The 72,089-nt window shown below is 44.3% G+C and overlaps 1 protein-coding gene across 11 annotated transcripts; it reads left to right on the forward strand.

Moving 5' to 3' along the window:
• Window positions 1-1,802: 1,802 nt before the first annotated feature.
• On the forward strand, window positions 1,803-43,490 carry LOC149350599 (putative phospholipid-transporting ATPase IIB). 11 transcript variants are annotated; one of them, XM_089579642.1, is made up of 27 exons: window positions 1,803-1,971; window positions 2,166-2,216; window positions 2,730-2,804; window positions 9,274-9,429; window positions 10,960-11,104; window positions 14,262-14,375; window positions 16,758-16,925; window positions 18,627-18,773; window positions 18,867-18,947; window positions 19,212-19,361; window positions 19,466-19,555; window positions 20,747-20,817; window positions 20,893-21,058; window positions 21,367-21,669; window positions 23,365-23,526; window positions 25,139-25,231; window positions 25,333-25,416; window positions 28,646-28,816; window positions 31,284-31,472; window positions 34,832-34,924; window positions 37,012-37,156; window positions 38,179-38,332; window positions 38,514-38,645; window positions 42,056-42,164; window positions 42,311-42,368; window positions 42,488-42,691; window positions 42,964-43,490. In XM_089579642.1, the coding sequence occupies exons 3-27, from the start codon at window positions 2,782-2,784 to the stop codon at window positions 43,095-43,097; spliced, it is 3,342 nt and encodes a 1,113-aa protein (XP_089435768.1). In that variant the 5' UTR covers window positions 1,803-1,971; window positions 2,166-2,216; window positions 2,730-2,781; the 3' UTR covers window positions 43,098-43,490. The 11 variants fall into 11 exon arrangements, with proteins under 11 accessions (XP_089435768.1, XP_089435764.1, XP_089435773.1 ...); XM_089579638.1 differs by having other exon boundaries at window positions 2,730-2,788; XM_089579647.1 differs by having other exon boundaries at window positions 2,730-2,788; window positions 38,514-38,576.
• The last annotated feature ends 28,599 nt before the right edge of the window (window positions 43,491-72,089 follow it).

Below are 72,089 nucleotides of genomic sequence, written 5' to 3' on the forward strand. Positions count from 1 at the left end.
GGGCTTACTTTTGGAAATGCGGTTCTGTGCTTAAGGGAGAAAGTTCGGTCGAGATTAGACGTAAATCAGAGAGCTGTTGGAAGATTCTCACTAGGTGCCCATGGCAAAACCACAAACGAGGCAGTACAAGGGGATATGGGCTGGGCATCGTTCGAAGCACGGGAAGCTAAGAGTAAAATACTATATGAAGAACGGCTGAGGAAATTGGACGATAACAGGTGGGCAGCTAAGGTATTTAAATACTTATACAGAAAAAGCGTTGACTCAGAGTGGCGGAAAAGAACTAGTAAACTAACCAGTAAGCATGCCGTACACGAGGACGGAGAAAGAAAGAGCATTAAACGACAGGTTAAAAACGCGGAAGGTAAAAATTGGATTAATTCAATCGAAAAGATGGATAGTGTAGAGCCATATCGATACTGAAAAAGGCAAGTCAGCTCAAGAGGCAGTGCCCTACTCTTTGAAGCTAGGTCAGGGTGTCTTAAAACGCGCAGCTACAAAAAAAAATGTTTAACGAAGATGATTGATGACACATGTGCTGTGTGTGGTAGATCTGTAGAAATATGATGGTATCCATCCGGATGTCGATGCAGGCACAGTCACTCTTCCTGAGGTCTTAGGATTTAGAGATAACAATGGTCATGTAAATAAATCTGCGGTGGAAGTTAGCAAAAAGCGATTGGAATATTGGTGGCTCAAAAGCAGAGAGTGACATAAGGTTACAAGAGTAGGAAACCGTATTGAAAGACAATAGCGAATTTTAATGACAGTTTACAACACAGTTAAACAAAAATAAAGAAAAAAAAGCTGAACATGGTGGCAATTGCCACCACCCGTTTCAAAGGGGACGCTCCTATCTTCCATCCATCCATGAGCGCCACGGACGGTGTGACTTCTGCGCGCGCGCGGGAGAGCACTCTCTTCGGCTCGGGATTTCGTCGCACGCTGACGTTCAGGTGCCGCACACCGCTCCTCCCCAGCGGTGCGAGGCCTCGTGGTGGGGATATTGTTATCCCTTCTCTTCAGCTTATCCCGTCCGGCCTCGGAATTCCTCCCTTGCCCAAGCGTGGGTGAACATTCGCTCGTAACTGTGTTGTGTATTGTGTTCCGCATACGAAGGATGACCTAAGGCCAAGGGAGTCCGGAAGGAAGGGCAACCCCCCCCCTCCCCTTGGAATTACGGTTATTATTTATGCCCTAGTAGAAAACAACTACAAACCTACCGCCTCCCCCATTCCAGGACATCGGGCAGGGATGACACACGTACCGCCGCCCACCGCAGCTGGCACAGCACAGTGACAACGGGAGGCTGGAAGTGTGGTTGCAGGTGAGTCCACATGACACCTGCATGAGCAAAGGGCCCTCCAGACTCGGTGGTGATTGCGGCGGTTGGCTGGGACGTCATCTGCTGCAGCGACACCAGCCCTCGGAGACATCAAGAGTCTCTTCGGTCCATTCAGGAAGCACGATCCACCCCCAGTACGTCGAAGGAGTGGAATTTCGTTTGTTTTCACATGTCTACGTGAACGCCTTTGATACACTGAAAACGATCTTCAGTGGAGTGCATGATGCGTCAGTGCCTGCAAAGACCATTATTGAAACACGCGCCAAAAAGTTTCGGTAGAATGTGCTCTTAATTTCGGTTTCTCCGAAAATAATAAAAGTCTCTAGTATTTAAATAGCACTATAAATTGTTTATATTTGGACATAAATGATGTTAAACAAGGTAATATTGTGCCCTTACAAGTTATAAAGGGTATTTGTACTCTGCGCGCTCCGTGCTGCGAGCCGACCAACAAAAATGGCGAATGTGAAGGCTTTGACTTCAGTATGCATATGGAGCCAATGCCAATGAGAGCGTATGTAGGTGTTGATACTGCTACGGTGGTCGCTGATGACGCCGTTGTGTATTTGTGCAGCGCGTGCTCGTCATAAATACCCGCATGTGATTTGACATATTATGTGGAAAAGGTAAATGTGGTTGTATGCCGGCTGTTCATAATTTGTTGTGTTGCTGTCGTGGTAACCTTTGCTATTTCTACGGTAACTGCTTTACGGCTCCTGGCTGGAGTCGTGGTGCTCTCTGATTGTTTTAGTCAGAAGAGACCTTGCGCTAAAACGGCGGAACGACACTCAGCGTTTGTTTGTTTGTTTCTTCCTTTTAGGATGGCTGCGTTCTAGAGCATTGGACGTAGTTACATTATAACCATGCTGAGGTAAGAACCAGCTAAAGCTGTAGCTGTGTTTTGGTGGTGGGTGGTATTTGAACGAATGAAAACATCTGGTACTTAACAGTATCAGTGCACGATTGTTGCTGCATGGTGGGTATCTAATGTGTGTAGACAGCTGCATGACCTCAGCACGAACGGGCGTAATTGCGAAACGGGCGACGATTACAGTTTAGGAAGGGTGTGGCATGCGTGACGACACAGAAGTGACATACCTGCCCATACTCCCACTAGCGTTGATTTCACGAAAGCAAGTGACGCTGACCCTGGCTGCATAACTTAAGAATGGTAACAAACTGCCTCGACATGACGTTGTGCTTAACATGATGCAACTGTTGTTTACTATAATGCACTTTGCCGAAAACTTAGTTTATAATGCGTTTTAATTGTTACTTGGCGTCGGTTACTGATCGTTTTTACTATTAGTGAATCCTTGTACTAGCTGTAAGTCTGGAGATGGTAGCTGATATGTGTTATTTTTTTATTCTGCTTTTGTTGCAGAAACTTGCAATGCAGCGGAGAAAAATTCAGTATTTCGCACTTCTAAGAAAAAATGAGCGGTAACGTCTATATGCTGTACGATTTCCGCAATCTGCTTGATGTCGTGTTGCTTGCATTACATTTCACTTATTTAGAATTTACTCCATAATTCATGTCTTCTTTCAAATCTGCCTTGTGTTCACTTGTGTCCATTTAGTTCTAACTTACTTAACAGTTTGTTCTTTTTCTCCCGAAAGGGTCTCATTGATCTGTTTCATGTTCTGCTTTGTCTGCAATTGCTGGGTTTGTTGGGAATGGCTGTCCTGCAGTCTGCATCGCAACCTTGAATACAACAGGCCACATGGCTTGATACTAATGACTAACAAACTACTACTACTACTGCTACTACTGCTACTACTACTACTACTACTACTACTACTACTACTACTACTACTATTGTAATTCGGTCCTGGCTGCGGCAGTCGCATTTCGATGGAGGCCGAATGCTAGAGGCCCATGTACAGTGTGTGGTGTCAGCGCACATTAAGAACCCCAGGTGATCAAAATTATCCGGAGCCCTCCATATGGCGTCTCTCATAGCCTGTGTCATTTTGGGATGTTAAACCCATAAAACCAAACCAAACTATTACTGTTTGTACTAATACTGACCTGTCGTGATGGTTCAGTGGTTACGGCACTCGGCTACTGAGCCGGAGGGCCCGGGTTCAGCCCTGACTACGGTGGCTGTGATTCGCCGCAGAAGGCGCTCGTGTGCTGTGTGCACATTAAAGGACCCCAGCTCATGTGTCACTTGGGGACATTAAACCCCGCAGTTTACAATTTACTACTATAGTCGGATACAAGCCGAGCGAAGTGAAAAATGTCCCTCCAAGGAGCCTCTCCAGCCAATGGGGTCTACCGATTCTCTCCCTTCATTGATTCCCCTGTCCCCCTTGACTAGTTCCTTTGGACCTGATAGCATGAAATCGCAGGGGGCTGCAGATGAATGGGGAATAACTACGGCTTAATTGGATTAGCCGCGGGGTCATGAAAATTGGTCGACATTATTGGCCTGATGGCCTCCTTTGAGGGGCATCTGCTACTTCATTCTTGAGTTTTATCCAGCTATAGCACCTTATCATGCTATCTGAAGGTTCAACCTGTACTTGTGAGTTCTTGATGATGTGCAGAAAACTTTATCTGATGTGCTAGTCTGCGATCATTATTTTGGTTTGTGTTTGGTAGATGTTTTCGTGAGGGGTATCTTTAATTTATGTTGAAAGCAGCAGCCCCATGTCATATTGTAATCATTTTGGCCCCACAATATGACATGTGACGATGTGCATTCCTTGTGCCCGGGTTCAGAAGATTGTGAGAAGCCGTGTGATCCACGGTATTAGCTCTGTAGGGATAGTAGTTGAGGATTAAAAGGGCTTCACTTTTGATTCTATTCTCCAGTCACAGCAGAACATGGCCTCTAATAATTGGCTGTGGTCTGATTGTGTGCATTTAATCTTGCTAGATTCACAAATGTAGGTTGAAACAAAAAAGATTGCAAGGACAGAATATGTGGAATATGGTAGAATATGCAGCGGCTGAGAGCGCCAAACTAAGAGAAAAGTGTTAAAAGGGAAGAATGCAGGAACGGTTCAGAAAAGATAGGTGGGATGTGAGGATTTTTTGTGAATAGGGAAATAGATTGGAAAGTTCTAGTTGTCCTTTTCTTTGACTGCCACCACGGTGGCCCAGTGGTCATGGCGCTCGGCTGCTGACCCGAAAGACGCGGGTTCGATCTTGGCTGCGGTGGTCGAATTTCAATGGAGGCGAAATAAAGGCCCGTGTACTTTGCGATGTCAGTGCACGTTAAAGGACCCCAAGTAGTTGAAATTTTCAGAGCCCTTCATTATGGCGTCCCTCATACCCTGAATGGCTTTGGGAGGTTAAATCGCCGTAAACAAACCTTTTTACGTCTGTTACATAGTGTGAAGGAAGAGTGGGAAAGTGGAAGCATGGTCCATGTCTGCAACTGTACGTGCTATCGTTCACATTGCCAATGGTACATTTGCTACGAGTCAAAGAAAACCCTAGGGTGTGAAGTGTGAACATGCACTGAGTTCAGATATGGCTGTTGCAATTAATTTTGAGACCCATATTTATAAGAAATATTGTGCAAACTGAGTAGGTGTGCTGGCATATTTATGTGAATTAAAAGAAAGAGATATCTACTTCATTTTTATGCATGTTAGCATTAATTTTTTAATTTTTATTTCTTTTATTGAATGCAACCTGTGGTAATATTTTGAATGCTTGTCATAAGTTTTGATGTAAACATTAACTGCAGTGTTGAGAAAACAGCTCAGGCGGTTTTATCTGAAGAAGAGAAGGCAAGGTTAGCAAAATAAATTCTTGTGGAGCTGAATTTAATGTAACATATTATTGGAAGAGCTGGGAAAATGTCTGTACACATTGTACTCATTTTGGCCTGCCGTAACCACCGTAATTGCTATATTAATACCTTTTAAGCCGCGCTTTGAAAAGTAAGCATAAGCATTTATGAATTAGCTACTATATAACGAGTAAAAGATGAAGCATAGGGAATTACAGTGAGCCTGAGCTCAAAGGCCGAAAAAATGTCCTATGTGACTAAAATTTAGGATATTGAAATGGAAGTTTTTTTATGTGCTTTACAGTTACCTGAAAGGTGCAGTAGGTTTCTTTCCAGCCAGGATTTCATTAGCCAGTCTTAATGAATATGGCTCCTTGTGTACAAGTGGGTTCAATCTGGTTCTTGCTTTTTGTGGTCATCTTTGCCGACCTACATAAAGAGGAAAGCAGGAGATTATAGTGGCTGTTTTGCTACTGTCATGGTTCATTTGACTATCTGTTAACTTTTATCTTGCTTGGACATAAGCATTATTTAGAAATAAAAAAGAACTCCTTGGGAGATGTCTCTTGGGTGACTGTACTCCAAGAGTCAAATAATGAAGGCGCATGCAGACCCGTTAGCCCCTGCCCTCTTGTTAACACTGTGCCTAAGCTGCTCCATGTAGTTCTGTGCAGTGACATGCAGGTGCATTTCATTCATTTTGCTTGAAGTAGGCAGCACATTTACAGACTTGTGGGTAATGACTCGCTCGTTCTGCTTCCCAAAGCTGTAAGACACTTGTTTTTGCTCTTTATGTATTTACCTGGTGAGGGAAGGCTTGATATTTCTGCAGTTGCTAAACGCAGTTTGATAGGAACGGTAGTTGCATTAACATTGAAAACTAGTAGCACTTTTGCAGCCTTTGTCAAAAGTAAAAAGCCCAAGGGGTTTGCTTCTTGGCCATGCTGTATGGCTCGTTGGGCAGAGTTCCAAGTGTCCCAAAGGCAAGAGGAGCCCTCATCCTCACCCCTCGGAGAGATAGGACTTCCATGAGGGCTATGAGAGCCCCACTACATGGCAAGCCCTTTGCAGCATGGCATCTACGTTGTGCACGTAACTTTTGAAATTTTTTTTCGAAGCATCTAGCAATGCATTCATGAAGTTTGTGATGCCGGCTGAGTTTTAAATTCCTGCTGGACAGAATAGCATGGTCATTTCGTGTCTTGAAAAAAGAATTGCTTTTCCAGAACAAATAAAGACAGATGTCGAGAGTTCTGCAGTGCACATATGAAATTCTGTCTGCTGCTGTAACTTCTTTCTTCTCTGATGCACTGGAATGTCTTACTGAAGGAGGCTGTGGCCGAGTTTTCGTAGCGGAAACAATTTCGGATGATAATCAAAATAATTAATTGGGCATAAAATGTTTCATAGAAGAATAAGGCTCCAATTTCATGAGCGTGGAAGTGTGCAGCATGTGAGTTCAAGTTTTCGAGCCATTTATGTTGTTTTTGGGAAATAGGGGGTTCTAAATATGCACACAAATTTTCATATTTTTCTCGCTAGTAGAACATAATGTGTATCTGAATGGATTAACAGCAGACCCTTTAGGCTCTTTTGACAATGGCTGTACCTATGGAAACATTTCATGTGATTGCTATGTACCTCCTTGACTAAATGGATGATTCTGCATGCTTCATTATGACGCTGTGCAACAATATTCAGCTTGTAAACAGCAACTCCAAACTGCAGCTTTATAAGTTTTGTGATCGGTAATAAGAGTAGACGCTAGCTGCTACACAGTTATTTCTGTTTATCTGTGCTTACCTTAACATTGCGTGGAGTCTTTTGACTATCTCTGATCATTTCATTTTGGTTTATTTTTTTGTGTTCTTCTAATTGATTAATGTGTTTTCTTATTGATTAATGTGTTGCAATAAAGTAATGCATTTTTGTTTCGGATTAAGTTTTGGCTGTGGAAGTTTGTTTTTCGTGCGTTGCTTGCTTTAGCAATTAACAGCTTTTAAGGTGTTGAGAAATTCATTTCTTGGTTGCAGTATATCTTTTGCAGAACATTGCAGAAAAGGACATGGGCGCAAAAAAAACACGACACGAACAGTTGTGTTGTCGCGTTCTTTTCTGCATCCGTGTCCTTTTCTGCGCGGTTCTGTAAAAGATGAATTACCAACAAGCCTGGTCTTCCGTCTTAGTGAACTCAAAGTACGTGGTGCTTAATTTAAGAACATGAAAAATATGACTTGAGGTTGTCTGTGAGATAGATAAAAATAGAAATGAAGATTTTTTCGCATGCTTATATATTGATATATGCCTGTACTGTTAAGGACTTCAGAAAGATCTTGCATTGAATGTGCTTGTGCAGCGATCACTTAGATCTGCTTAAAAAGTAATTATGATAGAGAGATTAAATCATTTAATGGGGTGTACAAACATATAACAACAAAATATATCGCAGCTGATAACTCGAATCGCATCTTGACCACCGGCCATGTATTTTTGTTTTGGAATTTAATGTTTGTGTGTTCATCTATCTTGTAGTATATTTTGTATGCCTCTTGCTTGAGCCTTGGTCCTGCAGTATCCAACAAACAGACAAAATAATTCAGACAAACACATAAATAAATACATAAGCAAATGTGCGGATCCAGATTGTATTGAAAGTTTATCCATTTGCTGCGATGTGTAGCAAAATTTTAACTTTCAAGCTTATCCGTTGCAAAAGGATAGGCGATTTTGTTTAATTTTTGAATGCGTCGGTATTTTAGCCAGTTTGCACTGTGTAATAACTTTAGGGCTCTAAAAGAAATTTTCTAAGTTTTGTGGCTATTTGTTTTGCATTCTGCATGACAGAAGAATGAATCCTTTGTGTGTTTTCTGTTCTAATGAACCTTTTTAGTGCAGTCATTTTCATTTTTATAATGCAAGTACATATAGTTGTTATTAAAGAAAAAAAAAAGGAAGGAAAACCTTATAAATGGCAGCAGAAAGTTCAGTAGCAAATCGATAAATGCACTTTTCAGTAGTGGCGAGAGTAATTGTGGAAGTGTTATTTATCAGTACATGTTAGATGATACGTGAAAAGTATTTTCATACCTTATAGTTGTACTAGCAGGCAGCTATCTTTTATTAGTGCAACTCTTGGTCTTGAAGCCCGAGTTTTTTTTTTTTTTAAATTAATTGTCCATGTTTGTGTTCCCAGACATTAAACAATGGCTAAAGGCTTAAAGGGACAGTCTAATATCGAAGATGAGTGCAAGAATATTGCATGTTCTGATAGATTTCATCACATGGTGGCAATAATGAGGGCAGAACTTGCAGTTTAGGCAGGGATCAATATTTTTAATTGGCAAAGAAAATTTCGTCTGAGTTGGTAGTAGTGCCATGCTGTGTTCGCTCATTGTGGCTCACATGGCAGACGCCTGGAGCTGACTTGGAGTGAATGTGCTACATTTCATGGCTATGCCCCAGCATCATGCAGAGAGTTATTTTTGTTATATCAACTTAAGATAGCCTGCTTTTTTTCTCTTTTAATAAATTACAGCTACTTTTATCATGTAAATTTGCTTGACCGTCTATTAAAATGATTTTTAAAAAGAAATCACACAGCTGATGCTGCTGCTATACTTTTTGCAGTGCTTCCATCAGCAGCACTGTGGCTGCCAAAAGCAGTTGCTTTCATTGGTGGTAGATATCACATGTATTAGTTTGTTGATAGTTTTAAGAAAACCTATGCATCTCATTTGTGCCTTGCTCATTGTTGCCATTGCACACTGCCTAGATGATGTGGCAGTCGTTGTACCGTACTGACAATTTTTGTGTCCCCAACGTCAGGGCTTGCAGGTGCTGTTTACAATGAGAAAGCTAGACTGCCATATTGAAAAAAATATGTTTTAAATTGGTCTGCTGTGTTTTTCAGTGCCACAGCAAGGTATTCGTTTATTTTGGAAAGGAGGCTTGGTTGCTGAAAAAAAATTTTGTCGCTAAGTGTCAGTGTGTCAGTAGACTGTCCCTTTAAGAATGAATAAAAATAGTGTTTCTAAGTCTTTTGCTTGTGCCAGTACTGTTTCCACAGATGTCTCCTTGCAGTAGTTATTATCAGTGTTTTTTTGCCATGGTGCCTTGTTGGCCCTTGATTGCTTTTTGTGTACCGTTTTGGGGTGGTAACTGCAGTTTTCTTATGTTTAGATCACCTGAAAGATCTGGTTCACGTTTAAGCCTCAGTAGTGACGACGGGTTTGATGTTGGAGAAGGTGACAGCCTATTGGAGAAACGTTCTAATAGTCGACACAGCAAGAAGACTGCCATGACTTGCTGCAGCTGCCTGACATCAGCATTCCAAAGGTAAAAATTCTTTTTGGAATTGAATGATTGGACATTGAAGTGTTGCCTTTTTAGGGGCCATAAGGTAAATCTTGTTGCGGTGAATTAGACATGGAATGCTGTCAGTAGGAATTTTTTCAGTGAAAGGACTTCAACAAAGGCATTATCATACAGCATTGTATAGCAGACAGCAGTGTTTTTATTTTTTGTTCAAGGGCCGCCGCGGTGGCTCAGTGGTTATGGTGCTTAGCTGCTGACCCGAATGACGCGGGTTCGATCCCGGCCGCGGCGGTTGAATTTCGATGGAGGTGAAATTCTAGAGGCCCGTGTACTGTGCGATGTCAGTGCACATTGAAGAACCCCAGGTGGTCGAAATTTCTGGAGCCCTCCACTACGGCATCTCTCATAGCCTTAGTCGCTTTGGGACGTTAAACCCTATAAACCATAAAGGGAATGACCACTGACCAAAACGTGTCACGAGTTTATAGTGGAAATGAAAAGATTGTATCATATTGTGAGAATTGAGCACCGCAATATTTAAGAATTGAGGATTTATAATTTTAATTTGGCATTGAAAATCACATAGAACAAACTGAAGGGCCATCTTGTGGTGAAACCCTGCCATTATTGATGTAGTGCACCACATCTTGGGGAAATGTCACTGATAGGTTTTAAATGCACAGGGTTTCTTCTCAGTGCACCCTTCAGTGAAAAGCAACATACCGTTCTCATCACCGAAGATGTGCTTTTAGCTTTTGTCACTAGATGCCTCAATTTGTTTTGCATTTCTTGGATGAAGTGGCAGCCATGGTCGTTTTGGTGATGAGGTGTACATGACTGTGCCGTAGTAGCTTTGAGTGTAAAAACTGAAATGGATGCTACTGCATATTAAAAATGTCTAGTTATTGTCTGGGGGCTGAGGTTTATATTATTCTTTGGTACATCACTTCTGCCAGTGTGCAATCGCCATCGATTTCGCTGATCATGGCTTCCAGCATCTGCCTACACAAAAGCTGCGCACGCTTTGATTGAAAAATTTCCGGTAAAAATCTTCTACAGCGTTTCTAACAAAGCTGTTGCAGAATTGAGCACCTTAGACAGCAAGCTTTCCGTTGCAGCAAAAAAATTAGATGCTCAAAATTCAGTGTTCTGTCACTTTAACATTATCAAATAATTTAATTGTTTGAACTGGTACATTGGCACAAGTTGTAGCTGCATTACTCTACAAGCTAGCGCAGCGGTGGCCTAGTGGTTTGAGCACCCACCTCGCATGCAGGAGGTGCGGGGTTCAATCCTCAGTGCTGCCGGGTGCCCACCAGTGATACATTGGATACAGGCTTTTTCCTGACCTGGTGCTTGGCTTCTTTAGTGTGAAATGCTTGGAAAATGGGTCTTTTTTCCCCATCTGCAGAAGAAGAGAAATACCTTGTGCCATGGTGCTCTTTGGCCCCAGGTGCCCTTGCGGCATAAAAAATTACAGTCAGCATCATTCTACAAGTTTATTTAGTTTGTTTAATGACGGTTAAATACATTTATCTGCAACTATTTCAGCTGTTGCAGGAAACTTAGCATGGGCTGCTGCGGCGCTCACGAGTATCGTCCGAGAACAGTATTTCTTGGAAGGCCGCCTGCAGAAAAGTTTCCTGCTAATAAGATATGCAACCAAAAGTACAACATCTTAACATTTTTTCCTTTGGTGAGTACTCTTGGTGTATTCCAATCAAAAATGGCGGTCTCATCTGACAAAAGGTGTCACTTGCATGTAGATTGTATTTAATTGGATTGACGCCGAATGGTAGCTGTGAATTAAACTTTCAAGTTTTCTGTGAGCCAAGTGAACCGGCTAAAGTAATGTTAAAAGAATCATACTGATGGAAAAAGGAGGGCTGTAACAATGCTAGCATTAGTTTTGGCCAACTCATATATAGTTTCTTTATTTGGGGCGTGGGAACGTTTTTTCAAGAAGTGAGAGTTAAAATTGCATCTGCTGCATGTCACGTGTGCTTTTGGAGACTGGAAAGTGTAGTGCATGACTGGGTGTATGTCTCGATTATGTAGAGAGTACTACTGCAGTTTATATCAAGGAGTATGTGGTTTGTTTGAGCTTTTGTCAGTTATCTGCAGTTTAGCCAGTAGTGGGATATGCAACAATCACGGTCACTCGATCTCCCGTAGGAATGGCCCGCCCAGTGCGCCACACCGCTGGTGATCACGAAAGTTCCACTTTGCACCGCTGTCGCGGCGCTGGCTATCGGTGAAGGAGTCGGAAGCGCTGGCGGGGTAGCGGCCGCATATGTAACCAAATTATCACCAGTAATTTCGTGGTACGCACTGCGATCCCCAACATGGTTTGTTCTAGTACATACGAACTGTCTTCTGAAACCCTGCCAGTTGGATGCCAGTGATTAATGTAGTTAATGTAATACAATAAAAGTACATTTCTGCACGGAACCCTCTGGCTTTCGTGGGTTGCCTGTGCCTTGCGACTTTAGAAATAAAAAGAATTTGTCGTTTAAATGGTTCTTTGTGCATTAATGATACCCACAATGATTTAGAATAGAGAACTAGCCGAATTACAGTCATTCATGTTTTTTTAAATGGAAAAATAAAAATGAACATGAATACGCACACCAATGATAGTTGCATGGATATTCTACCGGAGATGTCATTTAACGCATTGTATTATTTATTGACACTGTTTCGAGTGTGCTCGCTAGAGGTTCCTTCTATTTAATGTTGCACAGAATGCACTTATTTGGTTTTTTTTTTTAGTGGGCAAAAGCGCGCAACCTAAGGTATATATTTGTGAGTATTGCAGACGTCTGTAGCTCTCCGGAAATAATTTCAGCCAAGTAATCGCCTATGTTCGGAACCAAGTGACAAACTCATGTTGCTCATTAGCGCAGGAGTCTTTTAGCCGATATACCTCGACAGCAAAATACCAGTCAGCAGCATGGCTTTCCTCTATTTCCGGCAGCATTCTGCAATGTTCACTTTCCTCGTTTTCCACAGTCACAATTGCATATCTACGTTTCTCTTCAGCCTTCAGTGCGTTCGGTATACCTTGTTCTGATGCACTGCTCACAGATTAGCGTTCTCCGGTTCTTGGAAAGCACCGATTGTTTGTGCGTCTGGTACAATGAAAACTATAGGAACTGCCGTTGTCCTCAGCAACTTGCGCTTCATTCCTTTCCTGTAAGCTTCCTCTTTGGAAAGTAGCTAACATATAATAGCAGTGGAGTGTTGCAGCCATTGACTGGCATTGTATCTGCCTTGCCGTGCAATTTTTATGTTGCCACACATTGTGACGACAGTTCGTGGTAAGAAATTTCCAGATTTCTTGAAGCATGATATTTATAACATGTACAACAAGCAGCAGTTTTTATGCATTCTCGAAAAGCCCGTTGAGAATATTGCAGAAACATAACTTACATGACTGCAGGGGAAGCGTTTACAGGAGAACTTATCCCAGGAACGCACTTTCGTTCTGGATGACAATATAGGACAGCACAGCACAAGTCTGGCTCTTTGCAAGAGTGCTGCACAGGAGCAGCACGGAATAACACCACACACACGCAATAAATTTTTAAAAATACTGTTTGGCACTTATACGTGCGCATAAAGGAAATAAGGGTGATAGGATAAAAAAAATGTTAACTGTAGTCGAATACAACTCAAGAACAAAGTGACAGATGCCCCTCCCACAGCCAGTGGTGCCGACCGATTTTCATGACATCACGGTTAATTCAATTGAGCCGTGATTAATGCCCTTTCAACTGCTACCCCCTTAGATGTTTTGCTATCAAGTCCAATGGGGTTTACCACAACATCACGAGAATCGGCCGATGCCATTGGTTGGTTCTGCTGCTTCTTTCTCAAGTTGTTATCCAGAAGGGTAATTTTCATGAGGATCTTGCAGAAGAAAACAGACCGTCTTTTGCTAGGACTGCTCTCCTCGCTTCTCATTGTTCGATGCTGGCGGGATTGCGCTTGATTTGGTTCCTTTCTTTTCCATTTGTCTGCAGCTTCATTTAGTATCCCTCTCTTTCCTGTAGAATTTTTGTCTGAGCTTTTGTCGGCTTTTGTGGATGCATTGCTGTCCTGGCCATGTGAGCGAGGGGAGTTTACAAAGAAAATGTGCGTTCCGACGAGGCTATGGATTCCCAAATTGTCCTCTTGAAAAGGCATCAGCCGTCAGTATGTTTTCTTTTTGTGTACCGCTGAATTCATGCTAAGATGGGTTCCGCTTTGGTATGGCACCCCATATAATGAGCCACTTATCGGCCTGGCAGCACTAGGAATCTTGCAGACTGCGACGTTCGCTTCGCGAAGTTTAGTGCGCGGGAAAAATAAGTTGTTTGCGGCACCTAGGTGTGAAAACCTTTCAGATGTACTTGCTTTCAACATATGTACATGTGCCTAGCAAAACTTGAACGAAAACACTAAAAGAACTCAAGGGGCACGTTTGGCCAGATATTCCAAACCGCCGGTCACGCCTGCCTCTGGGGAGCTTCAATCACCGATGCGTGGTGCCCCTGGCAGCCACAACTGCAGACTGCGGCGTGACACACTCCCTAATGTCCGCTCTGTGACTCTGCAGGCTGCTCCTAAGGGAGATCGAGCGACCGTGCAACAATCATCTCTGAATGAAGGAGTATAGCATGACAATAAAAAGGTGCAGGATTATTGAAAGCTTTTAGTTTATGAAGGGATTATGATTGAGAAACTGCTTCCAAATCGGAAGCAAGTAATAAGTAATAGGCACAGCTTAGTAGCCCCTTTTTGCCTTTCTGCCAAATGCCGTTTTTCTCTTTCCCATGCTGAATGGTCTGCTATCTCTATTTCTTTTCCAGGTGTTATTTAACCAATTCAAGTTTTTTTTGAACCTGTACTTCCTGGTTGTGTGCTTGTCCCAGTTTATACCCGACATCAGAATTGGGTACCTCTACACTTACTGGGGCCCCCTTGTGAGTGCATGTTTCTTTTTGTACTTTATTCATGCTGTGCAGCATTGGATGATTAACTCTACTGAAAGGAATAATAGTTTTTGGCTTTTGTGTCACAAAGAAACATATATTGCTGCAAATCTTTGTACTGTTTGTTTATTCATTTTTCAATGCTGCTGGCATGCGGCTTTATTGCTTTATTTGTGATGCAAGATGTGACCAGATTTATCTCAAACGATCGTTGCCAGGCTGAGGTGATTTTATGTTGTTCCAGACTGTTGTGGTAACTTTGCACACCGTATCTCGAAAGTTTGCTATCAGCTTTAAATTGAGCACGGCTGTGAGCGGCGGGCATTTTGTTCGACAACCACCGAGCACGCTTGTTGCTTCCACCGCCACCGAGTCATTCAGTCCATTGTGGGTGCAGGTCAATCTAGTGAACAGTTTTCTTTTAGAAGAACATTTCACTGTCTTCCTCACTGCCTGGACTGCCATCACCACTACGTGACAATATAGTAGGTGACAGCGTACTTGAGTGCACTAGACTGGTAATGGGTAACAGCATATCAAAGTGCTCTAGATTGATTTAATTGGCTGGACTTTCAGTATTGTTATGAAGATATTGGTTCATTACTATTTTTCTTTCAAGTGTTGTCCAAGTCCTTGAAGTGGGGTCGTGATAGCTGTTGCCGAGCCTGAGCTTTCAGGCTTGGCAGTGAAAATTATTGGACTGTGCAATACCACACTCAGTCCAATCAGTAAAGGTCCCTAGAACACCATGTGACCGCTTCAGTCATGACCCTTTCATTTAAGCATTATTGTCCTACATAGTGCGCAGCTCTCATGCAGGCCATCAAGTTAGCCTTCTCCTCTTCCTCTCACATATCTTAGTGCTTTACATTACACTTTTAGACCTGTGGAAACATCCGGCTACTTTTGGTCAGCTCCTGCAATAAGCGAACTGGGAAGGGTGGAGTGGAAAAGGATCTTGTAAAATGGAAAATGGGATGAGTTGAGTAGTTCAAGTTATGAAAAAAAAAAAAAATCAGTATCACTAGGCAGTATAACAAGGTGTGGTGTGGCTATGTTAGGCAGTGCTTATGTGCACACCTGAAGACGCTTGTTGAGCAGGGGACAAAAAAACAAAAACATTCAGACTCTAAATGTGGTCATGAGGCACTCTCTTAAAGAATTGTTAGAGAGGGATATTTTAAATGCTCCCTTGCTACTTTCGAGGCCTTTGATTTGTGGCTTATTGCATTTTAATGCCTGTTTGACTGTTGCTATCTTTAATTAAAATTTAGCAGTTCTAGTTAGTTCTTACATTTCTGATATTTCATTGGCAAAACGTCTTATGCCATGTTTCTCGTAGGTCAACAAATAAAATGGAATCAGCTCAGTTATCGGTGGTACACAGGTCCAGCTTCAGAATAAACAACTAATGTACAATCATTCCATCCATGTTGTCAAACCACATCTTTTTGTGTCTGGTTTTCATTTCAGAAATGAGTCGGCTCATGATAAGCCTGGCTTGTCCAAGTCTGCTAGGTCGTTAATCAAAAAAAAAAAGACACAATGTTAACAACTATTTACATCGAGAAAGTAATGTGATTACATAGTTCTTCCTGTCTGTACTCTGTTGTAGTTAAGCATCAAGGTACTGTTCTGTAAGCTTTGTAAACGATTGATTAACAGTATTTCTTTAAATGGTATTTTTGTTCCACTTTATTTTTTTAACCAGAGGCAAGGGTCGTGGCTTACATTCATTTGTTGTGTGCATGTCTACTTTTTACTTTTTGTATACCCCTATTATGCCTGTCAAATTGCAGGAACTGCCTTTTCAGACGTACTTATTTTAAGGTGTCAGCTGCCCAGAGAGTTACGAGGCCTGCTGAAAGATAAAATCATGCAAAAGCTAATCCTATTGACAAAACAGGTGAAAATTTCTGTAGTCACCATGCTGCATCTACAGGTGATGGAGCAGTTGTGAATATCTCTCTTGAATTACTGTATCCGGATTTGTATTTTTGCATAGTTTTATCATTCTGAAGTGATCAAAATCAGCCTAATTTAATTATGCTGTAGTCATTATTTTTTTGATAAATATTCTAGCCACCATTAATGATGAAACCCCGGAGATTCATCACTTTGGTCTGACATTTTCAGTGCCTGGGCATTAGAGGGATATATTTGTTTACAAAAATCTGATGTCTAGGTGTGGTCACTGGATGTTTTGCTGATGTTCAGCAGTGCCATGCTGTATTTCTTGCAGTTAGATCAGTTTATATTATGTGAGTATAGTCCACCCGCCACGTATATTGTATACAGAGCAGATGGAAGGATGTAACAGAGCAGACCTGTATTTATTTGTGATCTCTGTTTTCCTTTCTTTCTTTTGCATAGGGTTTTGTGTTAACTGTCACGCTGGTACGAGAGTTCATTGACGACTGCCGAAGGTATGCACGAGACAGGGAAGTCAATTCTCAAAAGTTCCAAAAGCTGACAGCCAATGGTGTAACGTGCATCCCTAGTTCAGACATCCGTGTCTCTGACCTCATTATAATAGAAAAGGTAAGCTTGTGCTCTGCAGTATGCAGTGAAACCTCGTTATAGCGAACAGGCAAAAAATCGTAAAATGGTCAGAATTCGTTCTGAATAGTCGGCCAAAATTCGTTATATAAAAGTTTGTCAGAAATGCCCGCAATAGTGGGCACAATTTAGTTGTCGGAGGGATGGAAACTCGGGTGATCCTTATTAGAGAAGTGGAAAGGCCTTTTCTAAGGTTTGAGCTATGTTTTGAAGGCGCTTGTGTCGATTCTGAAGGCCACAAAAACTTGAGCGCCAGTTAGGTTGGCTTCTCTGCACAGCACCTCAGGAGCCTAACGGGTAGCTTCCCCGCATTACAACCATGTCGCGTGGAAAGCGTTAGGTTAGAGCGCAGGCTGTCGCCGTTTTCACCACCTCCGTGACAGTCGATGTGAGTTCAGGATGGTTATTGCACGCCTACAACCGTCCATGCCTCTACTTCCGGGGCACTGTTGATGGGTGCAAGAGGCGTGAACTCGTGCTCACTGCCAGACTATAAGCCTACATACCGCTGCATCTTTCGTGCGGCTGTTTGCAAGTGCGAGATAAAGGTGCGAATCTTGGCATGAATGCTTGCTGCACCACCACCAGTCACTGGTGGAGTGCGGAGAAGCCTGTTGCCTGCCATCCAAATGGGCAGCACGCGACGCTGAGGAGTTCAATATATCCATTTTATGTATAACCATGTTGTATATATAAAGTATAAATTGCGTGTGTTAAAAATAATTACAAAGAGTTTGATATGTAGTCAATAATTCAATGTCCATGTTCGTTATATCGAGGTTTGACTGAATTGCCTTTTGGTGGACAGTTGTGACGTGCGGAGTGTTTTGTAAGTGTATAAAGGGAAATATTATGGTCAATGAGGGACACCCTCTGAATAAGGACACCCTTTGCTGTGCGAGTAGCTATGAAAGAGTCAAAGGAACATTTTGAGGTTAAGAAAAAAAAAACTATTGCATTTGTTAAGTCTTTACTGAGCACATTATCTACACTAGAGATGCCTTTCCATCTACGGTTAAACCTGGTTATAACAAAATTGAAAAAATTCAGATTTTTCGTTACTTCCAGGTTTTCATTACTTGCAGTTTTCGCGAGAAGAGTCTCAAAAGGTTACTGCAGAATGAAAACCAAAATAAGAAATAAATGTAGGTGAAATCACCTTGAAAATGCGTACAGAAAACAGCGTTACTCGATGCCATAAACGTGGAGAAACGTTTCGTAATCGCGGCTCACGCAACGCCGCTACGAGTGGGGTGGGGAGGGTGTGAGGGAGGCGGGGGCACTGCGGTTGAGCTAGAGAACGCACGCGGCCGCACTGCCTCCGTAGACCGACTGAAGGGGAAAGTAGTATGTGCTTAGTAATAGAAAATAGATGTTGAAGCTGATGCCATGTCCATTGCATTGCATGTGTGCTGCAATGTGATCTGGAGTCCAAAGCACGAGCAGCTTTTCTCGTTTGTTTTCACATGTACTGAGTCCACTGTGACAAAGACGAGAAGTAATCAAGGCAACACCTGCATTTTTAACCTTTGGTGCTCACAACATGTGTGGCCAGTACCAACTCGCTCAGGTTTCTGTTTTGTTATGATTGTGGTCAGATTAAATGAGCTGAGTTGTACTTTGTAGAGCCCCAGTGCTCACTTCTCTGGGTATTTGAAGCGTTGATTTGTTGCTGTCTAACAGAACCAAAGAGTGCCTGCGGATATGGTGTTGCTGCGAACAACAGAAAAAAGCGGCTCCTGTTTTATCCGAACTGATCAGCTTGATGGAGAAACAGATTGGAAACTGAGAGTTGCTGTTGACACAACGCAGCGTCTCCCAACCATGGAGGTACACCAAGAGTTGTGCAGATATCATCTTTCCTAAAGACACTGAACTGAATGGGCTACTGATGTTTTTCTTATTTGCTTGTAAACTTTGCAGGAGATGCTGGAAATTGATGCATGTGTTTATGCAGAAGAGCCCAAGAAGGATATTCACTCATTTATAGGAAAATTTACTCGGGTGCGTAAGCATTGCTATCACTTTTAAAAGGTTTTGTGATGTGTTTGTGTAGTTGGTGCACAAGATTTCAGCTACTTTCGCATGCTAGCAAGGTTTTTGATGGGGATTTTGTGGCTTCAGGGCTGTATCAGATGTGATTATAAGTTAAGGACTTTTTTGTTTTACCTGCTTTTATTTATTCAGTGTGTAATGCTATTTGACATTCAGAATAGCAGCTAGTAAGGGGGCAAATAAATGGGTATGAATACTTTTTGCTTTGTCTAGCATGACGGTGATGGTGCTGAAGATCCTTTGAACATTGAGAACACACTGTGGGCCAACACAGTTGTTGCCTCTGGGACAGCTATTGGCATTGTTATTTACACAGGCCGGGAAACAAGAAGTGTCATGAACAACTCTGAAGCACGAAGCAAGGTTAGTCATTTGTGGATGCTTCTGACTGGTTTATAGAAACATTGGTAACTTCGTTTATGTGCTAACCTTCAGTTTGATGTTTTGCATGACTTTTTAATTCACAGGTTGGACTTCTTGATTTGGAGATTAACCAGCTGACTAAAGTATGTGTGGCTGCTGTTGTTGGCCTGGCATTGGTCATGATCCTTGTGAAGGTAAGTTTATACTCGGTTGAAAACAGCTGATGAGTAGAACCACTTTTTTAGGCCATTGACAACTGGTAGTAGTTAATTTCTGCTGAATTCTGGTAGTACCAACTGACTGCAAATTAATGTGATTTGGCTAATTATTTTATTAGACCAGTGGGTCCCATTTGGAAGTTCTTGCCTGAGCAGGGAAACATCTTAGAATATGAGCAATTGTGAAAGCATGGTGCATTGTTCTCCCGAACATATTTAGCACTGAGAATGCAGGCAGTTGTTAAAACGATTGCAGAAGCCAAAACCAGCTCGTTGTAAACTGGTCGGGTTGCAGGAAGGTGAATGTGTGATTTTTGTCTTCAAGGCACCTTTAACAACCCAGAAATTAACAAGGACAAGTTTCGACACTGCATACACTTTTCTATATGGGGGGCAGGTTTTATAACTCATAGTGGACAGATTGGATAATATTGCCTTTGAGGCCGTTGTGACCACGAAGTAGATCGCTTCACTAGCTGGTTGTCAGCTTCTCTAACCCACCTTCAAGGCTTGAGTATTCATGAACACAGGTGCAAAGAAGAGTGAATGCTGCTCGGACTTTAATTTGTTTGTGGATTTGTCTGATTACACATTTATGTAAATGCCATTGTGTGATATGCCACGGTGTTCCTGTATGAGGCCTGCTGCTTCCTCTTTCGACAGCAGGCTTAATGTTGACGCTGTGTTGAGTGTGATCGATTTTCAGTTAAGATGCTTTCTTCAATTGGGTTGTCTGGGAGGAGAAAACTTGTTTCCTCGCTTTTCAGCAAAAAAATGCGAGTATTAAGTTGGCCGCAGTTAATAATTTACATTTATTATATTAAATGTGAAGGTTGGTTTGGTTTATGGGGTTTAACGTCCTAAAGTGACTCAGGCTATGGAGACGCTGTAGTCAAGGGCTCTGGAAATTTTGGCTACCTGTGGTTCTTTAAAGTGCACTGAAAACGTTAAATGCTAAGGCTTTGAGCTTACAGTCACATGGATACTGATACATAGGGGAAGAGAATTGCACTGCTTATTTAGCTGGAAGCAGCAACTGGTATTGAGGCAGCACGGTACAGTGTTCGCTTTGGTCACAGACTTCAAATCTGAGATGGTGCAGTGCATAATGTGCTGTAAACACTGCGATGTGACTGTCAGCATGTGCTTTTGCTTTCTTTCTTTTAGGGATTTGATGGTCCATGGTATCGTTACTTTTTGCGCTTCATCCTTCTTTTCTCTTACATCGTCCCAATAAGGTATGTATTGACAAAACAGACGAAGCCTGAAGACCAGGCTAGGTTTTTCTAACACACTAACTTCCTGGTTTACAGCCTTCGCGTAACTTTGGACATGGGGAAAATGGTGTACTCATGGATGATTCAGCAGGACAAGGATATACCTGGAACAGTTGTGCGTTCTACCACAATTCCTGAAGAAATGGGCCGTGTGGTCTACCTGTTCAGCGACAAGACAGGCACACTAACTCAGAATGAAATGGTTCGTACCTTTGCTACTAAGCATGATTGTGAGTAGGTGACGTCGGATTGGGTGCGGCCATGATGGTTGCAAATGTTGATTACAGAGCTCACTGAGCAGTACCGTTAGAAAGCTAGCGAGCTCTGAAGACTTGGCATGTGCCAGGCTGAACTCATAGTAGTGAATTGCCTGCAGTTAGGTTGGAGCCATCTGGCTATTGCTGTCGTGGTCTTTGAGCTTTTGTTTCTTGTTTAGCTTGTTGAATCTACTGCCTGTGACATCTTGTTGCTGCTTTTAAAGTGCTGCTTTTACTGTGTGGTTACCCTCAGGTGCTGAAGAAGCTTCACCTTGGCTCAGTGTCCTACAGTTCTGAGTCCTTTGTGGAAGTGAAGAACCACCTGAAGTCTGCATACACCCCTGGGGCGACTCCAGTGGCACCTGGTGCAGCTGGGGCTTCCCAGGGGGGCCGTGTGCGCCGCAACATGGCCACCCGTGTGCAGGAGGCTGTCCGGGCTGTTGCTCTCTGCCATAATGTGACACCAGTCTATGAGGGCCCTGCTGATGCTGATGAGCAGGCCCTGGCAGAACTGTACCAGAAGCCACCTACCTACCAGGCATCTAGTCCTGATGAGGTGCAGGCCTTGTGCTCTTTTCCTCCCTCTAATGTTGCCGTTTAGTTTAAGGTATTACTTGACTGTGCTAATGACTGTGATAGTTCTCTTAGTGATCAAGACAGGATGCTATGGCACTCATTGCTTTTACGGCACCATGGAGCTGAAATGCGAGTATTCAGGCACTGTGTATCCTTCGGCACTGGTCTACAGAAAAGAAAGACTAATGTGGAGCTCCTAACTTTTGGGTGACGTAATTGCAGTGAAATTAATGTATTGAAAGTCGTTACAGTATAGTATTTACTCTATACTAGTGTACTTTTTTTCATGAAAATCGAACCTCGAAATGGCATGCGTGTTCCAATCGGATATAAAGCCGAAACACCACGAACAGGTACATGTTATAAATTGGGTGCTCATTAAAATAGGGTTATTATGGCTATTGTAAAAGTAAGATTCAACAGTTATCTGAAGTGCCTATTTACTGATGCATCTATACAACAGTTGCTTAAGTGCAGCCAGTTTTAGTCATCTTCATGGACCTCCAGATTAGTGTTCACCTCTGCAAGCCATACTACATGCACATGATGCTGGCTTTTCAGTTTTTCATAAGCTTGGTTCTGCTTTTTCTCCATGCCTTCTTATTCACATTCAGTGCAGCTGTGTTTAAAAGGGTTCATTATGATTGCTTGAACATGCCAGTAATGTTGAATTTGTGAGGCTTTGCGAGACCAGTGAGAAAAGTAATCTGTAGTTATGTAATTGTGTAATTGGTAGCCTGCTTCTCCAGAAACTTCATTCCGGCCCTCTCGCAATATCTAGTGTCTGTGAAAAATGTTTGAGGTTTCAGCGTAGAATGAAATTGTTAATGCAGCTGGTAAAGGAAACAGTCTTTTACAGTATAACTTACCTTCCCAGCTTACTTTTTGTCTTAACCTTTCTTTCCGAATAACCAATTACTGTTATTATTCTGCAAAGTAGGTCACACTTGTCTAAAATGTAGCTTCTCTGCATCTAGCTTTCTCTGAACTTGATGGCACAACTTCTGATGAGACAGTGAACTGTCACTTTCATTTAAGGTGCGTTTATACTCCGACGTGTTGTGCGCGTGCCCGGCATGGCGACGTAATGTTGGCCAAAATGAGACCCTCTACACTCCAACGGCGCTTGACTGCCGACATGTATGGCGGCTTCGGCGCACTCTGACTGTAGTGGTGGAGACTTGGAGCAGCTCTCTATTTCGTGCCAAGTGCGCCAGCCGCTGCCGGCCCGACCAGACTGGTTACTGCTCTTGTTGGAGCTGTGCTGCTTTGCACATCTACGACAGATGGCGCATCAAACATACTGCACGTGCGTTTCTCCAGGCGCACCTGTTGTGCCGCGTCAGAGCGGTTGGACTGTAGGAGGGCCAGATTTGCGCCTGGCGCGGCGTGACCAACCTGACGTGACTGACCACCACCAGCACTCGCCCACGTGCCGAGGACGTCGGAGTATAAACATGCCTTTAGCATTGCTCCAGCCTCTGTATTTAAAACTGCCCTTTCAGGATAAAGCTGAAGGTGAGCGTAGTGTCAGTGTACGATCATCCTAGTGGTTTTCGCGAGTGAGCTCTGAGAAATGGCAGATAAAATCATATGCAATAGGAAGAGGAAAGCAGTAATAGATGTTACGAAATTTGCATGAGTAGGTTGGCGAAGTTTACTTCATTTATTACAGGTGGCATTAGTGACATGGACTGAGAGTGTTGGCCTTGAGCTTGTCTTCAGGGATCTGAACTCACTGAAGCTACGCACTCCACATGGGAATATCTTGCATTACACCATATTGCAGACTTTTCCATTCACTTCAGAGCGAAAGCGCATGGGTATAGTCGTAAAGGTTTGTAACAATTTTCCTCATAGTATTTACGCCATGTGTGCAAATTGCAGAGCCTAGTACGTAGCGTTTGTTCATCATATTTTAACTTTTGTGACAAGTGATTGGCCTATAATCAAGCCATTGACCCATGTATGCCTAGCATCCTATATGTAGGATGCCACTTTTTTGTGCTGCAACTCTAAAAGTTTATCTAGTAAAAGCTTGCGCCCACAGGCATGGGTTCAAGAGGCTCTAAACTTTCCTTGTGCAAGGGTTGTAGTGTGTACATTCAGAAAGATCAGCCAGTCTTCTCTGGATGGCATTTTCAGATTCGACCCTACCAACTGCATTGCGATTCTTCAAGAAAAACAAATAACCTTTGCGCATTGTACCTAGAAAACCATCCTACGTGATGAGAAATGTGATTTCAAAGTCGATGTCAAATGTTTGAAGCTTTACCACACGTAGCAGATAGCGAATTTGCCTACATTGTAGGACAGTTCAAAAGTCAGTGTTGAGAAAAATATTTCCACCAATGAAAGAATGGTTCTGAATTCTGAAATGAAACATCTTATATAAAAACATATTTCAATCTTTTTAAATTTCTGAAGTTTCGGCATATATGGATTAATACATGTTCAAGCAGAAATACTGTACTCAAGTGCTTGAAGGTGCACTGAAGAGGAATTTGAACTCGTATTTTTACCGCTGGAACTCAATTTACACGTTCCGAGCGTACTTAGAAACTTCAAATTTGCCCTGTGCGGCCGATTTCCCTAATTTAAATCTGATTAAACGTCCCAGGTCCTGCTTTTTTTTTTTTTAATTCCCTGCAGATGGTGGGAGGAGTCGACCAACCTTTCAACCAGTCCCGTGGCGGCTTGCCGCTCTGCCATCAGCGAGTGATACGTAGGGATTGGCGAAAGCAAAGAGTCCACGCATATTTTTATTTCCGTGGGCCTAATTTGCAGCTATGTAGTCTCTGACTAGATCTATTTATTCAGGAAACCTAAAAAACAAAAGACAAGCGAAAGCAAAGCCGCCACGCGACTGCCTGAAAGGCACTCCATGTGTTGTCGACTCCTCCCACCGCCTGCGGAGAATTTAAAAAAAAAAAGGCGGCAGCCGGACATCAATCTGACTTAAATTAGGGAAATCGGCCACACAGGACAATAATTCGAAGTTTCTAAGAATGCTCGGAACGTGTAGATCGAGTTCCCGGTGCAAAAAAAGCGAGTTCAGATTCCTCTTCAGTGCAAATTTAAAACCATCAAAACCATAGTCCCTCATACTGAGAAGTTACCATTGGCATTATTATTAGATGTTTGGTATTATTGAAATTGTTTATGTTCTGCCTTTTCGCTTGTGCAGCTTTATTTGAATGTCTGCTTGAGTTGCTGTGCAATGTTATAGTAATTACAACTTGGAGCAATAAGAGCCGTAAAAGCGAGGGCTATATTTGCTTCTTGGCCACTGTTGCATTGACAAAATTTTCGGATCTATTGCAAGCGTAAACAGCTGACAAAAGTCATTTTTAGGGGCCGTTAAGTCAACGGAAGCGCCTTGAAGTAGTTTCAGACTTCAAAAGCGGTCAAGGTCCTCATGTTCATTCACTTTGGGGCATTATCTGCAGGATGAAGGCACTGGCGAGATATTCTTCTTCATGAAGGGTGCTGACACTGTTATGAGTGGCATTGTTCAGTATAATGACTGGCTGGATGAAGAGGTAAGCTGAGCCGCTTAGGACTGCTAGATTGTTTGAGCATAAATTTTTGTTGCATTATATATCACGAGTGTCTAGTTTTGATGTGCAAACATCTTTTTCAGTGTGGCAACATGGCACGAGAAGGATTGCGGACCCTTGTTGTCGCAAAAAAGAATCTCACTGAGGAACAGTACCTTGAATTTGAGGTATGTTTAACACTGCCACTGTTTTTTGCTCCTTTGCTTACTTAAGCAGCCATACATCCTGGCCAAGACAGTCATATTTCTGTGGAGGCGAAATGCTAGAGGCCCGTATATTGTGCGATGTCAGTGCACGTTAAAGAGCCCCAGGTGGCCGAAGTTATCCAGAGCCCTCCACGTCGGCATCCCTCCTAGCCTGAGTAGCTTTGACACTTGTTAAACCCCATAAACCATAACCAAACCTTGTGCAGCCAGGGTGGTGGCAGGGAAGGGGAGCTGGTCTCATATATAGGGCTACGCATGAGTTGCGGTGCTCACGGTGGTGCCACACATCTAAGCTTCTGGAGCTCGCATGATAGGCTACAGGTCCACATTCTGCTGTCTTCCGCCAGTTTCATTGCAAGCTGTTTATACCTTATCTGTGTCATCTAGGTAATGTCTGTTTCGTTCCTAGTTTGTAGCTTGCGTTTGCGTCTTTTCTGCTTGAAATTTTTTTTTCGTTGTCAGTTATGGCTCATACTTGTAACATATCACATACACCATGCTGCTGGGTGTTAGAGTATAGCTACAATGCACAGATAATCTCCAGCCTTGCTGGTGTTGTGATAGCTGTTTTGCAGATAACCATGTAATGTGAAAGAGCTGAAGGAAAGAGGTAATCTAATTTCGCATCCTACTGTGAGTGTGGCCAGTCATTATAGAAGACCCACCGCGGTGGCTCAGTGGTTAGATAGAGATGTAAAATTTCAAGAAATTTTGAATGGCATGAAAAAAAACTTTTTTTTTTTCAGGGCTTTTTCATGAAAAATTGAAATATTGAAAAACGTGACAGAAACAGATTTACTTGCAACAGCACAATAATCAATAATAATGCTCCGAAGTTCAGTCGAATATGCAGTTATAGATGCCATATTGTGAAACGAACTTCTTGTTCTATTGCACCGAGAAGATAAATAATGATTTGCACTGCAGGCGAATATGGATATATAAAGATCATATTTGTGGAACGAACTTCTTGTTCTATTGCACCGAGAAAGGGAACATGCGGAACTACGCGCAGCAGCATGGATTGAAGCTGTGTCCACAGCTAGGTTCGACTGCACATTCACAAGCTTTCGAACGCGTTCCCTTAAAAGCCTGTTGCGAATCCTTGTATGGACGTTTCCGAAACGGGACCACTTTCGTTCGCAGCTGGCGGATGATGCTGGTATCTGCAGTAGTCGGCAAGCCAGACGAGTTAACGGCTGGTTGGTGCAAAGACCTTGCCACCAGGTAGATGGGGTCACGTGCTTCGCTGAAGACCCCTGTCCTGGACCAAATTTCTGCGGATGTCCTGTACTCTGCTACGTTGGAAATCAAGAATATAGGCTTGTATTTGGCTAAAACCGCTTACGTGCACAGCAGCGTATGTTAGTTATGCCATGTGTGTAGCGCTGTAGAATTTGCAGCCATTTTGTTCTACTTCAGCCGTGAGTTCAAGTATTAGTGTGTTTTTAAGTTAAGCCAGGATCTTATAGGTGACCTGGCCTTCAACCCGCATACTCGTAGCACGAACCTTTTAAAAGCACTACGTGGCACTGGCAACGACGACTTCTCTCCAGTGGTTCAACAATGCAGGCTGTAATGGTTTTCAAAGCAAAAACAAAAACCTAAACTAAAAGCAAGCAATCGTAAAACCTTGAAATTGCATTGTGAAATTTTTGATGTTTCTTTCCATTTTTTCTCGCCTGAAAAAAACGGGAAAAAAACGTTTTTTTTCCAAAATTGCAGTGTTTTTTTCAGGCCTTCACATCTCTAGTTACGGCGCTCGGCTGCTGACCCGAAAGACGCAGGTTCCATCCCGGCCGCGGTGGCTGAATTTCGATGGAGGCAAAATTCTAGAGGCCCTTGTACTGTGCGATGTCAGTGCGCGTTAAAGAACCCCAGGTGGTCGAAATTTCCGGAGCCCTTCACTACGGCGTCTCTCGTAGCCTGAGTCGCTTTGGGACGTTAAACCCCAATAAACCAAACTAACTAAACCAGTCATTATAAAAGAGTGCAGCATGATGCTGTGGCATACCTCTCTTTCACATTCAGTAGATCACTTTATGGTGATATTCACGAACTTATGCTGCTTTTCTCGCCACCATTGCTATCATGCTGTGTTCATAAGTAGTAACGCTCTTAGTTGAGGTTTTTATGGCAGTGGGAGATAGCTGCAGAATACTTCCCTGCTACTTGTAATCATTGCTTCATGGAGTGCAGACTTCTTGGTCTTTCTTTGTGGTGTGCTTAATATTACGCCTTCCTTGGTGGATCAGTTCATTTACCAGTGTCCATTTCCCTCTTTCCATGGGGTGGTTGAAGTCTCAATGGGTAGTTAAACCTTGATATGATGAACGCATGTTTACAAATTATTGGCAGTATCGAACTCTTCCTAAATATTTTTTGTCCATGTATATTTTACTTTATATACTGAACATGGTTGGCCTTAAAACAGTTATATTGAACTCTCCAGCGTCAAGCGGTGCCTGCTTGGTTGGCAGGCTTTGCCGCACTACACGAGTGACTGGTGGTGATGCGGCTAGCATTCATGCTGATATTCAGGCTTTCATCTCGGACTCGCCAACTGGTTTACAGAAGACGTAGTGACGTAGAGCGTTGGTTAGCCAGGTGGTCAGCATACATTCATCCATCTCGCACCCATTGACAGCACCCCGAAGGCAGCGGCATGAACGGTTGTAGCCTTGCAGGGATCGTCTTGCTCTTAGGTTGGATGTCATGGAGGTAGTGAAACTGGCGGCAGCTTTCGCTCTGACGTACCATTTTGCACACACCATGGCTGTATGTGAGGAAGCCGCCCTAGCTAGCGCTTAGCCTGCCGTCATTGCGTGCTGGTAGTGCTGTGCAGGAAAGCCAACCTATCTGGTGCTCGGTTTCTTTGCGGCCTTCAGAATCGCTGCGAACGCATTCGAAACGGTGCTGGAACTTTAGAAAAAGTCTCCCCATTTCTTTAATAAGGATTGCCTGAGTTGTTGTCTATACACAGACTAAACTGCATTCCTCTTGCATGCGCTTTTGACAAAATTTTATATTACGAAATTTGTCTATATCGGAACTATTTTATGATTTTTACCTTTTCGCTGTAACGAGGTTCGACTTTATAACAAATGTGACTTAACTTACCTCACGCTACTCCTGAATCATTGTCAAGAGCCTAATGTGTTTTATTTAATTACTTGTGCTTCTCTTTTAGGCCCGTTACAATCAAGCCAAGGTATCTATTCAAGACAGGAGTGCTCGAACAACAGCAGTCATTGAAACACTGGAGCGAGACCTTGAGCTACTCTGCCTGACGGGTGTGGAAGACAAACTCCAGGATAAAGTCAGGCCCACTCTAGAGCTTCTTCGCAATGCTGGCATAAAGGTTGTCTGCGAACTCTTTTTGCATGCATGTATGAAAGATCTCTTGGTGGGAAAATGAACAAATATCTGCTGTCCTAAGCTTCCTTTTTGAACGCTTAATTTGTGTCCTTTAATTTTGTATTTCAGTCGCCATTAGCAGAATGGTTAATTGAGTAACACTGCAGTGCATGTTTTTTCTTCAGAAAAGTTGTTTGGCTTTACATAAATTCAGGACCATAGCAACAGTGATGTGAATTATCTTCTTATGTAGCCCTTTTTTAAAGAGCAAGAGAAGGTACTGATTGTGTGCTACATTTCATGTTCAGTTAAATTTAATCATATTTAGCCAGTTCTAATGGGCATATTAGGTGAAGAATAAGGCAGTGCTCATGTGATACCAGACCAGTTGAAGTTGAGCACTTTTTTTTTTTTGGTAACAAGAATAGGGTGCATGTTAGTCCAGAAGGCATTAGAAATATACCACATAGTAAAGTAAAAGTGGCAGAAGGCACTATTAATTGATTGGTGAAACCTTTGATGTCGAGGTTACTTGTGCTTTATAACCTCTCTAAATCTGTGTCTGAGGTAATGAACAACTAAGATAATGGGAAAGTGGAGAACAAGCCTTCCACAATGCAAGTTAGAAGGTGACTGCCGCATGCTGCGGTGGTGTGATCACTTGATCACACCACCGCACCACATGTGATCACTTGATCACATGTGGCGGAATACACCAGCATGTACATGGCCAGTATAAAGAAATGCATTTGTAGGATCAGACTGTAAGCATCAGGGGTGGAACTGCTGTGCCATTTGCACCATGCTGTGCCATAAGAATTTCTTAGTGTCGTCGGTCGCCCTAAGCAGCATAGTGCACCTTAAATAATTACTGACGCTGCCTGCACCCCGTAGGAAACGTAGAACTAAAGGCTTCAGCCAAGTTTCGATTCCGGATTTTAAATCCGGAACCGGAGTTGGGAAATCTTCCACATGCACTTGCCTAATTAAAGGCTCATTTGTGAGAGGGTTACACTCACAGTTAGATTACTAATGATGTATAGAAAAATACTTCACAGCATTGAAGATTTGCAGTTATCTCTCTGTGCAGCACAATATGTATGTGATGCGATCGCGTTAGCTGTGTCCTGTTTCAGAAGTAACGGTGTCGGGAATTCTTTCTTTTCTGCCTATTAACATCGGGTGTAACATGCGAGTGTTTTGGGAGAAAAATGTGGGGGCATGACAGTGGCAAAAAATCTGTATAGTTGCACAACGTAATGCAGTTGTGATTTCAAAGGGTGCGTAAGCATGCGAACTGCATTCGCTCTTGCCTGCTGGCGATGTTAAAATGCTGCTTGCCCAAATGCGAAAGACACATGGAATAGTAGGTATCCAAGCTTGATAGCTTCTCGTTTTCTCATGCAGCCATTCTGGAGATTGCTGGCACTATGGGACAGTGGGAGCATGAGTTTTACCTGTTGTGAACTTTTCGAGAGCAAATCAGGATTATGTTACTGCATGCTATATATGACCACACTTGAGTGGTTGTGCAAGCTGTGAATAAACCAGCTGATTTATACTGCTCTGAAATACAGCTGATGCAACTTTAATGCAAAAAAAAATGTTTTCTGTGCTCCCAACCTGTTCCAAAAATTCATTTTGCCTGCTCCAAACCTGCTCCAAAATGCAGTTCTTCCTGCTCCCAGGATTGCTTTCCAGGCGGCAGTTTGTCATTTCCACCCCTGAAGCATTTTTAGACATTTAGCTATTAGCCCCAAAATATTTGCTTCTGTTCAGTGGTGCCAAATTGCCATAAAGGATAGCCTACCTTATTTAGTAGTAGCCATAGGCATGCGCAGTTGGGGGGGGGAATGGCCCTTCCTATTAGACACGGGGAAGGGGGGTTGCAAATTTTTGCTGTACTCTTCCCTGCTACTCAGAAGACATGAAAGGGTTCTACCATGAACTTTGGTCCTGCTTTATGGAGAGACGCGTGCACGCCTGCGGTAGTAACCCTGCAATGAGGCAACTCAGTTGGTCCACAAAATTTTTCAGCACATAACAGCAACTCAAACTTTTTCGTTACTTTTTGTTGCTTCTGTACTTAGCTCTTTCATACTGTGAAAGGGGTTTTCAATACCAGCTGTAAGAGCATCGGCAGTGTTTGCAACATCGCTCAGATGTTTATTCCTTATTGAGGCTCTTCATAGGTGAAAAGAAAACTTCACACATGGCTGCATGTTCAAACAGTCTGTGTAATTCCCTTTTTTTTCAACCTGGCCTCCCTGTAACACTCTTTTGTTGTTGCGGCATAAAATTTCAGTTTCCATTATATTTGATGGTGTTATCAGTTTGTGAATAAAAATTGTTTATAGTTATCGACTCATACACACTAACATGTCATATATCTTTGCACATCATGGTTTTATGTACTTATCAATTACAATCTTAATGTTTAGTGTTTTGTACTGGTGTTTTTATTTTTCTAGGTGTGGATGCTCACAGGAGACAAACTGGAAACCGCCACAAGCATTGCAAAGTCATCACGTTTGGTGTCTAGATCACATGAGTTGCATATCTTTGAGTCTGTTTCCAATCGAACCGAAGCACGCTGCGAACTGAATAAGTTCAGACGCCGGAACGATTATGCCCTCATCATTCGTGGTGATGCCCTTGAGGTGATTTTCTCATGTTAAAAATTTTTTACAGTGCACTGCTAATGAATTGAGGTAACTAACAGTATAATGTTGACTGAAGATGTGATGTTTGTGTTCTTATACAAAACTTCTAAGCATGAGCTTGGGTCCAAGAGTATTCTGGTTTATATCGCAAGAATGATGCTGGAAACACACTTGATGGTCACTTAGTTCACCCATGAATATTTGTTTAAGTGCTTGTAACCTTAGAGGTGTGTGAAATTTCGGCACACATGTACCAACAGTAACTGGCTGCATAATCTTGAAGATGCCACAACAGCAGCCAGCGAATGCCTGCTGCCAAGTGTGCACTAATGCTGCAGACGTTTCATTGATTGATTTTCAATTGATCTGAACATTTTTTCATGCTCTGAAAAACCTTCTATTACAAAAATGATGCCAATGGAACATTTTATTTTTCTGTATTTTCATTCATACCTGTCATGCATTTCTTACAGTAGAAAAAAATCTTATTTGTCTTAACTTGTTAGTAGTTGATTAATGTGCAAAGTATACTTCCTGATGTGCAGTGTGATTGCCAATATATCCCTTCAGTTGTTTAAGTGAAAATCGTATTATTATTTTATAACATTCGTGTGTAGTGCAAAATTATCATAGTTGAGTTGGGGCATACATCTTGCTTTTGAGATAAATCTTGTGTAAATTAATAATGCTAAAACTTGATTTGGTAGGGTTCCTTCACAGATTATTGTGGTGACTTATGTTAATTTGCTGCGAACCTGCTATACTCATCACTGCAATTGCTGGTGCGGTCGAATCCCGCTACAACGAAATTCACAGGTCCCGCACAACATACCATTGAAGCAGAAGCTTCATTGAAATGGGACCAGAACTCTGACAGATTGGACTGGGTAGTTCATGAACCATGTTTATTTCCAAACATCTCTCAGCCTTGGTCTTTCACCGTTTCAAAATAGGCGTTGTGGTGCAATTTTTGTGGTACTCCAGAAATCGGAAATCTTGGAACAGTGTACATATTCACATAATAAATGCACCGACTACACTGGCTATCTAAATGCATAATAATTGCATAAAATGCATAAATGCATAATAATGCATAAAAGTTCCTCGTTGTCATCTTGCTGGCGTTTGTAATGAGACCATGCTGTCTGGAGGTGTTTTGGTGTTGACGAGGCACACATGCGCTCGTGATACTGTGCTTTATAGGGGCACTAAAGGGAATGCTAAGTCAGGCTCACCTGGTAGCAATTATGTCATTTTTACCAAAAACAACCCTTTTGCAATTGCATAAAAGCAAGGTACACATGGCACCACCATTAGAAGATTTGTGCAGGGCCGGCAAGTGATGTATACACTGTGTGCAGCGCCTATAGGGGGCACTTCTGAAAGCTTCCTAGCGGCAGCCATTGCAACCGTAGGCAGGCCACTCGCTGCGGCTTCCCGCTGCCACTACAAGCGTGGCCAAGATATGTGTGCATCATTTGCTGTCTGTGGGCGTCCCGCACAGTTAATTTTGCAGCGAAAACATGCTCAAGGGAATCACACTGCCTGAGAGTGAACATTTAGCTGATGTTCACTCTCAAAGGGACGATAGTGTTTGCCGCAGGCGAGTGGCGCCGAACCTTGCTAGGTGAGCTGATCACATAGTATGCCGTCTCTGCCGACAGCCATTTCTACAATGAGAAATCTCTCTCATTTGTTTCTCATGCTAACTATTTTACCTATTTACACTGAAAGTGCAGATTTCTTGTGTGTTGAGGCTGTGGCATCGTACTTGTGGTTAATTGACACAGGTGCGGTGTTTTGAAATAGTAGCGATAATAAAGCTGGGTAAAACAACTGCTCTTCATTATTTGCAAGCGAAATTAACTGCCGATTTTCTTAGATGGTAACTACATATTTGTTGAACTAAAATGAAATAAGCCTCTCTTTCATGTGCGCCACTATATTCATTGCTTGAAGGAATGTTGGCATATTACATTTTGTAGCTGTGTAGCTTGCTATAGTGCGATTAACATGATAAAGCTAAATATTCATATTATTTACACCAGGGTAATTTAATTGTCGCTAGTGAATTGTATGATCATCCTGATAACAAGGCACAGGAATGGACAAAAGAATTCTCTTCCATTGTTATGCCGTGCGCATATTTGAAACTCTCGCTCGTGACAAGCGTAGAGCAATTGGATGCCCTTCTCGGGGAAAGAAATCGAGGTTATGCAAGAAAGGCATATCACTTGAAATGGTGCCCAACTGACCCAACACGTGAATTGGGATGGCTTTGTAGTGGCAATACCTAATGTACAGCCTGGAAAGGCTGGTCCGGTCTATTCCATCTCATGAACAAATGTAATGAATAGAGTCCAGCAACATTAAGAAGCAATAACAAAGCAAACGAAGCTGCGCGAAGTCCGTGAAACTAAGCATAGTGCGTAAAACACCTGCGGGGCAGCACGACAATGTACAGCGGCTATCGGTACCATAGCTCCAAAGTTAAGGATTTTTGGACCACTATGAAGTCATACTGCTAAGCACTCACAAGCGATGTAACGTTGCAAGAGTACAGCGCTCACACATGTGAGTGCAATAATACAGCCAGTCGATCTCGGGCGGCCGTGGCAGTAAACAGTGCGGCCGGCCTGGCAAATTATCAGCATGTGCATAGTGGAGAGCATCCATCGATAATTTAAAGTGACAGGCTGCATTTAGGTGTTCCTTAAATGTTGAGCGACTGTCAGTGCCACGAAAGGCGCAGGTACGCGGTCTTGTGTGGTGCATTTTTTTCAGTCGTCACCTGCTTCTAGATATGGCCAACTCATTGTTAAAAGCATACAGAAGCAGTGAGCCACTCACAACTTGGTTCCGCATCCCTCGGCTTTCCTTCTCGCATCAACTTTTCCTTTCTTTAAAAGCTCACTTACGTGCCGCCTCGGTGACTCAGTGGTTATGGCAGTTGGCTGCTGGCCCAAAAGACTCAGCTTCAAACCCGGCCACGGTGGTCGAATTTTGATGGAGGTGAAATTTAGAGGCCCATGTACTGTGCCATGTCAGTGCACGTTAAAGAACCCCAGGTGGTCGAAATTTCCGGAGCCCTCCACTACGGCGTCTCTCATAGCCTGAATCGCTTTGGGACGTTAAACCCCATAAACCCATAACCATGAAAGCGCAATTACATCGAAAGGTGTGCGACCTGCCGCATTTGCAAACTGCGCACCTGTTTTGCATCTTGCAAGCCATAACGAGGTAACTACGCGTGAAAACAACCATATGGGGGGGGAGGCAGAAATGCGAGGAAGGCAATAAACACTTTAGCGCGCGAATTGAATTCTACGCAAACTTTTATTTTTCTCATCGAACAGCCACGATCTACCGCTGTCGAGCGAAGACGCGGAGAAGACACGAGCGTGTTCCTGGAGAGTTCTAAAAGTTTTCGAGCAGCCAGCTACGCTGAAGTACGTTCCTTTGCGTCACTGAAAACTTAACGTGAAAAAATATTTGCGGCTGTTCAATACTCCACAGGATGTAAGCTATCAGAGCACAAGCGCAGCTCGAAAGTGCACTGATACGGACAGGGAAAGCGGCAGACTCAGCCTGCTCACGCTTTGCGGGCTTGCCAACAGGCGGTGCAGCCATCGTCATGCACATGGTGTATTCATGAACGATCGCTATTTCGCCGTCTCAATGGGCAATTGCTGTTGAAATACGAGGAAAGCAGCGCTGTGAGCGTAGCCAACAACACAAAGGGACTTGTAATTAAAAAGCGCAAAACAGATGACTAGAGAAAGGTTAGTCGCAAACACAAGCACTAAGGCTTTTTCCTTGCATTCTGTGCACTCAGTCAGGCTGCTTGTAGCTGTTGTACGCAGCAAGTTCAGAACCACAAGCTCTCATTGGCATTTATGCTGTGTGTGCTTGTTACGCGGCTGGTGAAGTGTTTTTGTTCTCACTTCAGCCGTCGAATTAGCGACTTTGTGCAGGCTGCGGCTGTTGTGAAATTGATAAGTGTTTGCTTCTTTACTCTTAGTGTGCACTCATGCAGTCGCACAAATGCATGCATGTTATCAACCGGTGAAGTGCTATGCGAGTGCATGGTCTCCTGTGTTGTTGCACAGTGGAAAGGCGAATTTGTTTTTAAATATGCTGAAAAATATCTGAGAAGTACCAAATGTATGCACCATTACCTCTCATTTGGCTCATTAAGAAAAAATGTCTCTCAGCACAGGTCATCATGCACACAGTACATAAGGCACCAGCAACATGAGGTAGGGTTCTTCACGAGAAAGACTTTCAGTCAGCTAATAAGTGTTCAACATTATGCATGCATCCCCCACAGACAGCTGTAGCTGGCAGGCAGCAGACTACAGTTGTGCGGAATGTACCTTGATTCATTTTCGCTTACAACCTACAGGAAGCAATTCTCGAACGTAGAAATCGCAACGACATCAGCAGAGTCAATCATAATCATACCTGCTGCGTAGCTAGTCATCAAACATGCGATCATCATCAGCACAGTGCATCGTTTCAGGTGAAATGCACATGCAAGTTTTCACTCAAATCTGGTGTTGAAGGAATACGTTAGTGTGTAACAGCTGCTTGCATGCTTTTTAGGATCCTTCGAAGCTTACGTGTACACTTGTGACAGCACACAACGCACCAAAGGCCACACACCCGCATTATCATCGCCGATGTATGCATGCATGAGTGCGGTCAGCAGTTTGTTCTGCAGTCTGTGGCTGCCCTCAATAACTTCATGGTTTCTTTCGCACCCACGGAGCTTGCTAGGAGATGCAGATGCAGCGGAGAGTCCCCATCGAAATAGTGGGTGGCAGTGGCGATCTGGAGTTGCACCTTGCCGCCATGACCACTGATCTGCTGACTTTCGGTTTTCAGTTTCAGGCCGTGTTTCCAGTCGGGTTGGAAGGATGTCATAGAAAGGATGTTTGCAGTTCACAGAAATGATGACAGTTCATTTTTCGCAGGTGCTTTGAATCTGTAAGGGTTTCGGGACTTTCGTTGGCAGTTTTCTCAGCAACGCAGACACCTTTCCACATAGAAAAAAACGCCGGTGTTCCCGAGGAATAGTCTGTCTGTCTTGTCTAGTTTTATATTTCCCTTTAGTGTCCCTTTAAATGGGGCCACGTGCACCCCAAAATCGGTGTGATAGGTGCTTTGGACGACGACGCAGCAGAACTGCAGTGGTTTCGATTCTTCGCAGAAGTTTTGTGGCACACAGTTGAACAGATAAACGACGTGTCATTCTGTTAGAGTATGGGCACAAAGTTTTTGCTTGCATGTTTTGTTCTTTGAAATGATGTGTTCAGCGTTTTTATACAGGAATCACTCCGTGGTATTTGCTAACCACTAAATAATTTATAATTGAATTTCTTGTTGCTGCGGTTTCTGTTTCATCAACTAAATGCTGGCTGCAATACAATAGGAATACTTGTTAAAATGCAATAGAAAGGAATATTGGGGATTTATTTTGTGTAATTGTTTCACCGAATTGCTTGCTCTACCTTTACACAAACGTTGCTTCCAGGTGTGTCTCAAGTTCTACCCTAGAGAGTTCATGGAACTTGCTTGCCAGTGCCCAGCTGTGGTATGCTGTCGCTGCTCTCCTACTCAAAAGGCTGAGGTTGTCCACCTGATTAAGCAGTATACAGGGAAAACCACCTGTGCTGTTGGTAAGAGTCCGTTGGCAACTTCTGTGTCTCGTTGTAAGGCAGCATTTCTGTAACCAGTAATGACCTTTCTCTCTTGCTCCATTGTTACATTGTTGTAGAAGCTATATTGCATAGGTAACTAGTGTAGACCTCGTCCATGTCAGTAAGGCAGTGGTCCACTGTTGGAAATTGTCAAGGTGACAAGAAATCGGCTACACCTGCTGCTGGTGCAGTTTTTAACCATCACATATGAAATAGTTGTTTTAAAAGCTGTATATTTTTAGTTGAAGTAAGGGTGTGCTAACGTTCGGAATTTCAAATATGAATCACAAATATACTTATTTTTCGGTTCATATTGTATTTGGGAAATGCATGTTCAAACATTTCCGAATAATTGTCAGCAAATACTGCAGACTTTATAAAGTCTAAAGACCTTAGTAAAGTCGTAAATAGTTTAGTATTGTTGGCATAGTTTTCACCTCAAGAAGTGAGTGTCATGTGAACTTTTTGGAAGCAGCTGACCGAAAATTAAAGTTCATTTCAGCAGTGCATGCATCAGTCGTTTAGAGTAAATTTGAACCTGAGAGGACCAGTGAAGTGTAGTGTAGCAGATTCCATCAATATGGTGATGCATTGCACCAGTGTCATTATCTTTGTCATAAACTGGGCCAGTTTTTTATTAAAATATCATCTGGACAATCAAGGTAATTAATAGCACTAGATGCTGCACTACCCAGATACTAGCCATGTAGGCTGTTGGTCCAAATATTGTGTACAAGTTTTCTTGAATGAGCAAATAAAACTTCCATTGATTGATTGATTGATTGTCTGGTTTTAACAGGTGTGTAAATTACTATACTGAAATTCCCACTTTCTTGGATCCTAATATCTACTGTGTGGCATAACCAGTGGCATCTATAGTATAGCCGGCAAATGTATAATTGTGGAATTGTTTTGTAATGGTTGCTGCTGTTTTCTTAAGTGTGCTGATTAGTACCTTGAAATGATTAATTAGAAAACTGCTTTGTCTATCATGTTTCCAGGGGATGGTGGCAATGATGTGAGCATGATTCAGGAAGCTGATGCAGGCATAGGCATTGTCGGTCGGGAAGGAAACCAGGCCTCATTGGCAGCCGACTTTTCTGTCACCCAATTCCATCACATTGCTCAGTTGCTGCTTGTCCATGGTCGCTACAGGTGTGTGCACTTATGGCTTTGCTTGGCTGCAGTGTGCCGAATGTGTAAAGAAATTTGCACATTGAGCTCATTGTTCAGCATTCTCGAGGATTTGAATTATGTAAATGTTTCTCTTTATGCAAAAGTTTTTTTTTAAGTCATGTGGCTAATCCTGCTTCACCCCGTTTTACTACTTTCCTAGCTACAAGCGGTCAGCTGCTTTGAGCCAGTTTGTAATCCACCGAGGGCTGATCATCTCAACAATGCAAGCAGTTTTTTCATCTGTGTTTTACTTTGCTTCTGTTGCACTCTACCAAGGGCTATTAATGGTGGGGTAAGTGTGCCACCCAACACTAGTGCTTTGCTTGGGTTTTACTTCATTGATGTTTATACATGCACTAGGAAGGTTTGCATTTTTCTGTTGCAGTTTCCTTATGAAGTGATTGGTGAATTGCAAACAGTGTTTTTGTGAAATGTGCTTTCTAATGGTGATGCAGAGAACACTTTATTGCGAGAAAATTTGACAGAACTTGGTATTTCAGGATAACATGTAATGAGGTTGACGTCAAAGGCACTCGTTACGTAATGTTCTTAGCCCTCAGAAACACCTAAGTTTGTGCCTCCTCACATTTCTTCAGGAAGTGCTGTTAACAGTTTATTGGTCAGTTATTAACCCTGAAATCTAACTAGGGCATCATTCTTACTATGTGTAGGAATTTTTGTATCCTACTGAACTAGAAATCTAGGTGGAATTATACTCCTGTTATTGAAGATTTGGCAGCCAGCATAAATGAATGATTCCAAAATAGCCAAAGGCAGTAGAGAGTGAAGTGTTGAAAGGGGTAGTCTGACTGTTGTGGTCATCAGGGTCAGCGCCTCCTCTATTTTTACAGTGCCAGCCACATTGCCCGCTTTGCAGTAGGAGCCGTCGGTGCACCTCATTTCAGTTAGTTGCCACACTACGTGCTACCCAGATGGTAGGACTGCTTGCGTCATGCCTGCGCATGAGCGCGCAGTGGTGATAGCTCTGTCCTACTCCTGCATCACAGCTCTGTCAGATACTTGCTTCCTACCCCTTCTTGTCTAGCTCTTGCTTCATCCACGGCATGGCGCTTTTTCCAACGACAATCGGCTGGAGCGGCAGCTTTGCTTGCCGTTTGCAGAGGTGGGCTGAGGCGTTCTTATCACTTGAGGATCGCGGCTGGCATACTTGATGCACTGCTTGAGGTTTTTGCGCTGCTTATTGCTGTTCCTTCCTTGCCAGAAGAATAGTTGTAACGTTCGTTCGCTTCGTGGCACCATGGTTGACGAAAATTTTTTTTACAAGTAAATGGTGTGGTCCGCAACGCTGACGAGGTGTCCTCACAGCAGCAGTAAAGTGGCACCGGTTAATTATGTGCAGTGGGGCTGCTGCTTTGTTTTGTGTGAGGTCTGGGCGATTTTAAGCTTGCTTGTTTGGGGCTGAGGAACTTCGCTGCACAGACTGTAGAAAAGAAGGGGATGTTTACGTGTATTTATTTACATATATTTAACTATTTACGGTAATATATATATACAATACTTTGCATGTATCTGCGGCTATGTACATTACTATTCTTTGTATTTATATAGCCATTTACATTTATAAAATTTCTGTCTATATGCTTGCATTTACACGTATTAAGGCGGAAGCCTTTAATGCCTCATCGTTGTAAGCAGGAGTTGTCGACAGAAATGTCACGCTTTTCAATTGGTCGAAACGGTCGTGACGTCACAGTGCACGAATTTCAAACGGGGCCAATTGTACTTTGGCTAGTAACCATGCAACCAATTAAAGGGATCGTATAGTGATGCTCCAAGTAAGTGGGAATGAGTTTAGTTAATTGCTTAATTGCCCAATTAGCCTAATTAACCTTTCTAATCAGGCCGGATAAATGAATAAAACAGAGTAGGAAATTGGTCAAGTTCGGGAATCGAACCCCGGTCTCCGGAGTGCGAGACGAGCATGCTAACCACTGCGCCATGCCAGCTCGGTGGTTTGGAATGAACAAAGGCGCGTCCAGTGAATACGGTGTCTTCGTTCACTCCCATCTTCCTCCCTTCCCGTTGCGGCGAGGTTCAGGTGTCCACCGAAGTATCCACATTTCCTTTCCTCGAAAATCAATTTACCGACGAGCAACGCGTAGAACCGAACAAGCGATGGCATTCTATGGACTCCCTGGTAGCGTTGCAAGACGCTGTCACGTTTCACTCTTAGAGGTGAAACTTAACATCTTAACCACATATCAGTGACACAAGCAGCAACACCGCGCTTAAGGCTTTCGCGTCAGCGCACTTTAGGTCCACAAAGTGCCCCCCTGAATTTTTTACAGTCATAAGAAATTTGCATTGTAGTGCAACCACTTTTGTATGCGCAAGGAGAACAAAGCATCTCCAGCATGAGTGGAACACAGCCACTACAAACGAAACAAAACACACCTAACGCCCTCATGTGTTTGATCGCCCTCTCCTGCGGCGCCGAGCGACAACACGGTAGAGGAGACGCTGTCGCGGCACCGAAGAACGCCGCCTTGTGGTTCAGCCTTTAGGATGACTGCCCCTGAACACGTGCAGAAGCGGACTTGATTTCGGTTTTATCTGCCTCCTTTTCTTCAAGCGCTGTTTTTAGTTTGGCATCGTTTTATTAGCGCCAAGTTGTAGTCAGGACCGGGCAGAACGTCTGAAACGTTTTGGCATCAGCTGCTGCGTCATGCATTGGCAAGCTTCCATGGACCGAGAAAAATTTTTTATCTTGTTGTCGTAATGATGACAGCTTATCCTGGCAAAAGTAGAGCTATGACTTGAAAGCTATTGCTACCTGGTAGTTTAGAAAAATGCCTTCTCGGGAAGATTTACCGTGCCTTCTTTATTTCATTCTCCTGTTTTCCTTACTGAACATGACTGAATCACAAGCCAAAATAGCATCTTATTACTAACTACTTTTACCCTCTGATTTCATATTTCCGCCAAGCAGTTTCAGTGCCTCTCCCGGAATGTTCCAGCGTTGGGGCTAAAAGACCAACATGATTCAAACAAGCCGCCACAGCCTTTCATCACAATGCCAACGCTGTGCCGCACTCTCTGTGGCTCCCTTTAAAACCAGCGCCTGCACTGGTTTCACGATTAGCAGCGCCACAAACGGCGCGCTCTATGACACGTCCATACCTGTCAGGCAGCCTATCACGAGAGATGCACAGTGCCGTCTCACAAAGAAGAAAACGTTTCAAAAATTGTCTTCGTCCGCTTTTCGTCGTCAGGCGCCACTCAGATGGCACTTCCCCTCACAGGAGTAGAGCAGGCGCGAAGGCTAGCTGATGGGGGAGAGTAGGAAAGGAGGATAGGAGAGTGCTTTGGACGGTCGGGTCGGCCGTACTCGGCAGGCATTGTAAAGATAGAATAGGCGCTGTCAGGGTAATATCGGTCGGGGCATGATTATGGATGCAACTTCAGATGTTTACAAATTAAGTTTATTTAATAACTAGTACTACAAGACATTACAGAGAATGGGTTATGCCAGCATTAGTTACTGATTATGATTTAATGTACTTGTCTTATGGAAATGATAGCTATGGAGCTTGGCCGTGTGGTCTAGTGGTGTTTTTATAGTGCATCTTATTCTGACACATGCTTTGGTTGTTGACATTTGCTTTGGTGTCTTTTACTAAACTGGCTCAGGGTGCAAAAATTGCCCTTACTGCTATTGCATTTATATGTTTTGTTTTTCAGGTATGCCACTGTGTACACAATGTTTCCTGTGTTTTCGCTTGTTCTGGACCAAGATGTGCAGCCCAAAACAGCTCTCACATACCCTGAGCTATACAAGGAACTTTCAAAGGTGCTTAATCCTGTGCTGAGGACTTTAGTAATCTTGGCATGATTACTTAATATGCACTGTTTTCATACTAACAAAGCATTAGGTGTATTGTTAGTGTTCTTATACATCATAAAACTGTTTTAGCAGCTGTAAATTTTTGCTTGCAGGGACGATCCCTGTCTTTCAAGACGTTCTTCATATGGGTGTTGATAAGCATTTATCAAGGTAATGACTACCTCTTCTCTTGTTATGCATGTGCATTCTTGACATCTGTGCCGTCCTTTTTCATTATTTCATTACGTCTACATTGGTGAGGGAGGCTTGACAAGATCTCTTCTTTTCAGGTGGCATTATTATGTATGGGGCACTGCTGCTATTTGAAGACGAGTTTATTCATATTGTCTCCATCAGTTTTACATCCTTGATCTTGACGGAATTGCTGATGGTTGCCTTGACAATACGCACTTGGCACTGGTTGATGATTGCCGCCGAAATGCTGAGCCTTGGCATATATGTGGCTTCACTTTTTGCTCTTAATGAGTTTTTTGGTAAGTTCCAAGGGATGCTTTGTTGTCATTTGTTGATGAACCTGACCTTTCCGTTGCAACATGCATATACCCTTGTGTTTCTTTGGGACGTTAAACCTCATATACCGCATCGCATTTACAAATGGAGATGTTTTTGCAGTTCTTCCTTGGTATAATTGTACCTTTTCTTCATAAATCTGCATTTTTGCTGACTATGTCATCATAGCTAGTCATCTTCAGTGGTGTAAAATATGCTACATACGTATATGTATATGTTTTGTTTTTCTTTCTAGATACGCAATTTATTCAAACACCTGCGTTTTTGTGGAAAGTTACAGTTATCACATTGGTGAGCTGTCTTCCACTGTACATTCTCAAGTACCTTCATCGGAAAGTTGCACCATCGATCTACTCGAAGCTCACGTGACATCACTATTGCAGACATTTTGTGCAAGTGAAGTGCTGTGCATCGGGAATATGTGTGGGCATTGCAGTTTTGAGTGCTCCATTTTTTTCATTGGCTGGTTCTAGCCTTATTTAGCAGTTATGCCAGCTGCAACCGTGTGTTCATCCAGTGAAGTATAGCTGGGTGGAACGATAATTGCCAAATTCAATTATATGTGGTTTAAGTTATGGAAGCCGCTATATATACATATATATATATATATATACATATTGTGTATTTTCATGCTTTTTTTTTATTGATGTTGTCACTCCTGAACAGGTTTGAATAATCTTGTAAAAGCAAATATTGACTATTGCTTGCAAAATGGTTATGGTGCACCGGAAGACTTGTTGTTTAATAAAGATGTGAACGTAAGCCTTTGATGTCTTTGCTGCTTTTGTTCAGGCATTGTTGATTTGAGGTTGATTTGCTTTATTTCTCAAAGCCAGTCCTAACTCTCTCATAAACACTAACATTGGGAAATCTGTGCGGGGTGGAAGGTGTTCTAAAAAGTGACATTGTTTTTGTGCCTTGCAACATGCAGCTTTGTGATCCACAGTGTTTTTCACAAAAGAACTGCTTCTAAAACTGCTCAGAATAACGCATGCTGCATCGTTTTTTTCATACTTTATTTGGTCTTTTATTTTTTTAAGAGCATGTCACATCTTTGGCTATGCTTCAATGTCCAAGAGCTTGTTCTACAGCTAGCCACCTTGTCTGCCAGAATTCAGACTTGCTTTCTTATGCTACTAGCTGTATGAGGCATTTGTTGTTGTTTTTTTTGTCACAAAAGAGCAGAGTTAAAAGGCTGCAAAAATTCAACAAACCTTTTATCATGGCTGCTGGTCTATGACCAGACAGGCATGAGTTGAAAGAAATTTTGGGATCAATTCACTGAGCTGTAAGTAACATGCGCTTCATGCACATGCTGCATCTGCAGGAAGCATTCCTCTGGGCTTGTTGGAAAAGAAAAGTAACAAAAGTAATGCAATGGCACTTGTGTACCACATGAGGAATTTGTTGACACTACAAGCAGTTTCGTTCATTCAAGAGATCACTGAACTAATGGCTTGCAAAGCAGCTGGATAACAAACCAGCTTGCACAAAGTGCTTACTATCACAGCTGGTATTCCTCTAAAGGGGCCTTGCTGCTCAAAACAACATAGGTTTCTATTCTTTGCATAGTGTATGACGTGGCGATGCTTTAATGGACAGTGGGATCGTTCGACCTCGAAGAGGTAGACTCCGGTGTTTACGCGCACTGCTGTTTTTGCCAACCTTGTTTATGTATAAGTGTTATATTGCAAGGACAGGTCTAGAAATTTTGAGAGGGCCTTGACGCCTGCGGTAGAGTTCGTCTGATTTTTTTTTTCTGTTCATAAATTTCATTCTCTCCTAAAATTTGATTAATCTCTTGCTCTGCAAGTTTTCTTTACTAACCTTGGACGCCTATCTTAATAAAGCTGTAAAAGCTATAACAATGCTACATTCTATACACTTATCTGCTAAACAACATAAAACTCTCAGACATATCTTTCACAGGCAAAACTTAAGTATTGCCTGTGAGACCCCCCCCCTCCCTTTTTTTTTTACGTACAGTGCTTTTCTTGCTAGATATGGTTATTGATAACTCTTGTAAGGATATGCGTGAAAATTTTAGAGGACACTTGCGATTACATTAGAATGTGCGCATTTTATTGTCGATTTCTAAATTGTATTTGCCGCCGCGGTGGCTCAGTGGCTATGGTGCTCGGCTGCTGGCCCGAAAGACGCGGGTTCGACCCCGGCCGCGGCGGTTGAATTTCTTTGGAGGAGAAATTCCAGAGGCCCGTGTGCTGTGCGATGTCAGTGCACGTTAAAGAACCCCAGGTGGTCGAAATTTCCGGAGCCCTCCACTACGGCGTATCTCATAGCCTCAGTCGCTTTGGGACGTTAAACCCCATAAACCAAACCAAACCTAAATTGTATTTTTCTCTGACATTTCGAAAACTTTGCACACAGGAAGTTTTTGTAACTCTGGACGGTTTTCAGCTCTGAAACGAAATGCACTATAACCATAATTATGCTTATGGCTATGTTTATTTACCTCCTTACCTGTTATATACTAGGCAATACAAAATCAACCGAATTTAAAGAGGGTTTAAGTAGCCTATGAGAGAGAATTAGTCGAAAACGCGTGGAAGGCGTCGTCTGCCGCAGAGACATCGTCTTCGACGGCGTGAGCATGCGCGCATGTGTTTCAAGCGGCCGCCGGATCGCTAGCTACCACCTCAAGCGGAAAGGAGGAAAAAGGAAAGGGTAAGGGCAGCAGGTTTTTTGGCGCACACGGCAGGCATCTTCAGATTCGTGGGATTTCATGATTGGTGTAAACGCCAAAAATTGCCACAAGAGCAGCGAACCATTCAAACGCGAGTGTTGTATACCACTTTTGCACACGACAGTACATGCAAGTCCGAATCCAGGTCGAAGTCCGATGGCTAACGGGGGAAATTAAAAGGGCAGTAGGAGGCCGCACCTGAGTGAAGCGTAGGCATCGGCCAGTAGGTACCACTCTCAAGAGGCAAAACGAGCTCGGCATGAAGTCGGGCTTATGTAGGCAAGCTGACCAAAACTGCTTGGGCTGACCTTGCTGAAAGACTCTGGGCCGAGGTTGGGGATTGACATCGGCCTTCCAGAGGCAACGTAGTCGATCCAACGCATTTTGCCGACTTCCCGACGTAGGGCCGAGCAGCCGATATACACAACCGGGATACAATTTTAAGTGGCAAGTTGCCCGAGATCATGTGCCATTAATGTAAGAACCGATCACTTTGAGACCTCTGTCCAACCATCCGCCGCCAACTCCCATAACTGATAGAAAGCTGCATAAATGAATCTTTTGTTGCTAAAGCAACACTACGCGAGTCGCCGAGCCATTTCGCGGAGCTGACGAAAGGCCATACTGCGCATGCGCGAGGAGCAGTGACGTCACACGGCGCACAGCTGGCGCGCCGCCGCCGTCGCAGCGCGGGTGACTCAGAGGTGCCGCCACCGCGTTCGCCATTTGCGCATGCGCAGTTAGCGACGCATAGCTAGCGTGCTGGGGCCGCCGCTGCTGCCGCGCGCTCTCCATCGGCTCTCTCTCTCTCCTCGTTGCTTTTGCAATCCTCCAGGTTTAACCAGAACTAAACCACTGCCAATTTTTTTTTGTCCTGCGTCCCTCTCCTTTGTCACTATTTTAACCTTGACAGCTTCGTGGGTAGTATTCAGTAGTTACTATACACCCGCAACCGTATGGCCTGCAGCTTGCCCGATATCGAATTAATGAATGAAGTCATTTAATCACACTCTCAAGGTTGCAACAGTAACTATGGAGAGGGTGATTAAATATGACTTCACTCATTCAATATGGAGTAAGGCTTGAGCCAGCTGCAGGCCACTGGTCACTGGTGTCTGCTTAGTATTCCCCGTGAAGCTATGCCACTTGTTTCAGTGCATGAAGGCTGCAAGAAAAAAAAAGAGCCACGCAGGGCGAACGTCTAGGTAACCACAAAATGTTTTATTGCATGAAAAATATATCACTTTGGTGCACTGCTTTTATTTTTGCAGGTAATGAACTCATAATGGTAATAATCTTCCACTCTATCGCTTCATTTACGCTGCACGCGTTTCAAGGGTGATTTTTCACACCGCACAATCAGAATTCGACTTCTTAGCACAGGAGCACCAAAAGCCAGACAGAACAAGGTGAAGGAGCAGGCACACATGTGGACGCACCAACCTTGTGTATATCTTGCGTGCAGCAGAATAATGGGAGTCTTGAGTGCTTGAACCCACTGGTGCAGAGTTGTATAAAGGTAGGTATTTACTGCCCAACTCAAAATTTGATAACCTGCTGCCACTCAGCATAAAGACAAGTCTCGTCGTACGAACACTGCTTCAGAGCGCACATTCTCTTCTACCTTCTTTGCCAATTACAAGTCCTAGGTGGAGGGTGCGCAGCCTTTGGGATGGAAACCAAGTCTTGAGGCTGCCGAGTATCTATGAGATTTGCCTTGTGTAGTAGCATGCCTGAAGGTCACTGCGAGAGGTTGTATAAGGCCATCTTGCTCGCAGGGTCAAGGAGAAATAACTGAGCATGATATCTGTAAGTGAAGCAGCAGCATGAAAAAGTAGCCCCAACAACTAGACCCCGATGAAATTTACTGCAAACAAAGGGACAGCACACCGCAGCTGCTAGATTCCAGAGGAAGCGTTTGTGCGGCAATAATGCAGCATTGACCAACAAAGCGAGTCGTAATGATCACTCAACTAAAAAACGATCGGCTACTGTCAAACCAGCCGGCTAGTTACCACGTCTTAGCTGTATCCTGATGTACTACGCCGCTGAAAATGCTATGCCGAAAAAAGCGCTCTTTCAACTCAAGCCTATGTTTAAAAATTGTGTAAAGTCTTAGGTGAAACACTCTGTACACAATGCTCACTTCATAGGCGACAAGACAAAGGCAGCTAAAACAGTCAGGCTGCCATGCCTTATACACGTTAGAAGCAAAAATATGTCATGCCAGTGTGAATGGACCATGTGCTGGGCACTCACAGTGCTGTAAAACTCGCGGCAGACCATTGCGTTAATTTCAATCCATCTTTTTCTCTGACTTTGCCACTTTCTTGATGGTATTTCTCACAATTCCCTGATTTTTCCAGGTAATGGTTGCTAGGCACTCTGTAAAACTGTTAACGCCCTTCAAAGAAATACAGTAGAACCTTGCTTTTATGTTCTTGGTTTGTGTAATCTGCCGTTTCACAAACTCCGAAATTATACATGTTACACTATTTTTCTTCACAATACAAAACCTGGATTACTTTTTGAAACGATTCCCTGGTATACATGTCCATAATTTTGCCTAATTCTGACTGTATGATGCATTCAGAGACCAAGAGAAAAATCCAGCCAAGCTAGTCATCATTTTTAAATGTTTTGCCCTCATGAACTTGAGCATTGCGGTGAAGCCGCCAAAACTGCTCTGCAAAAAAGCGGCGGCTCCTCCACAGTGCACATGTGCAACGGGACAAAGTATCTGAAAACGTCAAGGAATAATTGATCAAGGCGGAAAGCTGGGCTAGTTGGTGTGTCATTGTTAGTTAAAAGACTAGCATATAACTAGGACAAAGACAGAGAAGGAGACAGGACGAGCGCTAAGTCCTGTCTCCTTCTCTGTCTTTGTCCTAGTTTTATGCACTAGTCTGTTAATTAAGAATAGTTGATGCACTGGATTTGCTATGAAGCTTCAGCCCCATGGAAAACGAAACTATGGAAAGAACTAGCAAGCGCTAGAAAAGGAACTTTTCAAAGTTTGTGCCTGCACATACACAAAAGTTTTAATGAAGTGGAAGTGCCAATAAATGCCCCGGACTAGGAAATGACACAAAACCTGGACATGGAGACAATCGCGTGCAAATCAGCAACCAAAATTTTCGAAGTTGCTAATTCAAGGTGGTGCATAAAACACTGCATTCACAACATCCCCTCCCCCCCCCCCCCCCCCTTAAAAAAAAAAAGAACTGGGGGACAGAAAAAAAGGAAAGTGGCACAAACATTTGCCGTAAAAATGCAAAAGGTCTTGCCTCGTACCATTTTCAGACACTGTCGGGCCAGGATTTTGCATTCATTGAAAAGCAGAGTGCAATTACCTTGAAATCAGTGTGTGGCCAAGCGGCTGCCTAGGGAACTTCTCAGTGTCCTTAAGTTCTAACGCAAACCATGATACCCCACCCAGTTTGCTACAAGTGGCAATGCCCATGAGAAGGAATATTACACACCACACAGCATCTGCAGTGGAGGGAATGGCCAAGAGCATTTTGGAGCAAGCTTTTTAGCAAGCCAAAATTCCATTAGGAGCAATTTTCCAAAGTTTTGCAGCTGGTGACCGATACTGATAGAGTTTATGGGGTTTAACGTCCCAAAGCGACTCAGGCTATGAGGAACGCCGTAGTGAAGGGCTCCGGAAATTTCGACCACCTGGAGTTCTTTAACGTGCACTAATGTACAGTGTGTTCACAGCTAACATAGTGTACAGCTAACTGTACCAAGCTTTAAAAAACTACTGGCTGCACAAAGACTTCAATAGCGCAACGTTTTAGGAAGCCGTCTGGAGCAGATCCGCATATTTTTTAAATGCACTTTGCCAATTGCTTAAAAAGACAAATTACCTAGTCTTTATTACCTGAACTTCACAGCAAAATTTTCCTTGCAAACATAGAGCATGTTGAGAAATGCTCATTTCAGTTTTTTTTTTTAACTTCAGGGTGGTTTCGCTTTTGCGCTCAAAATAAAGCCCATGAGATTGAGAAATCCTCACGTGACTATGTGCTTTCATGTGATGTTAACACCTCTAAACATGCACTCATTGGATGAACTCAGTTACAGAAATAATAATAATAATAATAATAATAATAATAATAATAATAATAATAATAATAATAATAATAATAATAATAATAATAATAATGATGATGATGATGATGATGATGATGATGATAAGAATAAAAAAGAGGCCACCGACGCAACCCTCGTTCTGGGAAGAGTGCAGGAACTTTGCTTCATTCCAATTCTGCTGCAGGAGGAGTAGTGCGACCAAGCTGTCACGATATCACGATATAGCAGAGATAATTTTTGCTGTCCAACAGCCATGCCTCACGCGATGAAGCGTTCTGCCGCACACGGGCTGTTCTCACCTCACATAGCATTGCCATTTTCTTCCGTTCATGGTCCAGACATTTCCATGTGATTTGCTGCCTCCTCTTTTAGGTGTATCGCACGAAGGGACTGAGTTCTGATTTCCTTGCTCTGTAATATAATTCAAGCTTGCGTGATGGAATACATCCACCAACGACATAAGCTCATGATCATGCATGCACAGTGCGGTCACTGCATGCTAATCCGCACGGGGTGCCACTCCATCATTGGAACTGGCTTAATTTCTTTTATTTTCCTTAAAGGCCCGGCGAGGGGCATTACATAAGGGATGGGTGCAATATTCGTTGGCAGCAAGTGTTAACACGATGACAAATGAGCATGAAGATTGTCAGCGAAGGACGCGGAGCACATGATGGCTGCAATGACTCTGGGAAGGTCGGTCCAGTCCACAGTGGTACGGGGGAAAAATGAAGCAGCAAAAGTAACCGTGCGGACACGTGGTCAGAAACTTGGAAAGGATGACAAGTGCGATTAGATATGCGGGTTGGCGGGACGATGTAGGGCGCGCAGGAAAGTGAACTGTGGTAAAATTTGTAGAATAAGCAAAGGCTGGGGATGCGACGACGAACTGAGAGGAGTGATAACCCTGACTTATCTTTCAACTCTTACACACTTATGTCGTAGGAATATGAATAATGAATGAATCTGGCTGCTCTGTTTTGTACTGCTTCAAGTGCGTTGATAAGGTCAGCATGATGCGGGCTCCAAATAGATGAGGCATATTCTAATTTTGATCTGACAAGTGTTTTTTGTATGCTAGTAATTTTACGTGATCGGAGGGGCATGGCGGAGATGACGTCGTAAAAACCTAGCGTTCTATTGGCAGATGAGATAATATTAGTGCTGTGTGCACCCCAGGACAAGACGTTACACAAGGTGACACCTAAATACTTATATGATAGACAAGACTGTACAGGGACGTTACTAATTACGTATGGGAAATCAAGCGGATTATGGCGGCGGTGAAAAGACATGCGTTTACATTTATGTGGGTTAAGTTCCATTAACCAAACGTCACACCATTCCTGAATGCGGTTAAGGTCGTCCTGGAGAAAATTTTGGTCATTAATGGTAGTAACTGAGCGGTAAATGACGCAGTCATCTGCGAACATGCGAATTTTAGAATTGATGTTGTCTGGTAAGTCATTAATATAAATTAAAAACAGAAGTGGGCTTAGCCGCCGCGGTGGCCCAGTGGTTATGGTGCTTGGCTGCTGACCCGAAAGACGCGGGTTCGATCCCGGCCGCGGCGGCTAGAATTTCTTTGGAGGAGAAATTCTAGAGGCCCGTGTACTGTGCGATGTCAGTGCACGTTAAAGAACCCCAGGTGGTCGAAATTTCCGGAGCCCTCCACTACGGCGTCTCTCATAGCCTTAGTCGCTTTGGGACGTTAAACCCCTATAAAAAAAAAAAAGAAGTGGGCTTAGTACACAGCCTTGAGGGACACCCCAGGAATGGAGTTAGAATTGTGATCGTTAATAGTGACAAACTGCGTGCGATTAGTGAATTCTTCTTAGGAATTAGGATTAGGAATTCTTCTATCCATTTTAAAATATCGCTAGGCAAGTTCAAGTATGACAGTTTTAGTAGTAATCGTTTGTCTGGTACCTTGTCGAACGCTTTTGCATAATCTAGGAAGATTGCATCGGTCTGCAGGTTAGTGTCAAGATTAGTAAGCAAATCATGAAGAAAAATAGCGAGCTGTGTTTCACATGAGTGACCTTTTCTAAAACTGTGTTGTGACGGATGAAAAAAGTTGCTAGAGTCGAGGAAGCTCATGATGTTCGTGTAAATGACGTGTTCTCAATTTATTTAGCACTCTGATTTAACGAGGCCAACTTTCTACCCAAAAGTTCGAATTAATGCGGCTCTGCTGTACAAGCAAACTGGAAGCTCGGATAGGGGTGAGGTCTCTTAAATTGACCTATCAAGAGTAACGTGTCAGAAATACTACTTGCTGTTATGCGTTGGCTCTACATGGTACGCGTGGCGGTGCTGAGCAAAAGCTCGCTTTTATTTAGGAGTGCCGAAGTAGGCCACCATTTACGTCTCATTATGTAACACCAATTTCTTCCTCTACATGTGCATTCGTTGCGCTGGTTTCAGACAATGCGAGCAGCAAAGTCGAGGCAAATGTGCGAGTCGTACGCAAACCGCATACTAACAGTAGGTGGTAAAGGACACAAAGACTAACGAGTTAAGGTTCGATGCCATTGGCCATCTTACGCATCACACAGAAGGAGGAGTAAGCAGTCATGCCTGGGCACATTCAGCATTAACCTCTGCCATTTCGCATTTTCCGCGGCTTTTGGTTTCTGGAATAGCAGTTTGGGCGCAGCATTGTGTCATTCAAAACCAGCTGTTGTAGCGGGTCTAATGCAACGGCATAAGTGGGCGCAATTGGCGCAGAATTCCCACCACTTCATGTGCAGTTTAAAATCCTACATGTATGTTTTTTACTGCATGGCTGGCTACTTTTGTAATTTATGGTTCACAGTTTACATAGCATCTCAAGATTGTTAAAAAGGGAGAAAGCAACATTTGCCCCTACCCATCCCAAGATGCGGATGCGAAAGCTTATGAAAATGCAGATGTAGATGCATATCCTTGTAGATGCATATCTTCTCAGTCTGATCAGGTTTCCGGAGTCACTTTTTTTTTGTCCTTCGTTAACAGCTTCAAGTTGGATTCAGCAATAATGGAAGTAGACAAAACTTGCTGCCATTTACATTGTTGCATTCGAAGATTATCAAGCGAAGAACTGCCAAGTCATGTCTTGGAGACTCACTAAAGACATCGCATGTCCACCCAGTTAAAAAGCGTCAAGGCATTTGGAGGATGCATGTTATTCCAGGAGACTGCTCGCCAGAGTTGGCAAATCTATCGTCCTGAAGCTGAAAAGGTGAAAAAGCCATGAACTTCTGCAGCCTGACCAAGCGCAGATAGCAAGATATAAAGGGCTGATCTTTTCTGCTCAAACAGGACACAGCGGGATATTATGGCAGGCGGCAATATACGCTCCCTTTCATAAGCAAGAAATACACACAGAAGATAGCTGAAGACTATTTAATTTGCCCCTTTGAATCTTCCTTTTGTTTCCGGGAAATTTAGCGTCCTTCATCTTCAAAATAAGTTGCTTTTCCATGCCACCTAGTGAACGCGGCAAACATTTCTCAGAACAGTGAGCACGGTAGCGCATCATCCGCCATTTTTCGTGCACACAGATTTTGCCAGAAATACTTATTTTTTTCCTTTCGAATTTCTAGCATCATGTGCATCTCTTGAAACAAAAAAAGAATGGATCCATGATCCCAGAGCATTATTTTCACGAATCCTGGTATTTTAATATTACACTTTCCATCTATTTGGCGAGTTTGAAAGAGATTTAGTGCACACGGGTAAAAAAAATTAACTACTGATGTGTACTGTTGCAAAATAAATTTTCTTTCCTGAACCTTGCATGTACTACTTAAGCAAAAAAAATATTTATTTTAAATCGAAATGATAAAGCGAGGGGTCCAGATTCGAAGGGCGCCGCCATGTTTGTCGCCGCGGGAATGCAACTTCCTACTCGGCGTCCTATTGGCCGATGGGAATCGGCGGAATTTTTCCGGAGGCAGAAATCGGTCCTGCAGCGATCGGCACTCTTGTATATTTGTAATCAATTAAAGGTTTGTGCGACTAACTATTTTTTTTATTGAATAAGGGCGTTCGCGTAAAACCTGTGAAGGAACCCTCAAACCCAGACGCGCGGCATGCGTTCCTTACCTGTGGAGAGGCGAGGAGACCTTTCAGAGTAAGCTGGATTCCTCCATCGAACATTCGCGGAAAGGAGGCATCACGTAAGGTTAGGAAGACTTCTAAGGAAAGGAAGCTTTAAGAGTTTGGGCCTTAGCCTCGCACTAACTTCGGCTTGCTCACTCCACTCGGGTGGCTAACTCGGATGAAAAATCCATCACACGGTACACACGTGAACAGTCAGCTTTCGTCCGCCGCGCAAATTCTTGTGCAATGCCGGCGTGATTTACGTTGAACGGCCAATTCGGAGAAGTTTTATGTCTTATGGGGGTTTAACGTCCCAAAGCGACTCAGCTATGAGGGACGCCGTAATGATGGGCTCCGGAAATTTCGACCACCTCGGGTTCTTAACGTGCACTGACACCGCACAGCACACGGTGCTCTAGAATTTCGCCTCCATCGAAATTCGACTGCCGAGGCCGGGATCGAACTCGCGTCTTTCGGGTCAGCAGCCGAGAGCCATAACCACTGAGCCACCGCGGCGGCTAGTTCGGAGTAGTGCTAGTGTCGTCTAGCCAGACCCATTACGTGCGCTCACCATCTTTGGGCCCACCTGCCGGGCGGTACGCTGTTAACGCTGCATTTAATACGCTTAATCCTTGACTCAAGAACGTCAGTGAACCAGACCGTGTCTTTTTTGAGGCAGCTGCCTTGGGGGGTGGTCAGGTCAGGGTGGAAAGTACGTGCGCCTGTGCGTGGGCTCAGAAAATGCTAGTACAGCAACTGATGTATCGTCCCGAGCTTCGTCGGGTCCAGGGTATAGGGTCCAGCGCGTATGACGCGTTTCGGCTCCCGTCTTGATGTGCATATATGATGGCGAGCATTCGTACATCCTTATCTGAAACGAGTCGTCCAACGCGCACGTTGGAGCTCAGGTCACTGTGGCACTCTTTGCCATCAGCACACATCTCCGGAGGTGACCACAACTGTTGGCGGATTTGATATATTCTGTTGAGGGGTACATCTTGGCGCCACACAGACCGGCAGAGGTTTATCAGGACGAAACTAGGCCAACACGTTGGGAAAGTAGCTTCGAACTCGTTGATAACATCTTCTATCTTCTTACCGCGATGTCTCCCAAACGCTTGAGGCACTCCAGGAGGTCCTCGTCAAGACACTCGAGTTACAATGGCGCTTATGGCCTCATCATGTAAGATAACGATCGGAGATAATACGGGTTGGTACCTGCTGCAGGTAATAACTGTAGATCACCTTTGGTAATAATTAGGGACCTGGCGAATTTTTGAAATATGATCCGTCCCGCGACCAGTTATGTGCAAACCGACTTACACAGTCTTAATTCTTCTTTGTGTCCGAGTATTTCCTCGGGAAGGGGAGTGCTAACACGAAAAAAAAAAGAAATTATCAACTTTCCTTCCTATACAGAATTGACTTTAATTTAGAGAGTACACAGTCTTCACACAAAAACTTAAATCGGTGCACAATGCAAAGTTTGATATTAGAAATGTCTTTCAACATCTGTAGTAGGAATAAATTTAGTTTAACCAAAATCACCTTTTGTCAGGATTTCGTAAAACAACCTTTCAGTAGTTCCTTAAACGAACTTTTGTTTGTTTGGTTTGGTTTGGTTTTATGGGGTTTTAACGTCCCAAAGCGACTAAGGCTATTGTTGAAGGCCGCCATACGAAAATAACGAGTGTATTGATTTCTCGCTCCATGTACTGACTGACATTATAATCAGCATTGGTCATAAAAGTAATTACGAAACCAATTTCAGCCGAATTTTTTTCTAAAGAAAGACTAGCGCATAAGAAATTTGGTTCTAAATTAAAATTCTTTAAATTAAAATTCAAATTTGTTTTACTGTCTGTTTGACATGAAACGCAAATCATCGATGTACAGTAAACGCCGGACGACTTCCAAGGGTCGCGTGGTAGCAAATGGCATTCTGGTGGGTCAATGCTAATTGGGGGTTTTCAGAAAGAAATTATTTATAGAACTAAAGAAACAGTGTGAAGTTTGAACGTACAGTGCATTAAAAAATGGTCGCAAACCTGTAGTACCGCTCTTGATGGATGCATTATGCTGCCTTACAACATGTCACCAGAACTTAATGCACATCTTGGTCTGCTGCAGAGAAACGCCATGAACCCACAATTAGATATTCTTCAAAGGGTATATGTTAAAAACAAAAATGATTTACTGGAGGCCGCCCATTGAAAACTATCATTTATTATTACTAAGTTAAATGGCTTGCTACAAATGCAGGCAGAATACTATCTGTACGTTGCCTACATGACGACCGTGTAACCGCGGAGTCAGTCAGCAAATTACCGAGGGTAAGTAACCGCGTAGCCACTGCATGCAATATGCTTCGTAGACTACATTTAGGGTAGAAAGCCCTCTCATCTTAGGCCGTGCCGAACGATTCCTGTACACGCAAGTGTATTTTGTATTCTTTCAGCTGACGGGCAGCGCTAGCTAGCCCTTGGGATTCTGTCTTAGGTATACACTACGCAAAGAAAAGTTCTATCACGTACTCAGTGTTACGCATCACCCTATATATACGTATATACCGGTGCGCGGCAGGGGGAAGTAAGCAAGCTATCATCAAAGTGCGGCAGGTTGCTTAGCTTGCTCACTGCATCTGTATTTTTTCTTATTTTATTTTGGTGTTAGTTCGCACACAGTTGCTCCTTCTCATCAGTTCGTTAAACTTGCGCGCGTTGCAGGAGAGATCTCTTCAAACCATGACACTGGAGACTTGGTCCATTCCGACGACAGTGGAAGGCCAAAACTTCATTACCGCGGTCGACCGCACCGCTACAAATAGCGCAATGCAAGCGACCAGTGCGTACAAGCACCTGTTCACGACATCTGGCGGCAGCATACGCGATCCTTTAAAGTCATTTCTGGCGGCTTCCTCTGCGTGGCGAGTGCAGCATCCCTGCTTGTCGACCATCCGGCCAGCGGATAGCGTGCCGGTCTGCGTACGGACTAGCTAGAAAGGAAGAAAGACGAGTGGGCGGAGAACACGGGACGCCTTGTTTACTGTGCGACGGTTCTTCCGCGCGACCGGCTCTGCTTGAACGCCGAGGTTAATAGTTTCCGCCGTGCGCAGGTTTCAACAAACGTGACGTGCCGGGTGCCATTGAGCAGGCCGCAGAGCACGCGTGTCCCGAGCGTGGAAGGGGAGGGGGGAGCCGTTTCGTGACCGAGAATGGGCGTGCAACCATTTGCTGTGCTTTCCCAAAGAGATTTTGATTTGCCTAACCGACGGCACTGTTGCGGGGAACGCCTCGTTCGGCCGCCAGTGGCGCGCCCCGGCGGCTGAAGAGGAACACTGTGCTTGAAAGGTGCCTGATGCGCCCGCGGCACGCGAGCGGTCAGGCATGTTTATTGAATCTCGGGAGCTTCCGTGCGAGCAAACAAACAGGCCGCCGCTTCCTCTCAAAGAGAGCGGTGCCAAGGTACCGCGACACGTCCGGGTATACTATTAGGCGGCCAGCCCAGGCGCTGAAACGCTCACTTCTTCGGTGGCCGCCGCATCGTTAGGGACGCGCACCGCGGCTGTGATGGACGCGCGGCACACCACTTGACGTGACAGCGCGCCGGCGGCGACGTCGTCCGCGGCCGGCCGCGGGATGCGTCGCTCCTGCGCCGGCATTGGTCTGGACGCTGGGCGGATCCTGTCCTTCCATTGGCTACGAGGTGCCACGAGGGGCAGATCGTGCATGTGCGACCATGCATGCTAGTGCCTGTCGCGAACGGCACCAACGGCATACTTGGCGCCGAGCCTGTACTGTATACGCACCCCTGCGATGGGCAGGCACCGACGTAACGCTGCGAGGCCACCGTGGGCGCGCTGGAGCGCCACCCGGGACGCATGGATGGCCCCGCTATTCTGGTGTATTCTTCCAGCTGCCGAAAAACAAAACAAAAAAAGTTCAGCATCCTTACCGTACCAGCCTGGATGTAAATGTTGGGCGCACGTCTCCGTTGCTGGTTGGAGGAAGAGCATTCGATGGTCCTAAGTTGTTACAAAGCACCGCGTGTTCAACATCGAGATTGCGGCATGCAAACGCCGTGCGTAATTTAGCTTGCAAAGTCACCTACAACGAAGTATCGGTTGTCGAGAGATGACTTTTTGAATCCTAAATGTAATATACTATACACGGTGGTTTAACGAAAACATTTGAAGTGCGCAAAACCTTTGGATACATCTATCATTACCGTCCCTTAAAGGCTCCAATGACAGCGTATAAGTCTTCGAATATTATGACTTGCTCTGCATATTGCTGGTCAAGAGACAGTGCAGCTTTTCGCTTATTTATCTGTCGAAGCAAGCCTGCAATGAAATTCCGTGTTCTGTGCTTAATGATAAAGCAGTTGAGGAACTGGAACTTCTATATAGTCGTAATTTCGAGTTTCTTGCGTGCGGTGTTTTCAGCGGGCTCCTCAATCGTCTTCAATTTTACACAGTAAAAATGCATCACACTCTATCCTTTTCTTTGCGTGGGGACTTGCACCATGCCGGTTGCATCGCACAAACAGCGGGCATTTGCTGCCTTCCAATTATTTTTTTCTTTTTCTTTAGCAATGTGGTAGGAGCTTCTGTTTTTTGCATACCGTCATGACAGAAATGGTACACTCAATTTGAGCATTGTTGTTACTGCTATGACAGCAGCTGAGTGACGTTTAAAACCCTTCACGTTTGATCAATCCGACCTAGTATCGTTGCTTCCCCCTCTTTCCGCTGTTATATAGGCGCATTTAGGCCACACAGAACACGTTAGGTGGGTATAGGTTCCTGTTAGCCTTATTTATTTAGAGATGCCTTTAGCGGAAGATATGAACGAGGGAATGTAAAAAATCTTTGTGCAAGACATGACACTTAGTAAAGTTACTAACAAATGAACAATTAGGCAATTCATTCCAAAACAAAGTGAAAAGAAAACTTCGTATGGTAGACAGCTATGCGTACCGTCTAAGCCTTTCCAAATTGATTCTGAGGAGTTGTGAACCACTGGGCTCATTACGACTTGTGCATATTGGTGAACCTGCGCACCAGTATACACAGAATATGTGTGCAGAGTCCAAGATTCTGGGGCCTTGGACACAACCTTCCTCACAAATCAAAGCGATGAAAGCGCTCCCGAGATTCTTAAAGGACTCGGGGTTGTGTTCCCGTCTATAAACTTTAAGTTTTTAGTGCGCGCCCTCTGTTCCCATTGACAGAGTGGTCGATAGACTCTTGAAAAACTAATTTCATTGCCACTCTTTTTCCTTTTTCCCCCCTCTGTACCCCCCCCCCCCTTCGTGTAGGGTAGCCTACTGGGCATCGCCTGGTTAACCTCCCTGCCTTTCCGTCCATTTCTTCTGCCTAGAATCCTAAGCCTAACGAAATCCAGGCAGCATCAGGCCTAAGCATCAGCCGAGATCCAGGCAGTGATCTTCGAGCCGGGCGAGGGACCAAGGAAGGGACCAGGCCAGAGACAGATACAGCTCTTCCCCGCCTCTGACAGGGGCGGCCGATGGGGAGAAAAGCACAAGCTCAAGCCAAGGCAGAAGCAGTAGCTGACCCCAAAAAAAGGTCAGCTGGCCAAATCCGGCCTCCCAACAGATGAGCGCTCGGGAGAAGGAGCTCAAAGAAAAACTCCAAAATAAACCAAAAGCGCGTGACGAGGAAAACTCGGGTCTATAAAAGAGATGACGGAGCTCCGTCAACTTGTAATGGCCTCGAGAGAGCAAACTTGACAGCCACAACGAAAAGTTGTGCAAACCCCTCTGAGAACACACCCGCGTGCGAGGCTATGGAAACGGAGAAACGCACCCCAGGTAAAAGACCCCGTCACTCCGCGGAGAATACCCAAAACAAACGAGGTGCCGAAGCCTCTGAAGGCGGTGTACTGTAGCCAGCTAAGGCCACAGGAACTCTTAGGGCTGACCTTAACGCACTCATCAAAAGAGTGGATAACATAAAGATCAAGATAGGCAACCTATATAGAGGTTAGAGTAGGAAACTTAGAGGCTACAGTAGATGTTTTAACAGTGGAATTTATAATGTTCCAAACACAAGTAATAGCTATGTTCCAACAAGTCATGGAGAAGCTGACTGCATTGGAGAACGGCAAACCATCATTACAGCAAAAAGTGGATAAACAAATATGGCCCCTTCGCAACAAATCGAAGTATGGCAGTGGAACTGCAGAGGCTTCCGATGCAAACGGGGGAATCTATATTTTCACATTCAAGCATAACAACGTCCACGGGACATTACTGCTATGCAAGAAGCTGGTGGCGCGGTCAATTTACCGGGCTATAAGGCATATCTACCGCCAGGGTACGATGCCGGCACAGTCACGGATGTGTCCACTGCCGTATTAATACAACGCAATATTAGGGCAATACAGTTCAGAGACTTAAGGAAAACGTAGACACAGTAGTTGAAAACCTCGAGGGCTGGGTGGAGTCTCTAAAAAGGGATATTAAAGCTACCACCACTGAAATGGCCATACTCTAGGCTGCTGCACATGTGGGAAGCACCTTTCAGCTTGTAAAACCGCTGGAAGAGGGCCAACGCAACAGAACTCTTAAAAAGAGATTAACGCAATTACAGACGCAAATTGAAATCTATACTCTAGAGCTTCAACAGAAACAATGGGGGCAGATTTGTGACCGCATGAGTGGTCAGCATTGGTAAAGAAGACTTGGCATCTGCTGAGACACCTTCTTGACCTCACACAGACTAAATCAACTCAACGGGGCCAACTGATGAGATTAGTGCATCATGATGTGAAAATAGCGCACAAGGAACACAAGGGACGGATAGGACACGAAGCAGACAAGCGTCTTGTCCTATCCGTCCGTTGTGTTCCTTGTGCGCTATTTTCACATCATGAACGTTATCCAACTTGCCCAACTTTCGGCTTTGATTAGTGCATCAGTATCAAGGCGCCACAGAGGAGTTTTTAACGGAACTATGAGATCGATACTTAAAACACAGCTGCAGAAGGACCACTGCCAGACCGTCACGGGACACCAAACGAGGGATTAGACACCGAAATCACGGAGGCGGAGGTGGGGTGTGCTTAGGGGCGGCTACGCACCACGTTCGCAGCCGGGCCTGACGGTGTTACTAACAAAGCTCTCAGAAACTTTGACACGGGGTCAGTGAGAGCTCTCACTGATATTATGAACAAGTACTCAAGAGAAGGAACCATTCCACAAGAATGGAAACATGCAAAGATTACATTCATTCCAAAGCCAGGCAAGAAGTTGTGTAAGAGAATCTACGACGAATTTCTCTGACATCCTGCTTAGGAAAATTAATAAAACATATAGTTCTCAACCGCCTGCAAGATTACGCCAAGGACAATAATTTACTTCCAAAATCCATGCAAGTCTTCAGGGCTAATCTTTCCACCCAAGATGTTATGCTGCAACTCAAAGACAGACATAATAGACCCGGAATGCGGCAGGGGAACTAAAGCCATATTAGGCTTGGATTTAAGCAAGGCTTTCGATAACGTCGCGCACGACGCTACTTTAAGGAATCTCTCGGATATTAACCCAGGAGAAAGAACTTTCAATACATAAAGTAGTTTTTGAGTAACATAATGGCAGAGCTAGCAGCGGGAGAGATCAAATCACATCCTATATCACTAGAAGGTAAAGGAATGCCTCAGCGTTCAGTCCTGTCGCCCTTCCTTTTTAACCTCTTACTAATCAAATTCCTCTTAAATTAGCAGCCATCTCGGGGCTGCAACAGACATTCTATGCAGATGATATCAGTTTATGGACCACAAATGGCAGCGATGGTCAGATAGAGGGTATCTTGCAACAGGCTGTAGAAATAGCAGGACACCTGGCGGGTAAAGCAGGGCTAACCTGCTCGCCCTCCAAGTCCGAATTATTCGCATTCAGAGACACACCAAGAGGCCGTCGAGCCAAAAATTATAAACCTCCGTCTCCACTTAACACCTGGGTGGAAGGGCTCCCGGTAAAGGAAGTTCAAACTATAAGAATCATTGGACTTTTCCTGCAGTTCAACAGGAAGAACAAGGAGACATTAGAAATAAACTCTACATTCCTCAAAAGAGAGCAATTCCTGCCATCATGAACACTCCATTTGACAGTCACACACAACCACTTTTTGCTGAATTAAACTTACTTCCTATCCCGGACATGTACGATGCTAACTTGTTCAGGCGCTATGAAGCTGGCATAAAAAAGAATAATACCGCATTAGTTAAGATTGCAAACCTAAAGCTAAAAACTAGTATTCGTACTACACGACAAGCTGAAACCTGGGAAATTCCATATTCACGAACAAATTATGGACTTCAAATGTTGCGTCATCTCCTTCCCTCATACTTAAACAAATGTAGGTAGAAGTTTCTTTTTTTTTGTTTTATTTTTGTTACGAATTGTCTATTTCTTTAGTCATTGTTTAGTTTTTATTGCAGTCATTCTCTTGTTGACATTTCATGCAATATTCTATGCTATTCAGAACTGCATTCATAGTAGATTTGTTTCATACATGCCTGTATTTATATTCCTAATAACTGTACCAAGTCGCTTACCTTCTGTGAACTTTCATTTGTCTTCCTTTTTCTTTTTCTTTTTTTTTTCTGAGAGCTGTGTACAACTAACTTAGAACAATTTTCTCTTGCTGTATGCCATGCTGCCATGTAGAAAAGGGCCGTGGGCCTAGTCAATACCATAAAGAGGCTTTTTGTCCACGACCCTCAGCATTTTTGCGATGCTGAAATAAAGATTTGATTTGATTTGATTTGATTTGACTCAAGAGAACCATACATCATGCCTTTTACCTCCTGGGCTATGCTGTGGCACTGGGCCTCTGATTTTCCTCGACCATCTCGGGGTACTGAATGAGAGCTGGCGGGCGCTTTTGCACCTCGCCCTGATCGAAGGCGGTGATCTCGCTGAGCGGCACCAGCAGAATGAGAAACGAGCTTTGAGATTTTCTACCGAAGTCAGGTTACGAACGTTTCAGTGTGCTGTGAGAACGGTCACTATGTTGCGTGTGTTGTCTTGTACAGAAAACTATTGATGTATTTTCTGCACTATTAACAATGCAAAAGCGGGGGCTAGTTGGTGCTTCATACTAATCAATTCGTGCTACAAGGAACATACACACGGAAACACAAAATTCGCGCTACAAGGAACATACACACGGAAACACAAACGGACGAAGCGCATGCGCTTCGTCCGTTTGTGTTTCCGTGTGTATGTTCCTTGTAGCGCGAATTGATCAGTTCTGCACTATCATCATTCTTTAATTACTTTTTACGGATGGCTTATCATACACACATCCTCTGAAAGTCGTCGAACTGGTAGATAACATCTAGGAGTGACCAAAACTTTGCAGTGCCTATATTGCTATTGCAACGTACAAACCGAGTTCGCGTTTGCGGACCTACCCACAATGCGTTAAAGTCTTGGTACGGCACCGCGATCACTTCAGTGATAACCAGGTCAAATGTAACACAAAACACAGGTAAATTTACCATCGCTGTTACGTAATGCGTTATCTCAGTTTTTTTCCCGGTATCGAAAACAATTTGTTAAACAATGCGCGACGCGATAAAAGTAGAAAAATCATTTACTCTGCGGTTGTATCCCAGGTTCAACAACGTACCGGACTTTCTTTCATGCGCCTGCCATCCACGACATGGGTTGAACATATCCGAGAGTTCGTAATCGGTACTAAGACTTTCCCATTTACGCAAGACGCCTGCTGGCGATATAATTCCAGGTCGGCGGGAAAGCGGTGTAAATAAACATGTCGCAACCGCAATGGGACAGTCTTTGCGTGCTTCCCGCACGCGCTCTCGGAGGTCCGCTTCCGATTTCATGACCACCATTCTCCTACAGAAATTTTGAAATTGGAAAACTGTAATATACTGTTATGGAAATATTGAGGGCAATAGTATATTCATCTGATATGTAACAAAATGGATGGATCATGGTAATTACGGAAATTTAGAGTGTGTAACTGATCAATGAATTAATTGAAACAATTGAAAAAATGAAGAAAGCGTTCATTTACACCAGCACCATCTGCAACACGCTGTCGCGTTCCACTCTTAAAGGCGAAGATTGAGCGTCCTACAATTTTTAGTATTTTAATAGCTGCCCACCTGTTATTGTCCGATTTCCTCAGGCGTTCTTCATATAACATTTTACTCTGAGCTTCCCGTGCTTCGAACGATGCCCAACCCATATCCCCCTGCACTGCTTCGTTTGTAGTTTTGCAGTGGGCGCCTAGTGTTAATCTTCCAACAGCTCTCTGATTTGCTTCTAATCACGACTGAACTTTTGCCCTTAGGCAGAAAACCGCATTCCCGAAAGTAAGCCCCGGCAGCGTTCTTCCTTCCCAAATACCTCTCAGTACTTCATAATTGTTGTACCCCCATAATGCACTTTTTCATTATCCCTGCATCTCTTCATCCTTTTGCCCTAACAGACTGTTCGTGCTTCTCCGTGCGTATTCCTCCTTCGTTTACCCATATCCTGATATATTTGTATTCGGCCACTCTGGGTATTTCATGGCCTTGTATTGTAAGCACCTGATCAATTGTATCGTTGAAAATCATCACATCTGACTTAGTTGCACTAAAACTGAAACGTAGAGTGTCTCTTTCGTCTCCCCAACAATTAACCAGAGTTCGCACATCTTCCTGGCTACCTCATGAAGTACAATACCGGAGCCGTTGTTCAATGACCTTTCCGCCCAATCTGTAGGTCAGATTATAACTTAGATTACCTTCTTGTAGCCTTCTTTCCATAATGTTAATATAAAGCATGAACAGCGGTGGTGAAAGAGGAGACAACCTTGTCTTAATTCTTTGCGTACCTCGACAACTGTACTTTTTATCCCTTCCCATGTAATTTACATTTTATTATCTGGGTATATTTCCTGTAGGAAGTGAATTACCTCATAATACGAGAGTAATTATACTCATTGACGTCCACCCAAGCGCAGCCATACGGCTACAAAGGAAAGCTGCACAGCTTTCTCAGAAACTTCGTCGTTAGAGAAAAATTCGTCCTGGTCCTGGTCTCGAACCCAGGACCATCCGCTTCACCGGAGCAGTCGCTCTATCAACTGAGCTTATGGTAGAGCGAGAGTGAATTGATGAAAAACTTGAAGTGGGAACAGTGCTGGTCAAATGTTTAGGGGAATCCCCCAAGGTGGAGCAGATTTTTGATAAGGGAGTAATTATATTCATCGAATTTTTTCTTTAACTACAAAGTTTATGAGAAAGCTGTGTAGCTTTCCTCTGTAGCCATATGACTGCGCTTGGGCGGACGTCAACGAGTATAATTACTCCCTTATTAGAAATCTACTCCACCTTGGGGGGTTCCCCTAAACATTAGACCAATTACCTCGGGACCGATACCTTCATCTTTTACATGTTCATCGGGAGTTCCCTGTTAACGTTGTCGTATGCACCGCTTATGTCCAGGAAGGCTAAAAGAGATGTTTGTTTTCCGACTGAGCTGTTACGATGCATGGGTAAGCACGCACAGACTATCATCTAAGCCTCTTCACTAGGGTGCCATGATGTCCTCTCGCCTGCGCTGGCCACCGATGCACCATACTCTTCACTACTCTTCACCGATAGCCAGCGCCGCGGCCGCCGTGGCGGCGCAAAGTGGAACTTTCCTCATCACCGGTGGCGCGGCGCACGCGGCCGGCCTAGTGTTCCTATATATGCTCCCAGCATATACAGCAACACTAGGCCGGCCGTTCCTTCAGGAGTCCGAGCGGCAGTGCAACGGCTCAAGTACCAACCCGAGAGTTCGTCTCCTTGCAAGCGCTCAAGCATAGCTGCAGCAGGCTGCCAGGCGATCGTGCCCGCGATCATGAGGGAAGGTGTGGTGCATTCGGGGAAACTTCGAGTGGCCCGATAAACTCCGGCGCCGCTGACTTCCCTTTGAATTGGGCGACAACAAAACGCCCCTTCCGTATTCATCGCTTGCCAAATATACCCTTTTCTTTTTCTTCCCCCCTTCGTTCCCTCCTTTCCCATCGCGAATGGGGAGACGTCCGGCTTCCTGTAGTTTTTACGGATGCTTTCAATGGAGCCTGCCGTCGCGCCTCTCACCGCATGCAGCGCGGCATTGTGCTCGAGCCTGATACATAAACACGGACCCCGCTGAGCGGAGTTTCTCGGCCTGGTCCTTCTCCGTCTACGCTCGTCGTGGCTGCTTCATTGTTGACCGGTGCTGGCTCGCACGCGCTGCTCCTCGCTTTTTCTGCCTGGCCCTTCTCCCTTGCTCACATTGCCTCCAGACAGAAGTGCCTCCTCGCCGCTCGGAAAAGAATACATCCGCACCGGGGCCATGCTCGTGAAAGCTGGCCGATTTACCCGACTAGAGTGTGAGAAAAAATGTTTGAAAGTGACATGAACAACAAACGCTAATGAACCTTTGTTTGAGGCAAAGCACAGCCTGTTAAACGTCGCCGCGTGTAGCGTTCACACATTGTCCTAAGCCGCAATGTGAGCTGTCATCTCGGCGCCTGCGCTTAAGGAAAATGTCCCACCCGACGGCGTTGCCATGTGCGCTGTTGCGCTTATCAGTAGTCCTGTGAAATTAAGCACGAAGGCCCTTGGCTGGCAGAGCTGCCGCGGCCCTTATTCTCGTTTAAACAACAACAGTGAAAAAAAAAGGCAGTCTTCTTGAGGGGCTCTGGAGGAAAGTATCAGCAACGGTAGCCATGAAAGCATCGCCCATTTTGGAGGCCGTAAGCAGTGTGGGACGTTTAAAATGCTACTGCGCTAGTGTGACCGTGCTTTTTAGGTCTACTGATTCGTTATCACAAAGCAGGAGCAATATGTGCAAACATCTCTTTCATAGGAGCGTTATATGATTCGGTGGCACGTATGCGTTGGACAATTATCTGAGCCAACGAGGAAAGTGCTGGCCAGTCACGAACCGCGCTAACGTAAGACAAATCAGGTTTTTGTTGAGTCTTGTGCACGACAGTAGGATCTAATAACGCGAAAGCTATTGCAGCGTTAGTTCAAGTTTCGTGAATCTCAGCCTGGGTTTACTTCATGCTATAAGGGGTACTTCCCGTTCCAGAAGATAAGCACGCGAGCAGCACATCACTGCGGGAAGCTTGAATGTCGTATTCTGCCATCGTCAGAATTAGGCAGATTTCTGAAAAAGCGTTTAAGAGGTCTGGCTATACGCTCACTGGCCTGTCTCACCCGTTGAGCATCGTACATGCCGTCGCGAAATGTTCGGCGTTTAGACGTCCAGGTATGAACCGCAGCGCGGTTGGATTATGGGAACCACAGCGCGGCTATTAGCTTTCGAGATGCGAACTCTGGCGACCATCATGGCCCCAGGTGATGTCGATGCAGTGACCCCTGCGCACAATGTCCTCCGCGGGGGAGGAGAGGGATCACGTGTTGTGCAAGCGAGGGGGAGCTCCGCTGGGCGGGACATCTGGAGGCGCGCCGCGGTCCTTCAACAAAGGGACCCCCGCCGAATAAGGCTCGACTCGCCGCGATGGCAATCGCAGCGTGTCGCGCGGCGACTCCGGACGCTGACTCTTGACACTTTTTAAACGGCGCGGAACAGGAGATCAGGCTCCGATTTATCACGGTATGAGCCAGTCCCGGCCGCCCCAACAAAACGCCGCGCGATGCCTTTGTGGCACCCGGGCGAGCGCTGCAGATCCAGGGTGCCGATAGCGAGTGGCACCACGATCTTTATCGACTTCAAGCGCGGCGAATAATAATTGACAGCCGCGAATAGCGATTTCTAGCTGCCGAGAGATTGGCCACTGAGATTACGTTTTATAGGGTTGCTCCGCGTTTTCGCTGCAAGCGCAGTTAAACGGTTTTTGACACTTTATTCGCGACTCTCTTTATCGGCTCGCAGCATCGGGAAAATTCACGCCGTGTCACTGGGATCCTTGTAGGGGCGGTCGTTTCGGTAGCGCCCGCCTCACTTCCACGGCCGAAATAAAGCGGGCGTTATCCATCACCGAGGCGAGGATGCCGCCTCCTCAAGGATAGCGCGCCCTGGGTGTCCCCCCCGGCAACAAAGAGCGGCGCCAAAATATGCCGCCCATAAATATCACGCCTGAATCGAGCCTCGTGTCGGGAGCCCGGGCCCTTTTCGCGGATGGCGCAACGAATCGGCCGCCCTGTGGTGGGACCAATTTTTCCTGCGTCCGTTTATATATAAATATACTATACGTGTCTATACGGCCGAGCCGAATTTATACGCCGCCTTACAAACCGCATTACACCGCTCTGTTCATCGTTCACCCTCTGGCATTCATCACACAACTGTCGAAGGATGGACCCGCGATTACCATTGCGCTAAAGCCTAGAGCTGTTGCGCGGTAAGTAGCCAAACGTGCGTCGAGTTCCTTCTGAAAGGGCGCACAAGCGACAAACACGAACATGGTGCAGGTTCTCAAACAGGGCCACCGTGGAGCTTGTGCGAATAGCATGAGCTCAGCAAGAGATCAGCAGATGTGTGCTTCCGCAGGCCCAGAGCCTGCAGGACAACTGCGAAGCTGTTGGGATAGTTTTTAGAGAACAGTGTTGCTGCGGCAGTCTCAGACAGGAGACTGGGTGCTGCTTGCCGCACCATTTTCTGGCACCTCGCTGGAAGCAGAGGAAAAAGAGAATAGAAAACTTTACTCCATTGGCTTTGTGGTCAGCTACAAAGCGTCTCCGCACTGACTGTGTTTTCGTTGTCGTTCGCACGAATGGTTTCCTCTCCTGGGAAGAGCTAAGCGGACACGCGTCAATCGTCTGGCCCATCTTTCGCACGTGATAATTAGCCACGCATTTACAGACGTTATCCACAATGTTGGCCTACATCTTGTTGATTGATGCCAGGAGTTCGTTCTGGGTCCGCTGTAAGGTAAGAGATAAAACTGTGCCAGCGGCAAGGTATAAGAGATGGTGACACTTGGGCGAAACTTTTCCAGTGTCCTCTCCCTTCGCGATACCAGCAGAAAAGAGCTGTGTAAACGAACTGCGATGATATAAAGCAGTGAAGACGACACACGCAACGCCCCGCTGCTATTTTAAAATAAGAGCCTGACAAAATGCACCGGGCCTTAAAAGGTGGCACTGACACAGATATAGGCGTTTTTTTTTTGTTTTTTCACTGAACCGCCCAGGTGATGTTCTTCGCACTGTGCCGTTGGTCTTCCCTGCAATTCGGAGCCGAGGTTGGCAGCACAGAGATAGGTTTCACCAGTTCACTGTAAAGAACAGAAAATAAGTACTGTAAAGAAAATAAAATAAATGTTTACTAATAAAAATAACGACAATAAAAGGTTCCCTGGGTGTTATTGTCCCTAATTACCTCTCCGCCCTTTATACCCTGGCTTCTCCATGGCTTATCAGTGAAGACACTCATGCAGCTATGCAATATTGTGCAACTAGCCTGAACAGAGCCGCAAATAAAAAAAAGGAAACAAGTTTTTAGAAGGCTGCGGCAAGGAACGCTCAAGCGTGCTACGCTTATTACCTTGCGTTGAGTGAAGGATGCCGCATGAGAAAGCTGAGGAAGTCGTTTACCGTGTATACGCGATGGTAACTCGTCTTCCGGGCGATGCGAAGCCAGGCGCACGCTGTATAGCTGACGATAGATGGCGCGGGAAGCGTCTGTTACCACCTCGGTTGGCAGGACGCACCGCACGACAAGAACGAGGGAACCGCGCCTTTTCTAATAACGGCGTTCGTAGCGCCGGGTGTCCATAGACACCTATGGAAAAGAGCACACGAAGAGGGAAAGGTGGGCACATCCCCTCGCAGCGAGCTTTTTTTTGTCGGTCTCTTCACGGTGAGGCGTATACTCAACAAAAAAACGCCCAGATGGGTGTAAATGGCTTGTCCTCTGGCGAACACCCTAAAGAAGGTTTTATTTACTATATACATATGAAGAATGTTATTTACTCCCCTACATGAGGGAGATATTTACAAGCAGAGGGAATAAAATTTCAATGGAACCCAAAAATGGCGCCAGGTTTATTCATCCACATTCAGGCTCGTTACAGCAGTACCGGCGGCGGAAACGGACAGGGAAGTGCGGAGGCAGCCGGAAATCCAGCTTGGGCAACTTTGCTGCTCTAATGTGACCGCGCGTCGCACGTTATTTTTACCGTCTGCAAGCCCAGCGACGGCGTAGGCGGAGATGGCAAGAATTGTCTGCGTGTCGTCTGTTCGTGTTTTACGAGCTCATTTGGTTGCCTGTTTCACCGATAAAGCGATTTAACCTTGAAATCAATAGTTTGGAGTTTAAGGGGGGTCTCAGAGTAGCTTTCGTGGTGATGCACTGCGCTATTGTTGGCTAAAAGCGAGAGGGAATAAGTTGAGGATGAAAACAGCACTGAAGGTAATCCGGCATGGCAGTGTTCGCTTTCATCTTCACGTCTTTGAAACTAGGTTCCTTAATATGATTGAGGAACAATGTAGCCTCAGCAGCTTTATCAAGAGCTCGGCGTTGAAACAGTTCCATCGCAGTTCCAAGCTGATGCAGCACTATAGTCTGCTGCAACGCACCACGCGAACCACACCGAAAAAAAAATTCTATGAGAATGAGGCCTAATGGGGCTCACACGGGGTGGGGACGCTAAAAGAAGATCAGGCTGCAAAGCAGCAGTTCAAGGTAGCATATTGTAGCGCAAAACGGCGAAATCCGACACCGCGGCAGACACCCGTGAAGCAGAAGTGAACAGCTATCCAGCGACAATGTTGTCACACGACTGACGAGAAGCAGACGAGACGCAGTGCAGACGACGCAAGATGTTTTTTTTTTTTTTACTCTATTGGGGACATAGGGAGTATTGAGACCAAGAAACTCCGTTTAAAAATGGGCGTTTAACGGTGAGTCATCCTTTATGCCCCATTATTCAGAGGAGTAAAATGAGTAATCTATCGTATGTTTGCTCCTGGCTGATGGAGTAAATGTTTCCACACGCGGTGTTTAAAGGCTAACGCCAACTATTTAAACTCCTGTTTGGGTTTCCTTGTTTACAGTGTAGGGGACTGCGTGTTTATGTCGGGAGTGATGATACAACACTACGTCGTCACATTTTCATGATATTTTGCACGTCTTTAGGGAGTCTTAGAATAGGGTCGCCCTCTAGGTTGGGGGGATAGGGGAATACTGGGGCGCTATAGTGCACTTGCACAGAACTCTAACGCTCTTGGGTTAGTGTTCTATGCATAAGCACTACTCCCCCCCCTACCCCCCTTCCCACCGTTACTCCCCTATTTCCGTACGGTAGGGCCACCGTATTTTATAACTAAATTTTTTCTTTACTCCGTTGCCACTGCAGCCGCCACTGCCGTGAAAAGCGAAGAGCAAGTGGTAAATTTCCAAACGTTTATACAGCTCCATTCTGACCTTCGTTTAAACCAGACGCCGTACTCCGGAACTTCCTTTTCCTTTTTGTCGCCTTTTTGTCTCTGGCAAGGGCCGCCTTTGATAACACAGCCGATGGGCGACATGGCTGGGCAGCTATCAGCACGTCACAGGCGGCTACTGACAATGATAAACCGGCAAAAGAAGTGAAACGAAATAATGAACCCTGCAAAATTTCACCCCAGAAATGTATGAAATTCTGCTCCTTAGTGGACAAACTTCGCTTACCATTGTTTATTAAAACGTGTGTTTTAACCTTCACTGGCTTCGTTCGAGTGTCTCTTAAGCATCAATTTTCCCTATTTTAAAACTGCCGTTTAAGACACGCGCAGAGGTGGGATGATTTTTTCTTGAACTGTGAGGATTCTGAGGAACCTGTGCAGCTTCCCTCCGTATGATGCATTCAAGCGGATGCTCATAAGTAATTTCTTGATTGAAATGTACTCCTACTTCAGGAATTTCCCCAAATATATTGAACGATTATACTTAACGCAATGAATTTCGATTTCGTTATGCATTGTTCAAGAGCAAAAATCTCGTTCAGTCCGTGTGCTTATATTCCTACCTCGACATAAAGTTAGGCCGTTTCCCGCAGGTATAATCCTCGAGTATATAGCACCTTCAGGTCCCGCAAAAGGAGACATTGTGCTGAATTTTATTTCAGGGCAAAAAAGACAGTGGGGACGGCATTAACCCGTGGTTTGGGGAGGTGGAATGGACAGGAAAAAATTAATCCTCATATTAAAGGACGTGTGGCGCAGTTTGTGGAGGCTTCAGTTTGGTTTGATTTATGGGTTCACGAGGATTTAACGTCCCAAAGTGATTCAGGCTATGAGGAACGCCGTAGGGCTTCGAAAATTTCGACCGCCTGGTATTCATGCAAGCCGAAACGTCTGAAAATTAGCACATCCCGCAAGCTAAACGGCAGCAGCCGGTGTTTTTGAGTGCTCGCTGTCATCTGCACGCACGCGGTGCAGTAAAAAAAAAAAAGAAGAAAAGAAATTGTGGCTAAGCTCTGGCTCAGCTGAAGTTTTATTAAG

The sequence above is a fragment of the Amblyomma mixtum genome, chromosome 3 (assembly GCF_055824585.1).
Source record: "Amblyomma mixtum isolate Tamu chromosome 3, ASM5582458v1, whole genome shotgun sequence".
In the NCBI taxonomy this organism is placed as follows: Eukaryota; Metazoa; Arthropoda; class Arachnida; order Ixodida; family Ixodidae; genus Amblyomma; species Amblyomma mixtum.

Excerpts from the sequence above, each read along its gene's own strand:
- LOC149350599 (XM_089579638.1), top strand. The coding sequence starts at position 2,739 with ATGCAGCGGAGAAAAATTCAGTATTTCGCACTTCTAAGAAAAAATGAG. Across the intron at positions 25,417-28,645 it reads AACAGTACCTTGAATTTGAG|GCCCGTTACAATCAAGCCAA; the intron begins GTATGTTTAACA and ends CTTCTCTTTTAG. Across the intron at positions 31,473-34,831 it reads TTCGTGGTGATGCCCTTGAG|CCACGATCTACCGCTGTCGA; the intron begins GTGATTTTCTCA and ends CTCATCGAACAG.